This window comes from Hypomesus transpacificus, chromosome 9 (genome assembly GCF_021917145.1).
Source record: "Hypomesus transpacificus isolate Combined female chromosome 9, fHypTra1, whole genome shotgun sequence".
Classification (NCBI taxonomy): Eukaryota; Metazoa; Chordata; class Actinopteri; order Osmeriformes; family Osmeridae; genus Hypomesus; species Hypomesus transpacificus.
In genome coordinates, this window is record NC_061068.1 from 22,039,918 (window position 1) to 22,100,989 (window position 61,072).

General features: G+C 47.4%; 3 protein-coding genes and 1 long non-coding RNA gene across 5 annotated transcripts; 1 reads left to right on the forward strand and 3 right to left on the reverse strand.

The window, feature by feature from the left end:
- Nucleotides 1-3,653: 3,653 nt before the first annotated feature.
- On the reverse strand, nucleotides 3,654-14,541 carry LOC124471841. The gene is made up of 3 exons (XR_006956565.1): nucleotides 14,453-14,541; nucleotides 13,911-13,974; nucleotides 3,654-3,722 (listed from the first exon to the last, which is right to left on the reverse strand). It is a non-coding gene; the product is annotated as an uncharacterized LOC124471841 (long non-coding RNA).
- Nucleotides 14,542-15,833: 1,292 nt separating this feature from the next.
- iars1 (isoleucyl-tRNA synthetase 1) lies at nucleotides 15,834-45,602 on the reverse strand. Its single transcript, XM_047025482.1, has 34 exons — nucleotides 45,523-45,602; nucleotides 44,834-44,957; nucleotides 44,517-44,673; nucleotides 43,879-43,998; nucleotides 43,679-43,761; nucleotides 43,305-43,422; nucleotides 42,859-43,006; nucleotides 41,013-41,100; nucleotides 39,943-40,006; nucleotides 39,643-39,738; nucleotides 38,003-38,125; nucleotides 36,612-36,703; nucleotides 35,190-35,288; nucleotides 32,172-32,298; nucleotides 31,012-31,085; nucleotides 30,378-30,572; nucleotides 30,172-30,258; nucleotides 29,801-29,884; nucleotides 28,436-28,580; nucleotides 27,828-27,948; nucleotides 27,319-27,410; nucleotides 26,990-27,067; nucleotides 26,750-26,871; nucleotides 25,173-25,275; nucleotides 24,973-25,056; nucleotides 21,962-22,136; nucleotides 21,009-21,121; nucleotides 20,160-20,255; nucleotides 18,711-18,887; nucleotides 18,350-18,470; nucleotides 18,090-18,215; nucleotides 17,706-17,852; nucleotides 17,324-17,476; nucleotides 15,834-16,158 (listed from the first exon to the last, which is right to left on the reverse strand). The coding sequence occupies exons 2-34, from the start codon at nucleotides 44,950-44,952 to the stop codon at nucleotides 16,076-16,078; spliced, it is 3,810 nt and encodes a 1,269-aa protein (XP_046881438.1). The 5' UTR covers nucleotides 44,953-44,957; nucleotides 45,523-45,602; the 3' UTR covers nucleotides 15,834-16,075.
- Nucleotides 45,603-48,242: 2,640 nt separating this feature from the next.
- Nucleotides 48,243-51,028, forward strand: LOC124471752 (troponin C, slow skeletal and cardiac muscles-like). The gene is made up of 6 exons (XM_047026351.1): nucleotides 48,243-48,342; nucleotides 50,033-50,063; nucleotides 50,193-50,339; nucleotides 50,447-50,561; nucleotides 50,679-50,815; nucleotides 50,903-51,028. Exons 1-6 carry the CDS (start codon nucleotides 48,319-48,321, stop codon nucleotides 50,932-50,934), a joined length of 486 nt encoding a protein of 161 aa, XP_046882307.1. The 5' UTR covers nucleotides 48,243-48,318; the 3' UTR covers nucleotides 50,935-51,028.
- A 791-nt stretch (nucleotides 51,029-51,819) lies between these two features.
- rpl29 (ribosomal protein L29) lies at nucleotides 51,820-53,731 on the reverse strand. 2 transcript variants are annotated; one of them, XM_047026353.1, is made up of 4 exons: nucleotides 53,674-53,731; nucleotides 53,108-53,159; nucleotides 52,880-52,944; nucleotides 51,820-52,007 (listed from the first exon to the last, which is right to left on the reverse strand). In XM_047026353.1, the coding sequence occupies exons 2-4, from the start codon at nucleotides 53,142-53,144 to the stop codon at nucleotides 51,897-51,899; spliced, it is 213 nt and encodes a 70-aa protein (XP_046882309.1). In that variant the 5' UTR covers nucleotides 53,145-53,159; nucleotides 53,674-53,731; the 3' UTR covers nucleotides 51,820-51,896. The 2 variants fall into 2 exon arrangements, with proteins under 2 accessions (XP_046882309.1, XP_046882310.1); XM_047026354.1 differs by having other exon boundaries at nucleotides 53,670-53,694.
- Between the last annotated feature and the right edge of the window lie 7,341 nt (nucleotides 53,732-61,072).

Below are 61,072 nucleotides of genomic sequence, written 5' to 3' on the forward strand. Positions count from 1 at the left end.
CTCTGTAGAAGACACACACTGCTGAATCAACACCACCAGAGGTCATTAGCATGACTCCTCTCACCCCAGACGCCCCCACATTGCTAAACAATGCGGGGGTGTTTATTGCTACGCAACACCTTGTTGACAAAACGACAAAACGACCGGACAAAATGACCGACGGCACGAAACGAGGTATGTTTTCAATCTGACACCTCATCTCTTGTCATGTTGAGAGAACCAAATCTATATCCTGATTCGTCTGTACAGGGTTGATCTACTGTCCCACGACAGAAGCTCAGTTCAGGGCATTTTCATCGCTGCTAGAGACCGGGTTTGACACATTCCTCTGGTGAAAGATTTCCTCCTCTCAAAAAGTTCCAGTTGCTATGCAACAGATCCGCCAGGCAGTATGAATGATGATTGTAGCTAGCAAGGCAAAGCCCCACTGCTGCTAGGTCACATTCACACTGCTCTTAACCCACATACTGCAGTCGTGTCCACAAGCACAGCATTAACATTCCTAAATCTGCATTACTCATTTCTAAATGAGTCATTCCCATTGTTTTGCTCTGTTTCAGATTTCCCTTATATTGGATGTTCGAAGTCGTGTCACCAGTACGATACTGGACAGAAACCTGCTGCATCGCTGGATTAAACCTACAGTCATTGTACACTACAGTCTGCTCGGCAAAGGCAACTGTCCTACTGTACACGCTGTCAAAACAACAGCTTTTTCTTCCCAAACATCTTAATCTCTATAAACCCCTGATATTATTCGCCATGATGGTTGACTATTTTACCCACATATTGGCAACACGCACAGTGTCTAATTAGCAGCAATCACTGGGGGTAGCCAACCCTGGAGTCTAATATTAGCCCAGCTAAGCTGTGCAGGAATGCAGGCCTTGAAGGACACAATCAAGGTCAAGGACACAGTCTTTGAGGAACCAGACGAGAGGACCAATCCATTAAACCAATCCAATTTTCTTGACATAATATCTACCTCCAAAAGGACATTTCGAAGAGTATGTCCTGCATATTTGTAAGCCTTGCTTGGCAGAGTGACAGAGCACAACGAAACCGTATGAAACGTAGGCGATCTCAAATGAAACCCATGTCTCTAAACAACAGCCTCTTAGTCAAATACCAGTTGGTCCTCAGCAATGGTAACTGAGGTAGGGGAGGAAGATGGAGGTGGGAAAGTGACAGATAGTTTGTTCCTCAGACATGATAGGGCAGGGTGGAGCAGAGCGGTGCTCCTCCTGTACCCTGCCTGGGGGTCCGCTCCTTCTACTGACACTGTGGGAGCTACTCCCCTGGGTCACGGGCCCCCTCCAGGGAGAGGGGATCAGGAGCCATGGGGAGGAAAAGAGAGGGAGGGGGGAAAGAGATGCTGACAGGCCAGGAGAGAAGAGGGAAAAGGGAACGGGAGAGGGGGAGAAAATGAAGGTGCAAAAAAAGGGGAAAGAGAGTGATGAGCTGGTGGGAGGAGGAGAGGAGATGGAGAGGAGGAGTGCAGGGGGTGGAGAGGAGGAGGGGGGAAAAGGGGAGGCGAGCAGGGGTGGAGGCAGGGCCCGCTGAGGTGACAGCGAAGCATGTGATTAGAGGGAGCCGGGGTGGCCCCGAGCGTCTCTGGTTGGCTCTTCCTGACTGACTGGACTGCATGCTAACCAGGGACGGCTGAGCTTTGCTGCGCAATCAACACAGACGCGCGCGTGCACACGGAGGCAGCGCAGGCAGGCAGGCAGGCAGGCCGCTAGCTCGATAGCTAGCAGGGAGCTGCAGAGCCCGAATCTCCGTCTGCCTCTCCCCTTCAAGGTCACTTGAAGGCCATCCACTCCCACGGTGCAGGGCTGCCTTTGCGGGGCAGCAGGGGCCTCTAGCGTCGGGATGTGTTTAAGGAGGTGAGACTTCACCGAGGACTGGGTCAACACTGCCCCGGCTCTTTTCCTTTCTTTTCTTTTTTTCCAAGATGGGAGGAAAGACTGTTGCTTGGTGATCATTCGAACAGTTCACAGCTGGCTTGTGCTGATGCAGTGCAGCAGCGGATCCGTCGAAGGAATAAGAATCGGATCGGAGAGTGAAAATGGTCTAATGATGCAACAGCACACAGCTTGTGCAATGCGGTCATTAGCATATGATAAATCGATGATGATAACATTAGAGTGATGCTAACAATGAACATTTGCCGGAATACAACACATTAATAAACTGGAGATTTTGCAGGGAGTCGCTAGGCAATGACTGCATTGTTTTACATTTATATTAGCTGTAAAATGCTCTTAAATCAACTAAATAACACTTCATCATCAAATTAAAGGTATATTCAAGGAGAGTTTTTTTTTAATTGACTTTATGTTTAACCATCCGATTTAATCTATCTTCCCAGAAAGATTTCACATTTCCAGTAACCCTGTGGATGCTCTGTGCCTTCTATTGAAATGACTTTGTTTGACCTACATTAGGAGAGAAACCGAGCGCTAACTTGTATGGTGATGGAATTATGCAGTAAGGAAGGCCCAGTGTCCCTGACCCAGTTAAATACCTACAGTAGAACTGGCTAGTGAGGATGTGAGTCATTAAAAATGAAAACGAATGCTCTTTAATCCGAATTCCTTGGCATAAAAGGATGTTCAACATAACAAGATGACTAGGTATGTCTTTCAGAACGCGATAAGAAACGCTATATCTCATTGCTTCAGAAAATACGAAATGATTTGACTCGTCTAGTTCTATGCATAAGGTGCTTGCCGAGGCAAACTGAAATATTTAAAGGCGCTGTGCCCTCGTTGTGTGGCGTCTTTTACATCACCAATTTGGTGCAGTTAAATATACGTTTATTCCCTTTAATGACAGAATTCTAAAATGTTCACAGGGGCTATAAGCCAAATTATGTGCATCTAAGACCTGGTTAACGGTAACGCGGCCTTTGTGAGTCATATGAGAACATGACACAGGATATACAGTAGAAATACTGCACTTTATGCTACATCTTTGGCACATCTAGTCCAACAGAACTCTACAGCACTATAAGCTGTCAACTCCTGCTGCTCATAATTAACACTCATAGAGCCAATGGTTGCAAAATGGTTGGCAAGAAAGGTCTTTATACAGACCATGTTTCTAAGGAGCTGGGGAAGCACATTTTTCATGCGGATGTACGTTAACTAATAAACCTTTGATGTACAAAAGTACATTATTCTCAGCGCAGGCATATAACCACTTTGGATAGGTTCCCTTTTGAAATTTCCAAATCGAACGGCGGCATCCCTAAACCCCACGGCCTCTTGTGTCTCTCCGGCTCCCGGACGCTTCCAGCAAACACCTCGTGTCTGAGGCAGTGTGGGCTTTGTCTCCTCGGTTCTCCAAACGGAGCCCGGTGAACGACCAGAAACAGTCAAAGTGCTGCCTCAGTATTGTTCTCTGTTTCGGGGCGGCGTCGATGGCAGATTGGATAAGTAAGTAATAGCCCCCCATCCCACCAGGGTTGAAAAAACAGGTCATAAAAAAGCTGGGCTGCGATCCAGACACACAACTGCGCCGAGCAAAAGGTGATATATCTCCCCCCCCCCCCCTCTCATGACCAAGGCTTCCCCCTATCTCAGTGTCCCTGTAGACCTTACCATCATTTATACACATTGTTATCCAAGACCAATTTAAGGTCAATCTTACCTCTCTGTTGTCCTCAATGATTCAAGGTGTGGAGAGAGAAAGGTCCTTTAACTCATCCTCCAAAATCCCTGAAAGAAACATTACATTACATTTTTACATTTACATTACATTTATTCATTTAGCAGACGCTTTTATCCAAAGCGACTTCCAAGAGAGAGCTTTACAAAGTGCATAGGTCACTGATAATAACAACAAGATAGCCCCACAGCATTGCGGGTAGTCAAAAACAAGAAGTACATATTGTGAACAACCAAAAAATAGTGCTAAACAAGGCAGAACTAGGCATTTGAACATAAACATAAGGTACATCACCATTTTATTTTTTATGATCATTTAAGTCAGAAGTACCGTGCGGAAATTGAACAGTTTTTGTTTGTATATTTTTAGGGCATTTCTGCTTTATTTGGATATAGACGGTATAAAGGGACAGGAAATACAGGGAAGAGATAAAAGGGGAGGACATGCGTGAAATGGCCCGGCTGGAATCAAACCCGGAGCCCTGCAGAAAGTATATGGTACCAGCTCTTAATCGGTATGCCCCCAAGGTGTCCAGAACAAACTCATCGTTGACAAATGATGCAAACATGCAAACAACTTATACTGTAAATACAAATGATGTATCTACAGTAATAAGTTGTTTGCATGTTTGCACACTGTTGTTGAGTCATCCAGTCTGGAGAACTGGGCACAACAGTTTGGTCCTCCAGCTATTATCAGAAGGACACTTGACTCATTATTCTTCAGCTGTCTAAAAAAACAACCGTACTCTGACTGTGTATGTCCTGAACAAGATGTCATTTTTCAGACAAACTGTAGAAGTACCACTTCTACAACTGTATACAAGTCTTATATTTACATTGACATTACATTTAGCAGACACTCTTATCCAGAAAGACTTACAGTAAGTACAGGGACATTCCCACAAGGCAAGTAGGGCGAAGCGCCTTGCCCAAGGATACAACATAATTTCGCACGGCCAGGAATCGAACCGGCAACCTTCTGATTAATAGCCCTATTCCCTAACCGCTCAGCCATCTGACCCCCTTATATCAGAGGGTATCAGTGGTAGCTAGCTCGTCAGTTCTCTTGTGAGCACATGTCTGCTGTAACTCACAAGAAAAGTAAAGGTGCCAAACGATACTAGACAACGATTCATGCGAATAACCGCAGTCAAGTACCACAGTACTATTTGAAGACACACCAAACGACCTACGGGAAGGTAGGTCTGTCTGACTCGCTTTGACCAAATCCCTCACGTAGAGCAAACTGAGAAATGTCAAAGGAAAGCGACTGTCCTTTAGCCGGCATTTGAAACGGCATGAATAAACTGAGAACGCCGAATGGCCAAAAAAACAAAAAAAGGCAACTCGGCAGTAGCTCCCATGGGAACCCTAACCCTATTTCATGCTCAGTATTGAGCCATGTCCCCTGGGCATCTCTTACCTCCTCGTCGTAATCATTATAAAGAGCCAATTAACTATGCTCTCTAATTGAACTGAGTAACCCCGCTTAGTGGGCCACTGCTACTGTGTATTTGGGGAAGCAGAGTCTCTGTTAAGGCTCCAGCACAGGTAGGTCCTCAGTGGGCCTGTTCTGTCTGCATGGTTTCATTGATAATATCTAGCGAGGCACTTTAATGGCTCTCTGAGCTGTTCGTTGAGTCTGCCATTTGCATGATCAAGTTATTTATTCTCAGGGGCTATTTCCACTTGGCCGGCCAGTATTTTCCATTGCTTTAAGTGTAAGAAACACCTAGATGAGATTTTCCATGATTTTCAACACTGCTGGGGTGATGCGAGATTTAAGAAAGTGGCTGCATTAACAAATAACGTATGGGGAAATGTAACACTTTGGCCGCCCCAACTACAGTGCTGTGTACCAAAAACTTGGATCAATTCGCCTCATTCAAATAAAGGCCCCCCAGACGTCCCATAAATACAGTACAGCGGATTTTACTACCGTTTAAAAATGATTATTTTTAAGATTTGACGAAAGATTTGTGTTTCTGTGATGTTCACATGAACCCTACAGCAGCCAGCGCAGGGCCAGTTGGACTCGTTAGCCACTGAGGTGCAGGCGTTTAACTGGCCCATTGAGTTTATCTATACTGAATGCATGCAAGGCCAAAGGCAGTTGAATGCAGATGAATGCCATTTGAAGCATGCCTCAGGCCATGAAGGCAAACTAGGCTGGAACACACAGTCAGCGCTCGCATAACTGGACAGTTGTCCTGCACTCCCATGTTACAACGACACATTTGACATGGTCAGCTGTATTTCTGTATTTCAGCCGTATAACTTCAGCTGGAACTGACCCCTGAAATAAACAGGACCATTGTCAAGAAATGGGAATAAGAAATCAAACGTGAGTGGTCACTCTGTACGTGACGCGTGCGCAACTCCCTTCCCCGTTTGCAATCGAGAATGTCAAACAAACGGATCGCAAAGGCAAAGGATCCACGTCGACGTGCACACATAAACCATCCATGCTGTGGGGGTGCCTTCCGGAACAGTCTGATGACTGGAATCTTCCACCGGGCCACCTCTGAGCCCGAGGTGAAGGTGAGGTGCTTTGTTAAGCTCCTTTTTGCCAAGCCGTGAAAAATGAGAGCTTGAATCTCTGAAGCAGCTTTTTCTTCAGGATAATTGGTGTCATGGAAGCTACACTGTCAGGTCACCAGTGGGTATGGGACTGGCTCACCCAAGACCCATCACTCTCCAGCTGCAGTATGGGCTCCTACACACCTACACTCATCACTCACGGCCTTCAGTGTGTGTGTTGTGTTGTGTGTGTGTGTGTGTGTGTGTGTGTGTGTGTGTGTGTGTGTGTGGGCGTGTGTGCGATAGAGAGATAAACAAGAGAGATAGAGCGGGAGAGAAAGCAAAAGAGACAGAGACAGACAGAGGTGAGTGAATCACATTCCAATACAGATTCAGGTATAAAATTTACAATAAGTTATGCTATACAGACTGCTGTAACCCCAAAATATACTTTGACTATAACAATTCAAGGAGTCCTGTAACCCAAAGTACCGTGCTTATGTCCATATTGAGTAAAGGAAGTCCTAGGTACACAGTTGCTTTATTTAGCCTTGTGATTCAACTTTCCCCAGGGGAGTTTTGAGACCCTTCATGTTTCTGGGTTTGGCAGTGTGGTTGTTCCTCCAGATGTTCTCACCATCACAGTCTTCCAGTTAGCAGATCTACTTTCCATGTTTAGGGATGAGCTTACTTTGAAAGTTTCCATGTGCTTCAGTCCCCTGTCAAATAAGGGAAACACTACCATCCTTATTGCTACTGCTGAACAAATCATGTTTGGGAATACGGGGAATTACATTTTTAGGATAGTGTGTTATTTTTAGGAATAATAATAATAATTACACATTTTTCAATTTCACAGTGAATCCTACTGTTTAGACAAGTTAACTGGCATCACTGGGACTGGAGAATGAGACATTCTGTCTTTATCGGGTCAAATCTTCGAAACAACTGAAAACGTATATTATCCTAAACAAACCTCGCGGAGCAACATGTCAGAAAAACATTTACAGCACCACAGATTCAACATGTTTTAAACCAAGCATGTCAACAGCCCTGCTCTGGGTAGCACCCGAAAAGTAACTACAACACCGAGAGACTACACTTGTAGTTCTTAACCCAAAAAAACAAACACGGATGCTGATGGAGTTACTTACTATGAAGCCTTTGAGATTCCCAGCCACCAGAAACGTATCCAAATATCCCAGCAGTGGTCGGTAGCGGCGGTGGCCCCCCAGCTAAAAATAGTCAGCAGCAGCCAGGCCAGGTCTGGCAGCTTTTCCACACAGACAATAATGCGTTTGTCATGAGAATGTTCATTCTGAGGGCTGAAAGAGCAGCAGCACAGCAGCAGCAGCAGCGGCGGCCGTGCGGTTGGGGCCCGGCGCTCTGTGAGGGGATGGGAGGACCAGGGGCTGGGCTGGGCTAGCTGAGCCACATACCTACAGCACGCGGAGCAGGCAGGCAGGAGGGGCCGTGAGATCGCACGAGGCCAGAGGGGAACAGCTGTGGAGCGTGGGCTCCAATCATCATCCCCGGCGCTGTCGTCGAGGTGACCGCAGCAGGAAGAGACGGACCCTGCGGCGTGTCGCTGACGGGACGGCACTTTCTTGTTTTTTACCGACTAAAAGTAACAAGATGGGGCCAAACGTTGAGGATAGAATTATGGGCTGTCTGTGTGGGTGAATGCCATCTCTATAGTAACAAATGGTAATAGGGTATGTATTAGTAAATGTTCCTGTAGGGGCCAGTATTCCCAGGTGCATTCAATTGAGGCAAATCCCTTTATCCCCACACATTTCTGTATAATCTGTGCTCAAAAGCCATTACACCACCCAAGCAGTTTGTATACAACACCAGGTTGAGGCTTGAGCCTAAAAAGATAGCAAAGACGAACGTGACAAAAAGGGATAACCCCAACCAACAATATGAAGCAAAGTGGTTTTACAGCTTGATTCACATTCTCTCCAATGATGACATAGGGAAAGGACAATGTTTTGTGGCACAGAAAAGTGTGTTTGTGGTAAAGGTTGTTGAACGAGAACACAGCCACTGGTTCATGTCTTTGCGGGGGAGATATGTGAAGGCAACTGTAGCGAAGGACTTCCCATGCCCTCATGCCCTTTGAGTTGGAGTTGGACATCTTCCACAGGAGAAGACTTTAAATAGACAGCACCCTCGAACACTTCTATTTATAGCTGCCACCATATGCTGGTTAGCCCATCCGACGTGTTTCGATGGGGCACATTGAACACACGTAATCAGCCTCATTTTTTTTTACGACAAAGACGCGTTGTAATTGTCTGTGGATGTCATAGATGGAAGTTATTCTTATTGTGGCATGTAAGACATGCATACGATGTTGGAAAGAATGTGAAATAACCGAGGTACAGTAAGATACTGTGACTGTATAACTTGCTTCTGGTTGACAGAGCACAGTCATAATGAGGCCCCAATACAGAAAACATTGGTCAGCCCGGGCCATATCCTTAATAGTTACATGTCCAAACATATATCTGTAATAGCTCGTAAAATGTCTGGAGGGTCTTTCACAAGCACACCACCGAGCACAAACAATGTTTCATGGTGCAATTTGTCAACCTAAAGCAGCTCAGAGCTGTGCACAGTGAGTACATGTATTCAGATATAGCGTTCCAGGGGGCTGGTAATTGGTCCCCATAGCCGCATCGCTGCGGCATCAGCGCACAGACGCTAATTCGTTGTGACATCACGTGAGCCAGAGAACCCCGGAGAGGGTCCGTCTCCTTGATCTGTCCACTACAGCCCACACGGATCTCTTTTAAGACCCACACAGCCCCTTTTTCAATGGAAAAACCAATAGAGGGAAGGAAGAGACGCGTGTGCCTTGAATGACCGCGGGCGCCTGTACAGAACCACCAGGTTGCGTGTAGCGAGGAGCTTCGGGGAAGAGCGAGAGGTTCGAAGCCTCGCTTGACGGATTGCAGCGTCAGCGGCTCGCGTTATCACCCGCTATCACACGTGTTCATCGAGAGAATGTTAGCACTTTTCGTTTACTAGCGTAGCATTGATGGGATGTGCCCATTAACAAACCACCCATCCAATATTGTGACCCCTCTTAATGAGAAGAGGGCAGGGAAGTGAACCATGCTGTAAATGATCAGCCACTATTTTTAGCCATCACATTGATTCAGTGTGAGCTGCTCCTCTGCTCCCACGCTCCACAAACATGAGCATGTGCGAGACTAAAATCCAGTCTATACATCGGGATGAACAGCATCCTAAATTGACCATACTTGTGATTTGTCGGTTTAGGTTATCATGCGTGTACAAATAAACTATGTCCAGGGTGACACACAATGCTTAGCTTTTGTTTTTTACTTCAACATGGCCAAAGTATCCTTGACCAAATCCCCCGACATATATACCCAATAATGAATAGACAGATTTGGATACAGATGAAATTCAAAAACGTCCTGACCAATGATGAAAACCAAGCAACTGGACAGGAGAGCTAAACAGGACACCAACCTTGGTAGTGCCAGCCTTGGCTAGCCAGCCTGATGACAGCCAACACTAGGCTGCAGGAGAATACTGCCCCCTACTGAAATCCCTGAGGACCATGGCACCTTCTACCGCCAACCCACCTCCACCCCTGACCCCCCATTCCCCCTTCAAGTTTTAACGAGAGAGGGGGAAAAGTCTGCTTGATGGGGATTCGCAATGCACCACCCCTTTTTACATTCATGTTTGGAGCACTTTGTGTGGGCTTGTGGAAGCTGATTAAAGTGGACAATAAACATTAATGGCATACAGTGTGTATGTATCGACCTATGTAAAACCATATGGAAAGGTCACTAACCTTTGACTGTCTACTATACAGTCTACTATACTTACTACTATAGATTAATCAAGTTGATATATTTGATAAGCTTGTCCTTAATGTCTTAGTAAAAAAGAAAAGAAACGGAAATAAGCATGTTTGCTTCATGCTTAACATTGTTAATTTCCAAGTTGTACTGGACGACAGTGACAGTAAGAATGTGCCTGTGGAAACTGTGATGAGCAGAGAACCAACTGGTCTCCAGAACACTTCATCAAAAAGTGGCGACTGTGGTCTGTGACAGAGCACTTCACTACCTCTCAGGGACGTGCTGCTGACAATATCATTGGTCAGTGCCAAGGTCACGACATTAGAGGCGATGCCTTGAAGACGACACTTCCCATTTCCTGCAACTGACATTCGTCTCAAGCTGGAACGACCTGTGATTGACAGCTGTCTTACATAACCCAGAATGCAACAGCTGTATCCTAGCTGATACATGATCACTTCTCCCTGATCACCTATCCATCACGTGTCGTCCATATGCTTGATCCTTTCAATGAAATAACCGTTGAGTCTTGCCATCCCACTCGCAAAGGTCTTTCTCCCTGAGAAGAAACATGTTTGTTCTCTATTTTGGGGCATGGTTTGTTGATTTTTGACTAATTACAATCCTTTACTTTGACCCGTTGATGTATTATCAGGTTTCATCTGAAAATATAATTTTAGCAAGCAATGATCTCCTTTGGTTAAGAGCGATTGAGTTCTCTGGTCCCTGGGCCCAGTGACCCTGTCCTCCAGGCACATCAGGCTATCCGCCCCCCTCCCGGCCCTGCTTCATCCCTACTGGGGGAACAAGAGCGTGACACTCCCCCCCCCCCTGCCAGCTACCTCTCAGAGCACTCCGCCTCTCCACAGAAGATCAAACACCACCTGAGAGACACTCTTGTGCTCACCGATAAACAGCTTCGTCTACCGACCGGAGACCTGGCCGTCTACATTTCCTCTGAGAAGGAGTGATGCGGTACGCACAGAAGACGCAAACTCGAGAAAATGGCAACAAAGAGTGGATCGACGATAGGGTCCAGAGGTCAGAATATGACGAAGAACAACAACTGAACCCTCACCGCCGGCGTATGCTGTTATCTCTGTGAGACATGCTGGCCAGTATACTGTATCTCCCCAGCTTCTGCCCCAGGTGTGCTCACCTGCACACCTCCACTGTTGTCGAGGAACATAAGGAGCTGTCATTCTGGTTACAACCATGTCATTTGCCTGACATTGATGGGATTAAATATAGAATCTTACGCTGAGACAATCATATATGTGCAGATTTGTATCTAATGAAGTGAGGGTAGGCAGTATGCAATCTATTCAGAAGGGGGAATCCATTTCATGTGACAAATCTGCTTGTTTCAGAACAGGTCATTAGGTTTACTTCACTAACCACAGTATGTAGGACAGTAATTATTCTCGACTCTATAGGCTGTCGAATGTACATGATTGCTCTTCTCTTATGGATACCGTTCCTTTGACCTAATGAAAGTACAGCTCCTCTGCTCAGTAGATTGAAAGTGACTATATGGTTTTAGACAGAACAAAGAACATTTCACTGCACCGACATAATTAGAAGAAACGATCGTCTTTTCATCTTTCTCTAAACCGAAAGAAAATCAATGCTTTACACGTCAGACAATGAAGCCCTGCTAGATGTGAGAATTCACAGAGCCAATAACCAAATTTGGCTGATAATGGCATAAGGTAAGGGGACAAATGGCCACCCTAATTCTATTCAAATGTATAAACATGATTCACTATTTAACATCAAAGAGTTGACTTCACTAAAGTGAATGCAAAAGGGCATATGATTCTGCCTCTGCTGCAGAAGACACATTTGGCATCTGTCTCATCAATCAAAAACGTTTAATGAAACTTAGCATAGAGTGTGACAAGAAATATGTCACCTTGGTGGCACTAAAGGCAGTGGAAAAGTGTGCCACAAACAATGCCCATGTCTAGAGGTTCCATCTGGTACACACCACTGCCTATCAAAAGCCTGCCAACTAATAGTATAATAGTATCAACCTAATACTGAATATACAATCCGATGTCAGGGCTCGTGCCAAAAATGAAGTTAATCCTGGTATTTTAGACTCATCCAAAATGATACTGTGTTTACAAACCACATTTCCTAGAGCCACATGCCTACATTATTGATTTGGACCCAGCAGGTCATGCATATTGATAAAGAGCCTTGGAAACAGGCGACAGCTATAAAATAATACCTGAACACGATCAGACTAGGACCTCTAAGATACTGTTACAGGTCACACTTACTTTCCTGGAATCTGACTGTACCTCTAAGAATCTGTAGGCGGCATCTAGTGTCAAGGTCACTCACAGGACAGGTTCAAAGTTATTTTTGAGTTGAATCCAGATTGAGTTAAGACCCCTACACAACTCAAATTAGGAATGTACCATTGTTTCCTGAGTTATCCAGCTCAAGGTTAAACAAGTGAATGCATGACCTACTCTCATATTATGAAAGATCATTTTAAATAATAATAATTCCAATGCATCAAGACAACAATCTATTCACCAAACTGGCATAGAAAAACGTATATCAAAGCAGTTAACAGAAGGCAACTAACAAATTGGTTAGCCGATTAAATTATGGCTTCAGGAAGAATTAGGTCGAATAAGAACCAAGTTGCTGTGGAGACCAAGCCGCTCGCCCTACTGAGTGCTATTGTGTAAAAGCCACTGAAAAAGCGAGGTGAAGGAGGTTGGTTGAGTAGAGGTCTTGGTTAAACCTTTTGTTGATTTCAAAGCATCACAAAGCATGTCCTTCAGATCAAATAAAAAAAAGAGGAATGATCAACAGTTCTCTCTCAGAAGGATATCAGCTGTCATCATACACTGTAGAAGTCATGTGCAAAACTCAAGTGTACTGGTCCCACTTCAACACAAGATTAAAGTCCAATAGCCAGTCCTTGTTTACAATAGACATCAACTTCATTCTTTTATACTAGACAAACCAATATAAAAACTCAGTGACTCATTTGGACCTTACAAACCTCTCAACACCCTTGTCCACTGGTCCATAACTAATTACAGTAAGCTATTACTGCATGTGTGAATTGCATAACTGTTAGAAACTTAAGGGTTTGTGAGTTCTAATACACCCCCAGTGATCCAGTCTGGTTGTTTCTCAAACAAGATTTTAGAACTAAATACCTACAGTATAAACTGTGTATATACCAAACAGGACTCACATGTACATATACAACACATGTAAATAATGACTTGTTTACTATTACCAATCCATGTTTACTTATCTAATTAACTGAGGATTTACCAACCTCAGATTTTTTGCAGCTTTGTGAGCTAACGTCTCACCCCAACACACAAGCAAGCCTAATCAAGCAGTAGCCTAACAGCGAAGTTCATTAAGGGTTTCCAATCATTCTACTGATAATGACTCTAGAGAGAGTAGCCAATTCGAAAGCTAGAAGGATCTGCTGGGTTTGATAAATTCCCAAATCTAATGTCCATATAGCCTACATTAATTTGGATGAAGCATCTCATCAGTTTTCTGAAGGGCACAGTTAGGTGTTGCGCATCGTCTACATGTTGCTGGGCTCGATGCGTGCAAATATAAAAAATTTCGTCAGAGAACAGATATAACATGCAAAATGGGAATAGTATTGCTATAGTAGGCCTATGTTTAAAATGACATTCTGAAATCTCGTCGTTTAGTACAGTGAATTGCCATATTGGCGAACTGAAAACGTTTTTACGTTATCTGGCATATGACAGCGATTAAAAACGCCAGTGCCACATTAATAAGCAGTGAGTAGGCTACATCCGCCCTCATCTACACATAACTGGGTATTTGTAATGTGTTTGTGTCCTACCTGTGCCCGAAGTTTCAGGAGAGTGGACAGAGCAAGCAAGCGCACTGATCCAGTGATCCCGCATCTGAGTAAGAGAGATCAGTAACGTGACGAAAACCATGTTACCGCTACAGTATGTCACCACACAGTTCCAAGGACTGCACGTCATCCTAATCAATTTGACATTGCATCGGGTTTGATCACAACCGATCAAAAGGAATGTCAGTCACAGCCTGACAGTTGCTTCAATTTCTTCAACGCTAACACATAGCCTTAATTTTAGGATTCCCTTTCGTCATTTGTTTCTCACAATGTAAACAAAAAAGGCCAATTAGGCCAATGAAAATGTGTGAAACTTCCCAGTTTTTCAACATGTTAGTGCACAGCGTTCTTGAACCAATACAAATGTAAACTTAAACAATGGCAAAGTTCATGAGCCTTACTTTCAAAACGCAACTTTTTTCTTTACATGGACTTACGGTTATTTATTTGTTGGCTATTTAAAAACGGTTTGACAAACATTAAACTACGACCGCCCATCGGCAATAATCATGTGTCCTTACCCGTTTGTCTTTCAGATTTTTTTTATGTCTTCACAAAAACTTTTTAGATCGAGAGCATAGCCGTCAACGAAGATGTGAGGGAAAGTTGATTTAGTGACTGAGATTTTTCCATTACGTACCACACATGACCCGAGGGGGGGTATACATGTACTGTAATGCCATTGACATTACAAACGGAACACCTGTCTTGTAAGACAGATTTAATCGGCAATACAATTAAACGGATTTTTTTTTTATAAGGCATTAAGAGTGTGAGTGTTCCATGAATGCATTAAAGTCGTCTGCTCTCAACACATATTCTCCTCAAAGTCTGCAAGTCCAGATCGGTAAAAATGTTATGTTTGCAGATATTAAATGCTATTGAGAATGCAGCTTCAGAAATCTGAGAGTGTTTGAACACTTAAGTACTGTCAAACTTACATTGCCCATAGCGATACCTCAAAATGACAGGGCCGGGTTTCCCAGATTCGTTAAGAAGCTCTTAAAGCTAAGAGCTTCTTAGAAGCGTTCTAAGAGAACCAGCCAGTATCCATTATTACTGATTACTCAGTCAGTAGTCTGACAGATGACCCCAACCTCTGACCATCACCATCGATGTTTTAAACATGAGCACCTGCCCTCATAATGCATTCCATCAAGCATCATTAAGGTCCCCAATATTGACCACTCCACAATACCGACCACTCTACAGTCACCTCTTATGGGCCCTGCGAGCACTTGCTAGTCACACAGGCACCACCACAGGCTATCTGTGACTCAGCGACATCTTCTACTTCGAGGAGCTCTCAAGGAACTGTCTGTGTTCATCGCACCATGGTTCATTCCTCCGAGCGTATGGACGTGTGGTAGCAGATGGCCGACAGGTCCGTTTTGGAGGAAGGATCTTCAGGGCTAGAGTGCAGACTGCCTGGGGGGAACAGATGGGGTGGAGGGGGAGGTGTACTCAATATTCACTCAGCAGCCCATGCCCACCACAAAGAGGGGGAGCATCCTCTTTCAAGGAAGTTGCAATACAGGATGGAACAGCTGCAGTCTGGTAACAGCTCTTTTCACTCCCCAAAAATCAGGTAACTCCGACATATAATCATATAGGACGTAGTCTGGTTATCTCAGATCCCAAGACACTTGGAGCACCTGAAAAAGGACTCTGATATTACTTCTTTGCAGTGATTTATGGCAACTAAACTAGGGATACGATTTAAGTAGCGTCGGTGTATGTAGCAACAATCCAACCACTGTAGTGAATGACCTATATGCTATGGTAAGATTAATACCTCTGGCCATTGGCGGTTCACTTACTGGGTCAACAGGCCTCAGTGATAGTAAGCCTTACCCTTGTGCAGGTCAGGGACAAGATATAGAACGACAAGACAATTCCTCCAAACATGTTTTATTCGTAACCTTAGCAGTCCATAGTGGCCTGCGCTCACCATTTCAGATACTTACTGGGACAGAGCATGAATGCTGACGAGCACAATTGACACTTTTAGACAAATGAAATACAGTTTAGAACACTCATTGAATACTGGGAAACTGTCAACTTGATTGCTTATTACAGTATATCATGTGAAAGACCAGGAGGAATTCTTTTATTATTTATTTCCCTTGAACCTACAGCCGTGCTCAGGCTTCTGCAGTCGTTGACAAAACCTTGACGTACAGCGTCTTGGCGTCTAGAGTCTTCACAGAGGAGTTGGCAGGCAGTTCTGAAAGACAAGGGGTTCATACAGTAAGGAACTGAAAAGGAGAGCACTAGCTGCACATACAGCAACTTTACACTTGAGCAGATTGAGTCTATCTTCAACCCCGGTCCTCAGGACCCACTGTCCCGTATGTTCTAAATGTTTCCCTGCTCCAACCCACCTGATTCAAATGAATGGTCGTTATCAGATGACGCAGAACCCTCATAACGACCATTCATTTGAATGTGGTGTGTTGGAGCTCGGAAACGTTCTAGAATCTAGAACATACAGAACAGTGGGTCCTGAGGACTGTCATTTCGGGGCACTGCACCTAAAATCTATTGTTCGTAACTAAGTAGGGTTGATGAAATCCAAAGAGAAAAAAGATTTTCTCATAACATCTAAGTGAGTAAAATAAGCCGTTTCATGGTATTTTAACGACTTACTTATTACTAGTTTTGGTGATTTATGAACACCAGCCATTTTCCCTTCTGATACAGCCTTCCTGCATAAGTCGGTATGGTCAACTCCGGGTCCCAGAGCAAACAGCGGAGTAAACCTTTTTAGTTAAGTGAGCTGCGCGTAATGAGGAGGAGTGCTGTGTGAGAGCCAGTAGAGGCAGAGCCCATCTGCCAGTATTGGCCCATACACTGGAGATCATTGAGAAAGCCTCTTTAGTTGCCCAGGCTTGGCTGCTCTGCTACAGGAACAGGAAGGTCAACCTTCAAACCTCCCATGGACAACCGAGGGGTCAAGGCTGGCAGGCAGAGGGCACAGTTGAACATGGGGGGGCTGTAAATAACCTCTCGTCTGCTCGGAGACTGCTCTGAGATGGATGTCGAAGGGTAGGAGGCGCCAGTAATCAACACAGCACCGGCAGGACAGCCCGTGACTGAACACTAGGTCTAACAGTCTCGGGATATACTCTACTCCATCACCATTTCGATGAATAAGCACCTTCGACGAGGTAATTGGATCTTTCCATATGAAATCACCCGAATGACAGGTATTCAATAGCACACTATATGCTATAATAATCACTAATAATATCACTCCAAGGGTTGCGGTTCCCCCCCCTAAGCTCGCAGAACCCAACTGAAGATGAAATCCCACTAGCCTCCACCACGGAAGCCGCACATAATGAACTGGTTAAATGTGGATCGATCATCCTGGGAGCTGGAAGCTTTACCCTCGGCGAGGTCCTGGTCCAGGTAGAGCTTGAGTCTTCTGCCGCGGAGGCCGAACACCTTGGCGGTCTCCGAGAGCAGGCCGGCGTGGGTCAGGCCGGTCTGGCCCGCGGGGTTGACCAGCAGCAGGGTGCCCACGTCACCACTCTGACCCTCTACAGCAGGAGACACCGCATGTTACTGTTAGTATGTCTGGAACTGTTTATACCCGTAAGAGTTAGCAGTACCGTGGTATGTAACGAGGAGGAAAATGAAGATTGGAGAAAAACGGGGAGAGAGGGAGTAGAAATTGGACGTTGAATGCATGGAGGGGGAGAATGTGGGCGGAAGAGCATTCAGGGAAGGCTACTAAACCAGGGAGACCACGGTAGAGGAGTTGCTTACCGGCTGGTTTTGCATCGAGGAGCTGGAGGTTGACGTAGGGGCAGACGAGCGAGTCGGAGCTGGGTGTCTCTCCGGGAGCGGAACCTCCTGAAGTCACTGACAGAGTTTTCCCATTGAGGGCCAGGAGGTCCGATTTAGCGGTCAGCTCTGAAAAGAACAGCACAGACAGGTAGCACGGTCACAAACTGGGACGTGGGCTTTTTCCGTGTCGCTCAGAGCTGCAACAGGGCCTGGGGAGAGCCATCTATCTGGCCCCAGGCTGTTCTAGCAAGGCCACACTGTCTCTGACAAACGACTATTTTCAAAAAGACGAACACCGCAAAGAACTAACTTTGCCTCTTTGCCTCTCTCCAGTGACACCTGCGGCCTTCTTCAGCCTCTTACCAGTCTTGCCGCTGAACACACAGAGTCGGGTGTTGCCGGCCCCGAAGATGCGACCGCAGACAAATTTCAGCTTCTCCGTGTCCAGCTTGTTGTCCCCTTTAGGGTTCTCCAACAGGACCACCCCCTCTGGAACACAAAGGCAGCCCACAACAGTTCATGAGTAGGGGTTGGCGCCAGGTCGAACGACGTCACTTCCCCTCGAGGGAGGCACAAACACCGGACGTCGGTTCCTGCCGTCCCAAGATGAGCCCTCCGTCTACCTTGCTCTTTGCTGTTCAGCTTGACCTTCAGGTTGACGAAGGCACAGGCCGGTCCCACAAGAGGCGCCCTGGACGCGGCTGCTCCCTTCACGATGGTAAGCTCCAGGTCCGAGCCCTTCAGCTGCACGAGAGAACCAAAACAAGCGACTGAGCGGAAGAAAGCGGTGGATCCAAGAGACTCTCCGTGGTGGGCTGGTCCTCAGAGACTCTCCACTCGAGTCCCGTCCGCGAGGGCGGACTACGCGGCAGTATTGACCAACCGTCAAATCCGGTGTGCCAGTGGTGGAGAGAGGCAGAGCTCCACGTTCAGGACGAGACGGCGGATCTCCGCCCTGGCGCCCCCCACCACCCTAACCCTTACCTGGGTTTTCTCCTGGACGATGAGGCCGGCCGTCTTGGGGATGGGGTAGGTCTTCAGGGGAGCCTTGGTGGTGGCCAGGATGAAGTCTGTGTGAGCCTGGATCACCTGGTCCAGATAGGCTCCGGCAGGCTCACAGCTGTAGTACACCGTGATCTCATCAGAAGGAACCAAGCGGCCCTGGGTCCGGAGGGCACCAAGGTTAGTCCAATTACACCGGGAGACATGGTTACGAGGAGGGTGGAGTTAGGATATTGCATCAAAACGGGCACAAAGGAAGTATATAACCTCATCTCTCTTTTCGTAGAGCATACTGTTCGCAAGACGAAACTTGAAGAGGAAAAGACTTGGAAAGGTGAAAAGTAAGGAGGGGAGGAGGGGTAAGACGTAGTTATAGGGCAGGTGATCACGTCGCCATCTCTTAATCCCATCTGTGTGTTCTGTCCCCCTGGGCAGCAGTCGCTGCTGTCTCAGTGCATACAGTGTTATTTTTTGGGGGCTGGCACTTGGCAGTGTTTGCTGCGGGCCTTCTCAGTCAGCTATAACCTTGACACTTTCAAACACATTGATCTCCCCTTAATCTACTGAGGCACCAATTACAGTCTGGCTCAAGGGCAAAAATATATCAGCTATATATATATATATATAAGACCATTCAATCAATGCAGGAAGGATTTTATTGCCTTTTTGCCAATTCAAAGGGATTGACCCGACCTGAAAAGGCTACCATCGCTGGTGGGGGGAAATAACAGTGTAGTGGTTGTGTGCATGCTCGTGTGTGTGTGGTTGTATTATTGTCCAATCACAAACCATGATACTCTGACCTCTCTTTCTCTCCACCAAACACCCCCATGCCCCACACCCCCCCTACACACAAACCCCCCCTAGTTACTACTGCTACTCATCTGAAGAATTGTTAAAAGTAATTCCCTGGGGTGGAAAATTCCTTAAGATCTCAGTTTTAAATAACAGAGGAATTTAAGCCTGGCAGCTTGCCAGTGTCCCCCCTCAGAAAATGGAAAATGTTTGTTTATTAAGAAAACAACAAGGGAACGTAATCCCTCTTACTTTCCACCACACATCAAAGTTTTGGTTTGCCTGAAACAGGGCCACTCGATAATTAAGCTTAAATTAAGCCTGGTTTATGATGGAGCCGTTTCTCAATGCACTTGTAATTCTGGGGTGGAAACATTTCAAAACAAGATGGCAGAAGCCTGGGAACCTGACGGCGGGGTCTATGTAGCCGTGGGGGGGCTGGAGGGAAGTGGAGGGTAAAGCCAAACAAATAGACTGTGTGTCCAAGCTAGTCCAATCTCTGACTGTACAGTGAAGACTGTTTTTAAGAGTCCCTTTTTTATAGTTAAACTCCTAGAAAAAAAACTATGTAAAAAAACAAAACAAAAAAAACGAAATAAAACAACAGACAAAGCCCGTTATTTATTCATCAACTACCTTCTTGCGTAGTTTCTGGATGCGGTTGATGACTTCCCGGGCCACGCCCTCGTCCACCATCGACTGGTCTGGGGTGACGTCCAACAGAACCAGGACCTGAAGACGGAACACAGACACGTCCGTTACCCCCCCAACAACAAGGTGATCTTCCAATCCCTACCAATCAGCAGTTTCCGTGCAACCATTTCATTGGAGAAAACTCACCATCCTCCTCACCCATGCCCAAATCAGTCGATGGTTCCATTTGAACCCCGTGCTCGAAACGACATGACCATTACATTCGAACTCCGACTGAACCTGACTGTCGAAGACGCATGACGGGACTGCTGTGGACCAGGACCTGACTGCCACCTCCGTGAGCAGAGCCGCCCGCAGCCATGCTGCGAGTCACCACAGCGGGTCACCACAGCGGGCCACCCCCCCCTCACCCCCCCCCCCCCCCCCCCCGCCACCCCCCCGCACACCAGACGCGTTTGTACGGTTGGAGAAGCACTGATTAGAAAAACGCCCCAGGGAACTCTCATACACACTGGCTCCTACTTGGGCATGAAATGATTGAATGCGTCATCGTATCCCACTGTAAAACACGTGACGTGTCATCGAGGTGTGCTGGGCCGTCCCCGTCCTCGGATGACTCGGCGCTCTGTGACGGTTGGTCCGAGTGACACTCGGGGCGTGACCCTGCTCCCCCGTGATCACCAGGGCTCTGTCAGGACTGGAGGCTGCTGCTGCTGAGAACCATGTCCTCTGCTGAGAACCATGTCCTCTCAACCCAGCACCTCGTCTGCTGTTCGGCCCCTCTGGAAGCTGCTTCCTGTTTATTCTGTTTGGGTGTGTGTGTGTAGTCACCTGTGCGTCGGAGTGGGCCTCGTACTGCGTGGCGGATCCTGAGGTCTGGTCGAAGGTGTACATCAGCCTGAGGTCCTCCTCGTGGAGCTCCTCTCCGTCCACGACGATGGAGCCTGCGACACACGGGCACATGCACGCGTTCATGCCTTACGTCGAGAAAGCATGTCGAGCGCCTACTGTCGCCCCCCCCCCCCCCCCCCCCCCCCCAAAAAAAGAGTAAAAAAAAAACTTCTCCTTGAACTCTCCATCCTTCTTTATCGCTTGTGGCAACAATTACCACATCAATGTTCTGTGTAGAAAGCGTAAACGTGCACGCTACTCTGAGAGCCGGAGGGAGGGGGCGGGGGTGAAACGGACTATCAGAGGATCTCGCTCTAATCCCAGATTTGCACGCTTTTGATTTCCTGCCCCTCCTCCCCCCCCCCCCCCCCCCCCCCCCCCCCGCCGCGGGGCGGCCCAGGCTCACGGTTGTCAGGTGGAGCGCGGGTATTAAAAGCTGCCGCCCACCATGAGAACTAAGCCCCCCGCCCCCCCCCCCCCCTGCACTGCAGCTGCACGCAGGGAAGCATCCTCCCACTCAGCCTGCAGGACCGCTTCACAAGGTGCAGAGCCACTGATGTTCCCACAGCCGACTTGACCCCCCAGGGCCCCCCCCACCCCCCCGAGACCCTGGCCTCCCCCATGGGAGGCCTACAGACTTCCTACTGCTGGAAAAAGCAGCCATTGTTAGACACCTTGCTCTCCTGGGAGTTTGACTTCTAGGAATCTCACAATTAAATCTGTTTTGGCTGACAGCCCTTGGGGAGGGGGGGGTGGGGGGGGTTGTGCGTCGAGGAGTGCAACAATTAAATGTGTTTTTGCAGCTGGAGGTTTCGGACGTGGAAAGATCGGATGAAAGTTCAAAACACGAGCGTGCGGGAGCGCGCGCGCACACACATACGCGCACCACACACCTGTCTTCTGGAAGGCTTCGAGCTGCTCGCTCTTCAGATCCTTGATGGAGGCGGTGATGGACTTGAACATTCCTTTCAGGCGCTTGCCCAGCACCATGTGGTCCGGCTCCGCCCTCAGCCTGATGCCGTACTTGTCCTTGTCGGTGGACAGCGTGAGCTGGCGGACGTTCAGCTCCTGAGAGGGAGGGAGGGAGCGAGGGAGGGAGAACATTAGAAAACGTTCAGGACCCTCTGCAGTGTGGAGCTGCCCCTATACAGAACCACTCTTACCGAGAGCAGCTCCCCGGGTTTGTGACAAACCGGCCATCTTAAGGAGAGCTACACAGTTTCTTCTCTATGTGGGTCGGCCGTAAATAAATCACCACATGTAATCAAAGGTATGCTAACGAGTGTCAGCCATGCGGACTCTCTCCGTGAGAGGTAAACACAAATACAGCGAACTCATCAGCTATACTATCTCTCTCTCTCTCTCCCCCCCCCCCCTGGAGTCGGCAGCAGCAGGGTTTGAAGATGACAACCATGTTCTGCAGCACAAGCTAGGAGGCCCACGATGCCTCAGACGAAAAAATTACATACAAATCAGGAACGCCAAAGTGTGGAAACAGCTCAACTTCACCATTCTTTCTACATGCTCAAACGTTGGCGGGTTGAAAATGAAGCATTCAATTGAAATGAACTACGGAAGGTGCAAAAAGTGGAGACGGCTTGTCTAACTCCTCGGCATAAATACCATCCAACCGCGTCACTAAATGGGTAGCTTTTCACCCCATTGGTGCAGCCTGACGGCCTATGCAACAGCAAGTAGCACACAACACATTGTAGCAGAGAGTCAACAGACAAAGCTTGGTACCATCCACACCTTTCCCCTACCCCCGAAAAGGGGGAAGGGTCCTTCCCCCTTTTGTCCTTATCTCCCAGAAGATGCTTCAAAAGCCCTGACCCAGCATGGGGTCAGGAACAGAGACCACATGGTCACACAGTATCAGACAATGGAGTATAAGGGAGAACTTTCTTTCGTGGAGTTACAAACATATTTCTCAAGGACTACATGGCTCATGGACACTAATTCAATGACAGTAGTCGATGTGTTATAATGTGTGTTTTCTCATTTACCTAGAACGTGTTTAATTGATGTTTGATTATAACTCCCCTTCAGATATAGTTAAATCAGTCAATCTTGATATCAAAATAATTGTATCATACTAACAAAACCAGTTATGAACGTTGTATTGCTCTATTCTGAAGTTTAAGCATTTCATGGACATTTGAGATAATGGAATTTAAACTATCAGCCACTTCACACCTCTGGGCAGATCTCAAGACGACGCCCAGGTGGAAGTAACTGACCAATGAGAGAGGTCACCTTCACACGGATGACCCCCTGTTCTTTGGAGTATAAAATCGCCGAACTTACAATCACCCCCGCTTGTTCGTAGGATTAACTTGGGGTGAACGTGTCACTCCCTAACCTTTACCTCATAACCTGCACCTTCACTTTGCGCCCGGAACTTTGACGAGAGATTCCGTTTCCTATTCGTTGGATATAACGAACCATTGACTCCGTTCTTCAAACCGACAAAAGTAACTGCGATTTGCAATATTTCTTACTTGTGACATATTGGCATGTTGTGATTGAATTGTCGATGTTTGATTGTATTTTACAAATGATTTAACTTGACCATCGTTAGATCAGTTGCTATTCATCGTCCATTGTTACTATAGAAGCCTCTTCCTCTGTACCTCTTCCTCACTCTCTCTCTCCCCTCCCCCTCCACACGCGCTCTACGCAGCCATTGTGCCAGTGCGCTCTCATTAGAATTTAGGCCTACTGTACTGCTTTAGCCCAACTAACCCATAACTTATCTGGTATGTGTTCACTATAATTACATTCTCTTAAATAAATCATTGTGTATAATACTCGCGTATCTCTCACGTTATATGATCTGCTCTACTTTCATAGAATTCCCTACTTAAGATTAGACTGATTATTACGAGTGCTATTATTCAATATTATTAAACAAGGTTTCCTCTGTCCCTTTCACGAATCAGAGGTGGTGCCCCCAAGAACGACTATACTTTATTATAAACTAAGTATTGCTAATCTTAACCGTGCAAACCACACTACAACATCAAGTAAACCTTGCTTTGTGTGGCTCAAAGACCCATCCCATCCAGCCTGCAGAAGGGGGTGGGGGGGGGGAAGAGGCTCCCCACCTGACACAGCCAGGGAGGGGCTTATTTTAGCCGCAGCGCGCCCGACCCGCCGATCGATCACCAGGGCCTTTGTGGGACTGCGAGCGGAAGGCCAACAGGTTGGGAGTCATCGCTCCAGCGAGCGAGCGCCTCGGCACCGCTGGCTAGCGACATGAGGCACTCCATCACAAGACACCGCTACGCCACTGCAGAGGAGGAGGAGGGGGGCTTGGGACTGCCAAATCAATAAGAGTCCAAAAACAGCCCGGCTCTTGCAGGGGGGGCATTTTATAGGTAGCGACAAAGGATGTTGTGCACCACCGGCTCCGGAGGACTCCCTGAACGCACAGACGCGCCGGCGTCGAGCCCATTATCGCCGTCGACGCGGCAGGTAGCGGAAAACGGCAGAAAACGAGGTGACGTCGCTCCCGGCAGCCGCGCGGAGCGTGTCCCCCGCGTCGACGTCTGAGCTGCTGACGGAGCGAATGCGATTCGTCACCCCTTCCAATGCCGCCGTGCATCCGAAGGTTTCGCTCGGCGCTAACGGACCTTAAACCGCTTCCAATTGACAACAAGAAAGACTGTTGACTCGCGGGGGAAGTTTCCGGACACCAAGGTTAAATGTTTAACTTTCTTACCCGCCTCCCTCCCACCACCACCCACCCAAATCCGGTCCTGTCTACCCTCATGTTCCGCATATATTATTAGACTGCATGACCAAAGATTAAGGACGTGACATCACGATCGCATGGATAACGAACTAACCGCGGAGTCAGAGCGCTGTTTTCCAAATAAATGCTTCCGGAAACGTCACTCACCTCTAGAATGTACTTCTGCAGGGACTGGATGTCTTTCAGCGCCTCGGGGTCCTGGTGGATAACCACCACCTCCTTGAGGGGATACTGGGAAAACACACGGGCATCGCCGTCAGCAACGACCCCCACATGAGTGGTAGAAAAGTGCTGCTACACGTTATGAGGGGGGGGGGGGGTTTGGGTTAGGGTTAGGCTTCCTGTACCTTCACGGGCAGGGTTTTCCTATCCCGGATCACTCGGCCCAGCTCGATGACGGACTGCATCTGCAGCACGGCGCTCTCGATGCGCTTGTCAATCAGACCCTCCCTGGAAGACGGACACAGATCAGCGGGCAGCGGGAGACAGACTTGGGGGGGGGGGGGGGGGGGGGGGACTGACAGGCAGTTCCACTTAAGAACCTTCCCAGAAGAGGTCCACTGTTTCCCTCTGTATGTCATCTGAAAGGGTTCTTGGGAGGTACGATGCAAGGTTGAACTGACTTCTCACTCATTATCAGGAAATCGGTCAAATGTCAGTTTGAGGAATACTGGGTTCCTTGACTGGTGAGTGAAATCACATCTCAGACCGGTTGGGGCTCTATGAAGAGACTTGGTTTCTCCTCACAGTCTGTGAATGCAGGAGAACGCCATGAGAGATGCACTGTGTCCCTAGGAAAGTGTGTGTGTATCTGAGTTCGCCTGTGTGTGTGTGTGCACAGGAACAGGACATGGGGGGGGGGGGGGGGGGACATCCAATCACTTAATGAGTTCAAGGTATAATTTGCTGACCCCCGTCAGTCTTGATGGGTGGGTCACCTTTGGGCTGGGAACAGGAAGTTCTGTCCGGGAGAGAGACAGTTGGGAGGTCAGACAGCCGCATTGGTGCCTCATACAGAGTGGGTACTGTACAGACACAGACACGCGCCACCGGAATGGCAAAGACTGGTACAGTGCCACAGAGCGCCAGACCTTCAGCAGGGGAGAGACTCTCTGGAGAATACTAACTCATCTGAGAGGCTGTTTACAGCATTACACAAAATGGCTTTGTGGGGGGGGGGGGGACAGACTGAAGGTGCATACTAACGATGCCACTATCCTAAGAACGAACCAGGCTTTTTCCAAATGAGCCTATGGCTGTCTCTTCAGACCGCCGAGTCCCATCTAGTCAGATCCTCTCACGGGTTTAATCAGCCTGGGTTGGGTAGGCACCCCAAACATACAGAGACAGCCTTCGGGGGGGGGGGGGGGGGTTATAAACCGAGGTTTGATGTGGCTGGTTTGAAAACAAATATCTATCGCTATCAATTTACTGAACGAGGACTGTGCCACGGTAGAGACTCGTTTGATATTCTTTTTGATCACCCAACACAGCCGGATGACGGGTGTTTCACAGCCGGCAGAGACCCTGTGAAATGTTAACAGACGCCGGCAATTTCGTACCTGCTGTCATCACCGTTTCCCTCTATTTCGGATAAATAAAAGATACTCCGGATTCCATTACCCACCAATCATTTTTGTCTTCAATTGAAAGTTGTGGGGAATTTGAGGGGCCAGCACACCGTGACAACTTTTTACAACCCAAAGAGGGAGAGGGTCTGACAGGTAGCTGACAGGTAACGAGAGAGGGAGAGAGTTTGGAAGCAAGAGAAACATCTGCTTCGCGTCAGTTCGAAATTCCCAGAGAAAGTTCCGGAGAGTTGGGGAATGCACTGGCGTGGGTATGGCGAGTCGCGAACGCCGTGTGAGCTGGGGACAGGGAGCAGCAGGCCAGGGGCGCCGCGATGAGAGAGGCTTTGGGATACCTGACTTGGGGCAGCATGAGGTAGTGGATGCTGCTGGCGTCCTTCTCCTCCACAGACTCTGGGTGGATGAGGTGGCGCATGTTCTGGTACATCATCTCCGTGATGAAGGGCGTGAAGGGAGCCTGGGGGAAAGAGGGACAGGCAGGGCTGAGCTCTCGGCTCTTTTCAAGACGCCTACAGCCTCCCCTGTAGCCCTCTCTCCCTCCCTCTCTAACACACACTACAGCACCAGTGACTCACCATCAGCCTGCACATGGAGAAGAGCACACTGAAGAGTGTTTCCAGCGCCCACAGGCAGTCCTCGGTCCCGCTCTCTCCCTGCAGGGTCACACACACACACAACACACACGCATCAGCATGCTGGCAGCTGACTGAAACTGCCCACACACACTTCCAGCTGCAGGAGGTATCAAAACAGGAATCTCTCGGAAACACAGCCGTTGTGCACCAGGGATGATGATGATGATGATGCTGATGTGAACCCTAATGGTTCCCTCTGGTCCACCATGTCGTGGCCCGACGGTGGTTTTTCAAATGCGTTGGCGTTTGTTTTTCGATGGGGATCTCACCTTCAGACGCCTGCGGTTGGTCCTCACGTACCAGTTAGTGAGCATGTCCACAAACTTGACGAGCTTGGGCACCACCGTGTACAGCCTGTAGGCTGTCGGGAGGACCACAGATGAGTTACTTAGACCACAGTAATCGAATCCCAGACACACAAGGTGATGTGAGGCAAGCTGGACGATACCGGGAACAACTTTACCCAGAATGACAACATGCGCATACATGATAAGCCCCCCCCCTCGAGTGGTTTCATTGAAAAAGCGAGGATTTATGGACAATACATGGATCTCTATATAATCTGTTTTAGTATATAGAATAGTAAATGCGATTTTTTTTTATCAAATTACATTACAAAAAAATACTTAAAATAATAAAATGTTTTACATTTGTAAATCGATGTGAATCGCGATTCAAATGTGAATCGATTTTTCCCCCCACCCCTACAGTATATAATAGAATATATAAATTATAAGGGGTTAATGGTGCAAGTGATTCCGATAGAAGCAGGGCTCACCATCCATCTCAGACTTGAAGAACTGGATGAGGGACTGTGTGAAAGACTGGACCCACTTGTCCATGATGTTGTCACTCTGCTTGGCCGTGTTCTCGTTGTACAGGAAGGCGATATCTTCCTCCTAGGAGCCAACACAGACCGGCTCAGATGAGACACACCAGACCACATGACAGGCTCGCACGGTGAAGCTCACACACTTCCTCCACCCAAAAGAGTAACAAAAACAACATAAGCACACATCTAAAATTAGAGCATTTGTTTGTACCCCCCCTCTCTCCCTCTCTCTCTTTCTCTCCCCCATCCTCCTCCAGAGAGGAGGCGGAGGCCCAGCGAGCGTCCCTTTGTGAAGCCCCTCCAGCTGCCTGGCCCCAGCCAGATGGGAGGCAGGGAGGGAGGCTGCAGGAGAGTGTGCGGAGGGGGGAGCGGGGGAACAGAAGCTAAGGAAGAGAGGTCCAGGAAGGAGCGTGTGGGGAGAGATAAAGGCTGTGCATCGGATGGATGCTGACAGGGATGCCAGAGTGTGTGTGTGTGTCTGTGTGTGTGTGTGTGTGTGTGTCTGTGTGTGTAGGGGGGTGGGGACCAGCAGGGAGGCTGGCAGGCAGGGCTACCTTCTGAAGCCTCTGAACGTTCTGGATCAGGAAGCGGTAGGCATTGTACCAGGGCAGGAAGACGTCCTTCAGGACGTCACGAACGCCGTCTTCTTTGAATCGCAGGTTCTCTGCCCGCACCACCGGAGAATTGATCAGGTAGAGCCTGGAGGAGACGTTGGAAAGGGGGTGGGGTGGGGAGGGGGTGGAGATAAGAGATCAGTGGGCAGGATGTGAACGCAGTAGCAGTTCCTCTCCTACACTCTCCCCCCTCCTCTCTCTTCTCTCTCTCTCCCCCTACTCTCCCCTCCCCCTCCCCTCCCCCTCCCCTCCCCCTCCCCCTGCCCTCTCCCCTCCTCTCTGATACAGTCCAAAGTGGAGAACCTGTCCTCCTCTTCCCCTCCAGAAGTGTCCTCTAAGACTTAATGTGACAGTTCCTAGAGTCGGTGCTGTGAGGGGGGCAGGTCTCCTGACTGGGAGGACAGTGGTGGTGGAGGAGGGCAGGTCTCCTGACTGGGAGGACAGTGGTGCTGTGAGGAGGGCAGGTCTCCTGACTGGGAGGACAGTGGTGCTGTGAGGAGGGCAGGTCTCCTGACTGGGAGGACAGTGGTGCTGTGAGGAGGGCAGGTCTCCTGACTGGGAGGACAGTGGTGCTGTGAGGAGGGCAGGTCTCCTGACTGGGAGGACAGTGGTGCTGTGAGGAGGGCAGGTCTCCTGACTGGGAGGACAGTGGTGATGGAAGAGGGCAGGTCTCCTGACTGGGAGGACAGTGGTGATGGAGGAGGGCAGGTCTCCTGACTGGGAGGACAGTGGTGGCAGCTCCACAGAGGACCGGACCATTCCGGTTCGTCTAAACCACCCTGACGTAATGGCCTCTGATCCCCCCTCTCCATGGCTACCCAGAAATTAGGTCATTAAATCCCGCCCCCCCCCCCCCCCCCCCCCCCCCCCCCCTCCTCCCCACCACGGTCGACACCACCAGTGCTTTAAAAATGGAGGAGGGCAGATGCCTCGGCCTCTACTTCGCTCGGCTCATTAATTTGTCATGGATTCCGAAGCGAAGTAGATGAACGCGCTGAAAACGCCAAACCTTCTCAAAACAACCCTGACAGGATTGGACATGCTGGGGCAAGGGGGGGTGGGGGGGGAAACGATACGTACCGCTTTGCTCGTAACATTTAGGATATCGGCCATCGGAATTGTGCGACCGAAATATCGTATCCGAGGCTTCCGGAGGAAAATTGGCTAATGAGACAGAATTCTGTCTTGAGCATATGGACGGACCGAGCCGTGCTTTAATCATGAACCATATGGCGATGTCGCAGCAGAGCTCGGGGGGGGGGGGGGGGGGGGGGGGGGGGTTCCGCCGTGCCAAACAGAGCTCACCTCAGGGCGTCAGCGCCGTAGCTCTGCACTATCAGACCAGGATCTGGGTAGTTCTTCTTGCGTTTGCTCATCTTTTGCCCATCGCTGCATGAATAAACCATCCACACACACACACGCACACATGAGAAACTATACATTTGGTATTCAAATGAGCCAAGTTCTTCCAGGTCACCAGGCCTTTAAGCACACACGTTTGAACACTTCCCTGCTTGGAACACCCGGGGGCTGAAATTCCAATATGCGATCCCCCCACCCCACAGGCAAAATGTCACAGCACATACAGGAAGATGTGTACACACCACTAATCTTATTATGCGAGAGCGGGGGGGGGGGGGGGCATGTAAACACTGGGAGAGACGAGGAGGACGGACCTTGCGAGGACGAGTCCATTCACGATCACGTTCTTGAATGGCGGCTTGCCAAAGAGCGCCGTCGACAGCACAAGCAGCGTGTAGAACCTGAGGGGGCGCGAGAGAGAGAGAGAACACAAAATGGGCTTCCGTCATTCCGCAGGACTCGTTCAGAAGGGGGCGTGGCTCTCGGGCCCCCCGGGGGGGGGCCTCGCGCTCCTCCTCACCATCCCCGGGTCTGGTCGATGCCCTCGGCGATGAAGTCGGCGGGGAAGGTGTCCTCAAACTCCTTGCGGTTCTGGAAGGGGTAGTGGGCCTGCGCGTAGGGCATGCTGCCGCTCTCGAACCAGCAGTCGAACACCTCCGTCACCCGGCGGAGGGTCCCCTTCCCGCAGCGCGACGGGATGGTGAGGTCGTCGATGCTGTCAGGGTGGGAGGGGGGGGGGGGGGGGAGGGATGTGACGGGAGGTCTGTGTGGGACTTGCATACAGAGTCGGCGACACTGAATGGTTTCCCCAAATGAAACCTGGGATTCCTTTCCACTTACAGACCGCTTGTCTGCCCCCCCCCCCTCCCATGTATTGCGGAAACACTTATACGGACGTCACGGAGCACATATCGAAAAACAACCAGAAATAGCTTCTTCCCCCGGCTCCCACGCACATGCCTGGAAGTCTTCGATGACCTCTGACCCCTCCTCTTTTCTCATGATCAATTAAGGGTAATTAGGAGCGGGAAAGTGATCCATCTCACCCCGTCACCGGACCCGTCTGACGGTGCTGGGGCTCGTCAATGTGGCGCGGGCCCGGAGGAGATGCGCTCGGGGGCCCCGCCATCGCTGGCAGACTATCGGTGACTCACCTCTCCCGATGCAGATCGCTTACTTTCACCCCGGTGAGCTCTTCCAGCTCCGCCATCGACCCCACGCACACCACCTGTGGCACAAACACACACGTGCGCGGCAGACAGGAGTGAGTCAGCGGCGCGGGAGTTTGCTTGAGGCGTCTCTCGACGGCACGGGGGGGGGGGGCAGAGCTATCGGATCGGAGGGGGGGGGGGGGCGGACCTCCGTCTCATCTTGGCAGGAGCGAAACTGTCGGCCACTGTCAACTTTCTCAGGTGCCGGTAAAAAAAAGTTTTGTCGGAAAGTGTGTTAGCAGCCTCGCCTTAGAGTATCGAGCTGTAATCCTGTTCCAATTTCTGAACAGACTCAGGTAAGATGGCCCAGATACGGCCGCCAACGCAGAAAGAGAGGGGAAGAGAGAGAAAGAGAGAGAGAGAGAGAGAGAGGGGGGGGGGAGAGAGAGTGAGAGAGAGAGAGAGAGAGGGGGGGGGGAGAGAGAGAGAGAGAGAGAGAGAGCATCCAGATCCACTTTCTGGCCTTGCACAAGCTCAGGGAGTCTAAGTTACCCCGGAGACTCACGCCTGGAAACAGTCACAATGCTATTTTCAGGAAGCAGGTCGCTGTCCTTCTTTTAGGTAGCAGCTTCATTCCATGTTTCAAAGATTCAAACAACCCAAATCTGACATCCAAACGAAGTGGAAGTCTTTCGCGAGCTCCTCTGCTAAGCACACATTAGACGGTTTGTTTAGAATTCCTACAGGCTTACAGCATGTCAGTGCAGCAGTAGCACATACCGAGCCAGAAACGAACCCAATAAAGGGCCCAAATAAAGATGAGCGCAGAGACGGCAATAAGAAGTTAAGGACACAGTCTGAGGACCTTTGATGTTCACTTGGGTTTCTTTTCATTTAACCATAAAACACAGTTGAGAGATTCTGGGGGGGGGGGGGGGGGGTGTTATGAAGTTGTTGTTTATCCTTTATGAATTATGAATGAGTCGGGTTTCGAGGTGAGAGAGCCTGAGGGGAAGCCGCCCAGAACTCCTCTATGGGGTCGCGCTCGTTCTGAGTGCACACGCCCAGCTTCTTCAACGCTAGCACGACGCCCACTGACTGGCTACTTCTGCCGGACGCCTCTTTCCAAACTTTTGCGGAGGGTCAGAAGGACGGACACTAACCTCTTCAAAGTCATCGCTGACCCACAGGGGGATCGGCGTGCCCCAGTAACGGTTCCGAGAAATGGCCCAGTCCCGCGCGTCCCTCAGCCAGTTGCCGAAGCGCCTCTCCCGCACAAACTCCGGTACCCTGAGAAGAATGAGTCACAGACGGGGAAAGAGAGAGAGGGGGGGGGGGGGGGGTCCAGAGAGGGATGTAGATCAGAAGAGGGATGCGGGGGGGGGGGGGGGACAGAGAGAAGCAGAGAGACAGACGGAGAGAGAAAGCAAACACAGTATTGATGCACTTGGGAGATCAGTGATCATCAAACGAGCACACTCGGATGTGGGGGACGGCAGGCAGCCTGGGTCTGCCGGCACCTGGAGGAGCACATGACGCTCGCACAAGACCGCTTATGTAACGCGGCGGAACACGGCAGCGCCGCATCTGCGGGTGGAGACGAGCTGCTGACGGAGGACGGCTTTCTGTATTCGTCCGCACGGCACCACTGCTTTGTTTGAGGGGATTCTTTTTTCAAATGACACTCCAGAAAAGGGACTCGTTAATGATATTCCTTTTCGAACATCACGTTTCAGACTTTTCTGGTTCACGAAAGCAAACTCACAATGCGTAAGATGTGTCTTTATGCAATGCCCTACATTTGAGATTTGGGAAGACACCATTTTCCCCTGAAATTGGCCTCGGCTGGTGCAGTGGTCCCCCTGCCAGGCATGCTGGGAGTGGACAGGTGGAGGGAGACGATGCAGGTCTCCTCTCTGGGGACTGACGAGGCGTCTGCACTCTTCTCCTGTCCTGTGATGCCGCACAGGGTGAGCACATAGTAGAACACTATTCACTCAACACCACTGACCTACTTAGGAGTAAACGACGACTGAGCACATTTTGTTTTTACAAAGAGGGCCCTCCTGTGTCAATGAAAGGGGAATTGGACCTCATGCACACCCCTGATGCACGCCATTTGCTTGGCGTTGTAATTAACACGCGCTGACAGCCATTCAAACGCACCTCGCGGGGCCCAACATCGGTGGGCTTTCAGGTCTGGCACTGGCGTGCTTCAGCGCCGCGTTAAGTCCATTTGGAGCTAAATGTAAATGGCGACGCTTTCTAGATGAAATTGAAAACGCAAAGGTTAGAGCTCGCTCACGGGCATCTCTTTTCTTTCTTCCTCTGCTCCTGCTCTCTCCATGTCGTGGGACACGACGCCTCGCCGGGAGACTAGAGGTAGAAAATCGCAGTGAAGGTTCCGCCCGCCGAGCAGCGACTTCATCAATTCCCCTTTGTGAGAGGCATTTCTATTTAGGCACCCGATATATCAATTTAATGGTTTTTCCCCTCTCGCCTCCTCCGTCCCCTCCCCCCCTCCCTCGCCTCCACTAAATATGGTGCTTTCCTGTGCTAGACGCTGAACAGGCAGGTCTATCTAAAGAGCACGTTACATGTTTTCTATGCTAAGGTAGATACAGCAGAACCCAAGCCTGGCGACTGTGCTGATGAGGGAGCGGAGAAGGTAGAATGGTGGGGCTCAGAATCACAAGGAGGGGGCGGGGGGGGTGTCTTTAATGAGTTTGCCGTCAGTCTTGCTCCCTGGAAAATGCCAGAGCCAGTGGCAATATCTCCCCGGTTGCCTTGCTGACGAGTCCTCCCTGGAGCTGAACATCCCGCGTGGCGCCCACAGTCCCACACGTGCACACCTGAGACACAAACACCCACTTAAACCCACTTAGGAGTCCATCTGCGCTCGTGCACGCGCACGAGATTTCCAATGGAGCTCACCGACGCTGGCATCGAAAGTCATTTGGAATATCTAAAGCGGTGATTTCAATCAGAGATCTCTTTCTCTGGCTCTGCCGTCATTCAGCTTTGAGAATCCAACCACCGTGTTGGGTTCCCACGCAGCCTCTGCCCACCAGCCCACCCACACACTGTGCCCAGAACGAGACGAAGGGAGAGAGTGTGCCGCTCATCAGCGGAGGATGTGAGAGTGTGAGTGTGTATGTATGTGCTCATCAGGAGGATGTGAGAGTGTGCGTGTGTGTGTGTGTGTGTGTGAGTGTGCGTGCATGTGCTCATCAGGAGGATGTGTTAAAAGCAGCTACTCCCCACAAGATTTGATGGAACACATTAGAATAATTGTGCTTCCAGAATTCTATTAGAAGGGCCCTGGCTGTGACTGGGGGGTAGGATGAAGAGAACAGCAGCCATTACACTCTGAACTTACTCTGCATTTAACGGTGGTACCATATGCACCGCCACCATGTAGTCCAAGACCCAGACGACACACTGCCGATATTAGCATGGTAGCGTGAATTTCGGAAACGTATCATTCATTCAAAGCGTGTCCTGACAGCACGATCACAAACGCGACCAACGCGAAAAAAAAACAAAAACTTATCAATCGTGCTTAACGTCCCACACCGCCATTTCCAAGGCTCTTCCAAATCGCCTCACGTTTTTCCCCCACCCCCGCCCACGACATAGGAGCTACATACGATCTGGAGAGTCCACGTGTGTCGGTGACAGCTTGTTTTAATGGCCCGGGCCCTTGTCTGGGGAGTCCCACGGCTCTTCTCCAGCCTTTACCTCGCTACGGGCCTGGTGATCCATCTCCCTGTGACAGCAGCATTACGGCAGGCCATCCTGCCCCACAGACCGGGGGGACAGGAGGGGGGAAACACCTGGAGCGGAGCTCCAGTCAACCCAAACGGTCTCTGCACTCTCGTGAACGATGCTAGCTCGTTAGCGACTGGAGGACACTCCAAAAGCTAAGAGATGCATTAGCGCTAATGCACTTAAGGTGTCGCGCGCGATAAAAGCTAGCGTAGCCCATATGCCGAGGCTGGAGAGGAGGCCGCGCGCGGAAACGGGAGGAGCGTTGCTCCGTCGCGGAGAAGCGGAACATCCAGCGTCTCTTCAAAAAGGACCAAACTTTAGGATGAAGGCTGTTTCAGTGGGGTGTGGGCGTGGGTGGTGGTTGTGGTGGTGTTCCAATGGCGGTTCTCTGTAAGTGACAGGATAGTTACCAGTAGCATTTGTCGTTGTTTTCCAGAAGCTTCTCCACCATGTGCTCCACCCGGACGAACCAGCTGGGGACCGCCTTGTAGATCAGTGGCGTGTCCGACCTGAGAGGAGGAACAGGCCGAGTTAAACAGGGACCTGCGTAGTTACGGGGTCATATTGTGGTCCTCACAACCGTATAAACCATGTTTACAGTATAACCTAGCCTGGGTGTGCCCGAGCTAAGAGAAACATCAATAATGCATGACCCTTGAGTGAGGCTCTCTGGGTGTTACGATCTGACTGGTATCTCGAAGTGTTCCTCTCAGAGAGCTTGGATGAAAGAAAAAAGAAGGCTGTCCTCTTCTGACATCGTGAAATTATTTACAACATGCGTGTACTCTTTATAAAGAGAGACATGTTCTTTTCGAGAAAAGACTTTAAAGCAATGCAGCACAGTGTTGAACACGATCTGTCTCACGATATGGCTCACTGAGTAGCTGAACCCTTTTGAACCGTCCAGATCATCGGGAAGTCAGAGGGGCACTTGTGTGTTGCGGTGGGAGGGTATCAGCAAGGCAGTCTAAACAGAAACGTAGGTGTTTACGTGTAGCAACCGAGTTTGCATCATAAGTGACGGGCCAAACGTGAAAAGCAGGTCAGGACTGGAACGTAGGACAACAGGTTTGCCATGTCCCAGGGAGAAGAACGTGGGCTCTGTCCCCAGCGGTCTCCGGCGGCTGGTAGATGGTACCGAGTCTTAGCGAGGAGAGCTCTGGGTGAAGTGGGCATGTTTCCCCCATCTTGACAAGAGGTTAGCCTCATTAAACCCAGTCAGGTCTCTCTGCAGCTGCAGCCGGGGCACCAGAGAGAGGGGGGACGGCCGCTGACCTTGGTACGGCCGGTCTCTGTGGTGGGGCCCACTGCTGAGGCAGCAACCCTGTATTGACTCCCCATGCTGATGTTACACTGAAGGGGAGGAGGGCTGGGAGGGGGGGGGGGGGGGGGGGGGTTGAGAGCTCCTCTTTAATCCCTCCTCGCTGACTTAATGCGAAGATTTGTTCTGGGGCTCCGTGGGAGGGATTGGAGGGGGTGAAAGGAGGTCTGTACAGGGGGCCTGATGAGGGGGGGGAGGGGGTGAAAGGAGGTCTGTACAGGGGGCCTGATGAGGGGGGGGGAGGGGGTGAAAGGAGGTCTGTACAGGGGGCCTGATGAGGGGGGGGAGGGGGTGAAAGGAGGTCTGTACAGGGGGCCTGATGAGGGGGGGGGAGGGGGTGAAAGGAGGTCTGTACAGGGGGCCTGATGAGGGGGGGGGGAGGGGGGATACGCCCTGCTCAGTCAATACAGTGTTCTGGTGTTGTTCAAAAGGCCTGGCAGAGACCCGTTTCCTGGGCCGAGCCGAAGCCTCCCTGGTGTCTGTGTCGGAGACACGAGTCGTCATCGCTCACCTCCAGCAGAACGGGTAGCTGTGCTTGAAGGAGCTGGCGTTGACCAGGCGGCCCTTCTCCTTCAGCCACTTGATGATGTTTTTGTCTGCATCCTGCAGAGGGGGGGGGGGGGAGGGAGGGGAGGCAGAGACGGGTCACTTACATCCTACTCAACGCATCGGCCCGGTCGCTCGCGTGCAGTCCGAAACGAATCGAACAGCAGACGTCAAAACCGTCATGTTAATACTCACATTCTGGTGCCAGGGAAGAGAGAGAATGAGGAGGACAACAGTTGTACAGTGAGACCTAACATGTGACTGATCGTTACCGTTGGATCTAAACGTTGTGTATCATTGGGAGGGTGTTTGCCATACTTCATCATGGTTATTGTGGCCCAACAAATAGAATTCGTCCCCTGGGTGCACTATTTCATTTCATTTTCTACTGTATTCACTGTAATGCTGTTTTACATCGTAATTCGGTCACGCTTTTCTTGTGGCATTAAGAAATTGACTTCCTACAAAAGTCTGATGAAATCACTTTTCATGGAAACGTGTCCGCGGTGTCCTTGCAGCAAACTGGAGCTGAATTGGCTTCCTGTCTCATGCATAATTGATTCCCTGAGCCTTTTTTCCTAACCTACCAAAGCTATGTGAAGGAGCAGCTCTCAGCCCTGCCTCCCCACTCCCTCCCACAGTACTCCTAACTGGACGCTAGGCTGCACCAGCTGTGGGAGGGGACCGACGACGCAGTCTCGAAAAGCTTGTCATCCGGATCTGGCACGCGTCATTGTGAAAAGCTCGGAGTGGCTCCGAACCAAGCGTCCTCAACGTGTGATTAATCAGACGTACAGTAGTCAAGGAGCACAACTATTTGAGGTTGTCTATCGAAGGTGACTGTCCTGCCGTTCGAAACTTAAGTCTTCCACCAGAGAGGTAATTATTCGTGGGGGCTGGCTGGCAGACTGGCTGGCTGGCTGAGAGAACAGCAGCTATTACACTCTGTAATTCAGAGTGGAGTTCACCAGTGTCTGGGCTGGTAACAGATCAGCTGGCTGGCATCAGCAGTCACAGGTGCCACCTGGGAGCCTGGGGAGGCTACAGACTGTGGAGCAGCCCTGTAATGAGGCTGGGCTGTGGGGAGCGCAGGCAGGCTGTCCTGGGGGCTGGGTGACAGAGGGGGGCTCTTTCATCCTCTCTCTCTCTCCCTCTATCTTGCTCTCTATTCCTCTCCCTCTCTCTATTTTGCTCTCCCTCTGTTTTTTGTATCTCCCTCTGTCTCCCCCCCCCCTCTATTTCTTGCTCTCGATCTCTCTCTCTCTCTCTCCCCAACTTAATACAATTAAGTGGACGACAGACTTGCATTGAAAACAAACTCCTTCTGATTGAAATTCGTCTTAAATGTACACTTACCTTCACATATTGTCCTGCAAAGTCAGTGACCTCAGCAGTGAAGCATCCGGAAGCATCCACAGGGCAGATAGGAGTATCATCCCTCTGGATGATTTTGAATTCCATGCAGACCCTATAATCGTCCTGGAGACAGAGAAAGCCCATTCATGTTAACTTGTTAATGTTTATCATCAACCTAAGTTCCCAGAGTAAAATTATATATCCCGCAAAAATGCACTTAATTGACTCTGGGGCTGTTTTTTGTAGTTGTGTGAAAAAAGAGAACATTGACTCAACTGTCACAGGGCATCTTGAGGCTTGGCAGACATTTTCTAACTGCGATGGATGAAAATGCCTCCGCTTTCTCTTTCATCTCATAAATAAATACCCTGACACAGTCACCGAGGCAAACGCACACACACACTGACCTACTATATTATCAAGTGTGTGTAGAACTCTTATATACCAGAATCCCATAACATGAAGCTGGTAATAATGGAAGCCTGGTCAGCCTGTTTTGTAGGATTAAGATAGCTCTCTACGAAGTGCTCTAGCACTTTATATAGCTTTCTGTCAGATTGTCAGTCTCTGTAAGTCTGTTTCTCTCCCTGCGTCTCTCAATTCAATTCAATTTAGCTTTATTATTAGCTTTAGTTTTATTATTATTATATTATTATATTATCATAATTATTATTACATTAGCTTTATTATTCTCTCCCTGTCTCTCTCTCCCTGTCTCTCTCTCTCCCTGTGTTTCTCTCTCCGCGTCTCTCTCCCTGTGTCTCTCTCCCTGTGTCTCTCTCCCTGTGTCTCTCTCTCCCTGTGTCTCTCTCCCTGTGTCTCTCTCCCTGTGTTTCTCTTCCTCCGTCTCTCTCCCTGTGTCTCTCTCCCTGTGTCTCTCTCCCTGTGTCTCTCTCCCTGTGTTTCTCTTCCTCCGTCTCTCTCCCTGTGTCTCTCTCCCTGTGTCTCTCTCTCCGTGTTTCTCTCTCCGTGTCTCTCTCCCCGTGTCTCTCTCCCCGTGTCTCTCTCCCCGTGTCTCTCTCCGTGTCTCTCTCCCTGTGTTTCTCTCCCTCCGTCTCTCTCCCTGTGTCTCTCTCCCTGTGTCTCTCTCCCTGTGTCTCTCTCCCTGTGTCTCTCTCCCTGTGTCTCTCTCCCTCCGTCTCTCTCCCTCCGTCTCTCTCTCCCTGTTTCTGTCTCTCTCCTTCTCCAGGCCCCCCGCAGCTAGCAGCCTCTCTCCTTGACAAGGACCTCCGCAGCAGACAGGTGGCCCTGTGATGAGAGCGACCCGGCCCCAGGCACTATCTCCACTGGCACTAACTAGAACAGCACTCTCCAGGAGCACTGCTGCAGGAGCACTGCTGCAGCACACATCCAGGAGAAGGGGAGAAGGCGTTCTAGAGCTTTCCAGAGCACCAGCTCTAGACAGGGAGCGTGTGGGCTGACACTAAGTGTATTCTCAAAGCTCCTGTCTGGCAGAGCACAACACCTTTATCCTTGGCAGCGGTCACATTCGTTTCTATCGCAGAATTTTTTATTTATTCTTTTACAACCTGACGAATCCTCCATTTTTAGGCTAGCGGTCGACGAGCAGCATCCTCAATAAGGCACGTCTCTACAGAAGCATTTGGGCTCCTGGAAACGCAGCGGCACGTGAAACTCACAGCTCCGAAGTAGGGGGCCTGGTGGACCACCCCGGTCCCCTCCTCCTCTCTGACGTAGTTGTCCGTCACCACAGTGTAGGCGCCTTTGTCCTGGCACTGGAGGATGGGGAGGGGGCACCAAGACGACAGTGGGGAAAACAACAACAACGATGGGTTGGGACTGATGAGCGGAGGAAGTGAGGTTAAACATCGAGCCTGCTGCTGCCTGGTAGCAACAGGTCGGTCACTGGTTAGGGGTTAAAGGTCGACGCATTGATGTGCGTGGTCATTGGGACCCTTGGATGAGGGTGACATTCTCACCTTGGTGGAGAAGTACTCAAACAGGGGCTTGTATTTCTTCCCTTTCAGAGTCTTCCCGGGGAATCTGAAAAACGCACACGCACAAAGAAACGTTAAAAAAAACAATCAACTTTTCCTTCAAATACTGTTCCACTAGGGTCGTTTTAATCCCCATTATTTCTAGCCCTGGTAAACTCCAATGCTTTAATAGCCCTTGGACCTAGTTTGACTGGGATGTGTACGAACATACCTCACTTAATCTGTTACCCACATTTCTCCCTGCTCCAATACTAGCCAGTGAGCTGTGTAATAAGGAATGTCTTTTCCAGTGAGTACAGACTAACTCAACTCCTGATGAGAAGACTTCTTCCATCCATAAGGTGCATTCCAAAAACCAAACTCTGGAACATCTGCCATTGCCCATCGCTCATTCGAGAACACCTGATTATCTTCAAGAAATTGCAATTGGACAGTCAAATTCTAGTTTTCGAGGCCTTTAAAGCCATGCTCACAAGCTTGACATGATGTCCGAAGTCCTTTGTGAACCGGTCATATGTATTGATCTCAGCCATCTGTATATGGTATAACACTTATTTGATTTGACAAATTCTCACGACATTGGCTTCCTTCACCAAAGGAATCGTTCGCTCCCAAACTCTTTTCCAAATGGATCAAACATGGTGCTCCTCCTACACACACAAGCCTATCTTTGATCCCCTCTCCAGAGCACCGAGAATCCCAAGGAACAGCAACCCAACCCAGAGCGATACCGATCGATACTCGGTCCAGGAATGCGTCTAGATATAATCCCTCTGTGTGCTTCTCTTCGTGTCACTTATCTCCCCTCTCCGGGGAGACGGGCTTGGAACAGGGAAGTCACCAGGTATACAGACAAACACGCTGAGAGGAGAACGCCTAAAACGTCCAACCAACTACAGAACGATCCACACCGGATTGGACGGAATAACCCGTCAATAACCGACGTCTGACTTTCATTCAAATGCAGTGGGGAGGGGGTAAAAAAACGTCGGTAGACATTCTGGACTGAGCCTTAAAAGGAGAGGGCGTGGAAAGGGGTTCTGAGGACTCACTTGTCGAGGATTGTGTATTCACCCTCCGCCTTGAAGAGGCCTCCCAACCTGGCCTCCATCATGATGTAGACCTTCCCGGTGGCGTTGTCTGGGACACGGGGTAGATGGCACCACGCGCAGAGATGGGCAGCGAGACAGGGGGAGGCAGCGTCAGAGGGGAACTCAACTTGAAACATTCATGAAACATTTTCGAAAAAGAGACACACAGAAGGGGGACCCGCAGCCTCTAGATCAGCTGTCAAATGCTGTACCACTGAGCTATACCAAAGAGTATAGAAGCACAAGAGGCGACACTCTGATGTCAGTATAAGTTCATTGGTTCATATCCCTATGTGTGTCCATAGGCGCACAACCCGGATCAGTACATTTTAGAAGTGTTCCCAGTTGTCTTGGTTGTAAACCAAGATGGCCTATGGGTAGAAAATAGGCCTCGTTTGACTCAAACACCAAAGACATCCAGGTCAGAGGACCGAAAAACACACAAACCCCCAGGTTTGTTCCAACTCGGGGAAACACTGCTCTCCGACTGGGTTTCCTGTGCGAAAACCGTCGGTCGACTATACACAACGACTCTTAAATAATGCAGCGTTTCAATACCATTTTAAAAAGGCGAAAGCGGCCTCAGCCCTCCAGCCCTGGGCCGTGGGAGTGGAGGAGAGGCAGAGGAGGAAACGACCGAGTAGCCTTTCTAATCAGATGTGAATAACAGGGCCTAAACCCAACCGCCCTGGAAGAGGAGGCTGTATCAATAAAACATGGCAGTTCCCCCTCAGCGGGACGATAAATGATTTCTCAGCCCAGGCCGGCTGCTGCTGCAGGCAGGCAGGCCGGGCTCTGATAGCATCGACGCAGAGAGAACTGGCAGAGGGGCAGTGAGAGAGAAAGAGGGAGGGAGGGCGGGTGGGAGGGCGGGAGAAAAGACTGGTGTAGGAGAGACAGAGAGAGTTCATTGGTATTCTAAGGCGCTCGTCCATGCAGCACGCCACAGACAGCGATGCGCGTGGCGCGCCACCGCGCGAGGCAACGCTGCCCCCTGCAGCTCACGTCCGTTCACGACACGGACGCGGGAAAGTAGGTCACCTTTTTGAAATGCCAGCCATTTTCACAAAGATCCGAAGCTACAGTCCAAAAAAAAAAAGTAACAAAAATAACCCTCTCTGGTGTATTTGTCTTTATTTGAACAAGCAGCGGGGCTTTTTTAAGTGGCCTGATTTTGACAAACGTCCATGTTTCACATTTCAGTCCCAGCTTTATGGGAGTTGAGGCCAAGTTAGCATCAAGATGGGTGATCATGTGCACTGAGAATTAAATGCAGCTCTGTTTACGACCTGTTATAAACTCATGGCAATCGGGTCTCAAATGATGATCCTGTAAGATCCTCACCGGATCCAATGTTTGCATTTCACACTGCATGATGGTAAAACCAACCTAACCTGTTTTTGTATTTTGTCTGGAATGTGTGGTATTGATAAGGCTGTGATGTAAGAAGAAGCTGAAAAGCACCAAGCTAAGCCCACGAACCCATCATCCCCGTGGGTCACCTCTGCCCTCCACCTGACGTGTGATCCAACTGGCCGATGTACTTTGTGAACACTCACTACCCAAAACAGACTAGACGTGGGGATTCAGATAGCTGAGCGGTTAGGGAATCGGGCTATTTATCAGAAGGTTGCTGGTCCGATACCCGGCTGTGCTAAATGACGTTGTGTCCTTGGGCAAGCCACTTCACCTTACTTGCCTCGGGGGAAAGTCCCTGTACTTACTGTAAGTCGCTCTGGATAAGAGCGTCTGCTAAATGACTAAATGTAAATGAAAAATGACGTTCACAGAGGAACCTGTGTCTTACCTTTGACCTTGACGTACTGGAACTCAGGGTTGACACACAGAGCCAGGTTGCTGGGCAGAGTCCAGGGGGTGGTGGTCCAGGCGATGAGACACACGTTCTCGTCCTCCAGCAGGGGGAAGTTCACAATCACAGACGGGTCTTGGACATCCTGGGAGCCAGAAACAAAATGGCCGTGCTTAACTGGGTTATCTTTTACCGAGACGCGATTCAGCGTCGATACGGGTGAATGAAAGACCACAGTCTGAGCTGAAGTCAAATGAAGTTAACAAGAAGCAATGACGATGTTCGGATTGTCGTCGATTTGTTATACAGTAACGGTCGACGAAGAAGTGCGAGCACAAGTGTGCGACTTCGGTAAATTCTTCCGAGGAGGAACAACTACTTGGACCGATATTCCTTTCTAATCGAACGACACCTCACTAAAGACACTGCATGGATGAGTCTACCTTGTAGTTCTGGTTGGATTCAAAGTTGGACAAGGGGGTGCTGCAGGCCGTAGAGTAGGGCATGACCTTTACCCCGCGGTAGACCAGGCCCTTGTCATACAGCTGCTTGAAAACCCACCTGGATTAGGGGGGCGGGGGGCAACACAGAGGAAGTGGGCCATAATAAGATTGCACATTCAATTAAATCATCAGTATTACTGGAATATGAACCTGGGGCAAATACATCAATGCATCCCTAAAGTAAACATGACAATGATGGCAGGTAATGGACAATACACATAGGAGTCTCTCTAGGCAAACTTCCAATACATACTGTACAATGTCCAGACAACCCCAGTCAACTCTCTAAAGTGCCAATTCCTGTGTTCACTAACCAGACCGTTTCCATAAACCATGGGTAGAGAGTCTTGTAGTCGTTCTTGAAGTCGATCCACCTGCCCATTCTTTTCACCGACGTCTGGGGGATGATACGATCAAATGATAGCAGCTTCGTTGATGGCAAACATGCAGTGCGTATGTAGTAGGTTAGGTCTCTTCACTAGGAATCTCGTTATTCTCTGATAGAACTGCTCACCTCCCACTCTCCAGCATATCTCATGACGATTTTCCTGCACTGATTGTTGTACTCGGCAATACCCATCTTAGCCACGTCTTCAGGTCCCTTGATATCCAGGGTCTTGTCGATCTCATATTCCTAGGGGTTATTAGATGACAGGAGCATTGAATCGCACGGATGGAATGACCTGGCGTTGTCATTTGGAACTCGGGTGTCAGTTGAAATCACAGGACAGTAGAAGGAGCACAATATTTTCAGAGCTCTTTGCCTGACGGAGATCAGCTGTGCTGTTATTATTTGTAAGGAGCAGACGGAGCAGATGGTTCAGATGAACAAAAAATGAACAACTTCTTTCACATGCGATAACAGCCCTTGTGTAGGGACATGTTTCCCATCCATACAGTTGAGAATGATGGCTTTACGGCAATGGTTTAATATAGAGAATGCTATAAAAACCAAACTCGAATCCTGGCAATGAACTCATTCAAGGAAACGCTCCCATCCAATAATTTAGCAACTCTTATATTTGCATTATGTAGAGTACATCAGTTATTCATTCTAATTCTAGGCAGGATATGCCACGCCCCACCACCCCTATTTGTAGGCAAACAAAATCTGTATCCCCAATTAGAATTAAAACTCAAATCGATTCTTACCACAGGTAACCCATGACAATCCCAGCCAAACCTGCGGTCTACATGGAAACCACTCTGGTGGGCAAACCTGGTGACAACGTCTTTAATGGTGCCAGCAAGGATGTGGCCATAGTGGGGAAGGCCAGTGGCAAATGGTGGTCCATCATAAAAGGTGTATCTGGATAGGGGACAGAACCATTAGATGGGAACACTGGACTTGGGTGTATGGTTTGCTTGGCGTCCACAATTTGTCCTTCGTCTTCTGATCAGCAGACACGTCTCAGAATCTCATGGATAGTCATTCTGAAATCATTCTTACTGACTGATTTACCACTTACTTTGGCCTGTTTTTGGATTGTTTCAGACATTCCTGAAAGCAATCTTTGTCCTTCCAGAACTGGAGAATACGCTCCTCCTCAGACGGAAAGTTGATGGAATCGGGAACTGGCTCTACCATGGTCTCTGGAAGACCAATCAGTCAATACAGTGTTTGAGCAAGAGATATTTTATCTATGTGAAGTGGACTAGAACTGAAAAGGGAATTCAACCAATTTAGCTAAAGTACAACCCTGAGTCACTGTTACTTGCTAATAATTCACAAAGTCCCAAAGCTTTTGGACCCTAGTTAATTGTTCAACATTGTACTTAAGAAAAATCGCACAGATCTGTGCTAATTTTACACAATATATATTAGGTCCTGTTGAATGTCAATACCACATTCCAGTTTATAATTACACTGTAGCTTTCTGCTATCTATAGGTATTGCTCATTTCCAATTCCTATCTAGGAATGACGTATCCTTGGTATGGATCAGAATGGCTCTGGTCTAGCTAACTGTCCTAGCTAATATGCAGTGAGCTAGCTGGCTAACTAGATAGCCAGCAAGTCAATTTCAAGTTTTGAATGGCTACTGCACGTTCTCGAGGCATAACGTTCTTACGCACGCATGTGCCGATATATAAAAATGCTTAGCTATACTTAATAACTGTCAGACATGATGATTTCTATGTTAATTGAAGACACTCACATGTGTTGTCACCGGCTACCAACAGAGGGGCATAAAAAGGAAATGATGCAACTGAACGTAACTAACGGATTGAACCTACGCCTCCATAGAAAATAAAAATAACATTTCCGGTTGATTTCAAAATAAAGGTTTGAAGAGAAACTGTATTTTTTGTTAATTTGGTGTCAAAAGTAAACTTTCTTTCCCCAAAAAGGAAGGAAGCGACAAAGAATATAAATATTATTAACCTGTATCATAAAAAGTAAAAAAAAAAAAAAAAAAGGCTTTTTATTGCTTGATACAATGTTTACAATACAACAGAATTGGCAACTTATTAAAAAAATCTATTTTACATAACAGACTGAAGTCACAGTTACATTAGCATCATTCAAAACAAAAGTAGAAAAGAATGTAGAGCATAAACTAAAATAAGTAAGAATAAACATTAGGGGTTTGTTACATGACTTCAAACTTGTCTAACAATAATTTGTTCTGGCTTGGGGAATAGTCATTACTCCATAGGTGAGGAGGGGTTATAGTAAAACAATGATTTTTTTTTTATGCCCCAGCTGCAGCAGCCGCCAGCTCACCTAACAATTTCCCCAGAAATTGTACCCTCTCTAGTATTCAAATATACTTCAAATGTATTTAAAAACTAACGTTAATTAGAGCAATATCCCACTGAAGATCAGTTAAGTTTAAGTTAAGAGCACAGGCATCTTGTTTTAGTAGGGTTGACCCCAGTGTGAGTGATTGGGTGTGTGAATGTGTGGTTGTTCTTTTTTAGATTCTAACTATGGATGACATCTACAAAACAGTAGTAAGTTGAACATTTTCCTGTTTGTCTCATTGCTTTTACCTGAGACTACCAGTTCATTTCTGTTAAAATATGAGTTTATAGTCCACTTGATATACTGTCTGATAACATTAGTGCTAGTTTCAGTTGTCCTTCTGAGACATAAATTATGACAAGGTTCGTAAACAAGGTTGTAAATTAGGCTTGCAACAGTTACAGGTGACAATCCCCTCCCACAAAAGTATGAACGAGTGTGACATCTATTATTGCCAGGACATCCACTGCTGACCTTAAATGCATGACCAATGTGTGTATTGCATTATGCGGTTTCCTTTGTATAGTCTGTGTTGAATCTAGCATTGAGCTCAGACTCTAGCACAAGCAGCTGTTTCTAATATTAATTCCGGGTAGCTTTATCAAGATTACAGGTCATTGTTTTGCCAAAACCATACGTGAACAATAGTGTTCTTTATTAGAACTTTTATTGCCCTATTGTTTTCAGTGTATTATAGTTGTTATAGGATGACAAATGAGCATTCATAACTAAGAATGTCATTCTGATAGATGCATTTGAGTTGTACTTGCACATTTGTTTAAGTTTGTTAAGGTATATAGTGAGGATAACCTGGAGGAACTGATGAGGGATGGAGACAAGAACAATGATGGGAGGATCGATTATGATGGTAAGATTAAGGCCAACAATTAAAAGGTAGTCACCAGTCACTAATTTGCCTATTTGAAATGTTCAATCTTTTCTTTCTTCTCAACAGAGTTTTTGGATTTCATGAAAGGAGTTGAATAGAGAACACCAAAGTAAAACCAAATTCATTCATGTGTAATACCATAAGAGTCAAATCTGTAATACTTTTATAAAGTAATTATGGCAACTTTGAGTCATGATTGTGTACATATTCACTAAAGCAGAGATGAGACGTTAGCAACTTCTCTGGTGACAGCAGATTACTTCTGGAATATTCAGACATGGTCTAAGCTTCCATGACCTCTCAATGCCCTGAGCTCATGTCAGATAAAAGCTCCTTCAAAGTGTATAGTACAGCAGTTGTTACATGCATGGCTGGGGTCTAATGGCTATGGATAGAACAAGGTATGAGAAAGCGAAAAAAGTGGGTGGTTCAGTTTTAGATAATGCTAGACTACAATATGTACGTTAATATTGAAGTTCAGACAATACTAATCACAAGGATGGAAAGACCAGTGTATGGACGATCAACTGTTTTCCTGCATTCCTTCTAATGTAATACCATTTAAATACCATTTACGGTTACGCAACAGGTCAATTGAAATAAGACATGAGTACTGGCTGTACAATAATCATACTAATTATTACGCTATTGGTGATTTGCAAGAGAATCAGCATGCAGATAATTTATCACATGTAATTGTCCTGCCTGGGTGTATAACCCTAACTGAAGAGCCGCCGTAGGCAGAGTCAATGTTTACACAAAGTGGGGACCAATTTAACTGCCCTAGGGCAAAAACTAAAATAAGTAAGGATAAACATTTGGGGTTTGTTATATATGAGTTCAAACTTGTCTAAAAATAATTTGTTCTGGATGGGGGAATAGTCATTACTCCATAGGTGAGGAGGGGTTGTAGTAAAACAATGTTTTTAGTTTTTTTAACTGCAGCTGCAGCAGCCGCCAACACACTTCACAATTTCCCCAGAAATTGTACCCTCTCTAGTATTCAAATGTACTTCAAACGTTAATTAGAGCAGTATTCCACTGAAGATATGTTAAGTTTAACTTAAGAGCACATTTGTTGGTAAGATAATTAAAAAAAGATGAGGAAAAAAATATAACAGTGTTACAGTAATTCATGCTTTTCATTGTCATCCCATTTAAAAGGTCATAGGCTATTAGACTCGGAGGGTGGGGCTTTCCATGCAAGAATGATAGTATATAATGTCAGCACACAGCCAGCATCTTGTTCTAGCAGGATTGACCCCAGTGTGAGTGATTGTGTGTGTGAGTGTGGTTGTTCTTTTTCAGATTCTCACTATGGATGACATCTACAAAGCAGCTGTAAGTTGAACATTTTCCAGTTTGTCTCATTGCTTTTACCTGAGACTACCAGTTCATTTCTGTTAAAATATGAGTTTATAGTCCACTTGATATACTGTCTGATAACATTAGTGCTAGTTTCAGTTGTCCTTAAATGATGACAAGTCTAGCGCTACGGTTGATCTTGTCCTGGAACAGATGCCCGGGCCCCAGATGATCTTGGGATAAACCATCCAAACCTAGTTGTTGCAGCAATACCCAGACTGTGTTTACCAGGGTTAAAAAAAATCGGTTTTGAGCAACGGTGACAGACCGTTTGTTGTAGTTGTTACGACACACGAGTTTGTGTGCCTTAAGAGAAAAGTTGTCCAGACTCCATTTTTCCTCTCTCATCTACAATATATTGCTTTGATACTGGCATTGGTTATACATTACATAACAAGATCGCTACACTTTCCTGCAGAAAATGTAGACTGTAGTGATGTGTCGTTCGTGAACGATTCGTTCATTTTGAACGAATCCTTATAAGGACTCGGGAGTAACGAGTCCTCTCAACGAGTGATTCGTTCATTTCCCGACTCGGTCTTTCTACGAGTCTTTGGATCATTTTTCACGTGACCTGTACAGGCTGTAGCAAGAGGAAACGAACGATTCGTTCCTTTCCCGACTCGGTCTTTCTACGAGTCTTTGGATCATTTTTCACGTGACCTGCATAGGCTCTGTAGCTAGAGGAAACGAATGATTAGTTCCTTCCCCGACTCGGTCTTTCTACGAGTCTTTGGATCCTTTTTTCACGTGACCCGCATTGTATTTTTTAGTAGAGGAAACAGTTTCCTTATTCCCTTTCGCGTGGCCGCTGTTTTAGTAAGACGTGAATGAATGATATTCGCTCAAGTCATCATACTGACTGGTTTTGTTATTTTCACTTTACATTTACACTTACAGTTTAGTGCAGTGTAATTGTTTGACGTGATAATTAAATGCTAGTGTGATAATACATGACCAAATCATACAAACTCATGATACATTATTTTAATGCAGGAATTTATTTTGAAATAGTATTTGCTGGTGCACATGTCATGCACTAACCTACAGTGGACGTATAGGGGCTATACGTCCTTTGCAGTGGACGTATAGCCCCCCCCCCCCCCCCCCCCCCCCCCCCCCCCCCTGAAATGAACAAATGACTCGAAAAAAGATTCGTTCATTTTACTGAACGAGATTCAAAGAACCGAATCAGTAAAAAGAACCGAACTTCCCATCACTAGTAGACTGCTCTTATTTTGACTCTCATACATGCGCTGTGAAGGCGTCCCCCCCTTGGGAAAAAAAATGCACACCCATCTAATTCGTTCTGGAGCCGAGTCTGATCTAGCATTGAGCTCAGACTCTAGCACAAGCAGCTGTTTCTAATATTAATTCCGGGTAGCTTTATCAAGATTATATGACATTGTTTTGCCAAAACCAAACGTGAGCAATAGTGGTCTTTATTAAAAGTTTTATTGCCCTATTGTTTTCAGTGTAAATAGCTTTTATAAGATGACAAAACAAAGCATGGTGGGGAAATGTGGATACCTCAGTGACAAGCATTCATCACTGAGAATGTCATTCTGATAGATGTATTTGAGTTGTACTTGCACATTTGTTTAATTTTGTTAAGGTATATAGTGATAGTCAAGGGATTCAAGCTTGTGTCACATCTTTCTTACAGGTAGAGCAGCTGACAGAGGAACAGAAACATGGTACGACATGATATGTAGCACTCCTAGCTACTGTACAGTTCTACCACATCGACTTGAATTTTCGGTAACACTAGTTAGACTTTCCTTCCCTGTCTGAGAAGCAACAGCTATCTCTCCCGTGTGATGTAGAGTTCCGTGCTGCGTTTGACATCTTCGTCCAGGATGCAGAGGACGGCTGCATCAGTACCAAGGAGCTGGGCAAGGTGATGAGGATGCTGGGCCAGAACCCCACACCTGCAGAGCTGCTGGAGATGATCAAGGAAGTCGATGAGGATGGTAGCCTACTCACAGATGACATACACTGTATTCTGTAACTAGAAATGAGGTTCAACAATATATCAAATGGTGCTTCTCAATGACAGTTGAAAACGTCTTTGATGCAGGTAGTGGCACTGTGGACTTTGACGAGTTCCTGGTCATGATGGTGAGATGCATGAAGGATGACAGCAAAGGGAAGACTGAGGAGGAACTGGCTGACCTCTTCAGAATGTTTGACAAGTACATTAGAAATGAAACTACAACTTAAACATGGACCGCTATAACCTGGCTGAGCCCATCCTACTTGAAACTGCGATGATATGTCTAAGTTCTGTTTTCTAAATGTGTCATCTCCAGGAACAAAGATGGCTACATAGATTTGGAGGAGTTGAGGATGATGCTTGACGCAACAGGGGAGGGCATCACTGAGGATGACCTGGAGGAACTGATGAGGGATGGAGACAAGAACAATGATGGGAGGATCGATTATGATGGTAAGATTAAGGCCAACAATTAAAAGGTAGTCACCAGTCACTAATTTGCCTATTTGAAATGTTCAATCTTTTCTTTCTTCTCAACAGAGTTTTTGGATTTCATGAAAGGAGTTGAATAGAGAACACCAAAGTAAAACCAAATTCATTCATGTGTAATACCATAAGAGTCAAATCTGTAATCCCTGAAATACTTTTATAAAGTAATTATGGCAACTTTGAGTCATGATGTGTACATATTTACTAAAAGCAGAGATGACATTAGTAACTTCTCTGGTGACAGCTGATTACTTCTGGAATATTCAGACATGGTCTAAGCTTCCATGACCTCTCAATGCCCTGGGCTCATGTCAGAGAAATTCTCCTTCAAAGTGTATAGTATAGCAGTTGTTACATGCATGGCTGGGGTCTAATGGCTATGGATAGAACAAGGTATGAGAACGCGAAAAAAGTGGGTGGTTCAGTTTTAGAGATGCTAGACTCAATGTGAACGTTAATATTGAAGTTCAAACAATACTAATCACAAGGATGGAGAGATGTATAGACGATCAACTCTTTTCCTGCATTCCTTTTAATGTAATACCATTCAAATACCATTTACGGTTATGCAACAGGTCAATTTAAACAAGACATGAGTATGGGCTGTACAATAATCATTATTATGTTATTGGTGATTTGCAAGAGAATCAGCATGCAGATAATTTATCGCATGTTAATGTCCTGCCTGGGTGTATAACCCTAACTGAAGAGCCGCCGTAGGCAGAGTCAATGATTACACAAAGTGGGGACCAATTTAACAGCCCCGTTTGGAATGCAGTAATATTTGTCCCTCAGTGACTGTACTTGGCTGTCACTTTGGAGAGGAGGAGTCTGGGGAACAAGGTTCTGGAGCCACAAGTGCCTTTTAATAGCCTCCATACAACCTGGGCTATTCCTGCCTCTTATTCCTAATCATGCCAAAGAATTATGACCTTAATACACCAGGAGATACAGAACATCAAGGTTTCTTTTTTTTTAACAAAGCATAGCTTTATTGTGATGACAAAGTCTATGGAACAAGGACAAACAGGGATCCTCTAGCTGACTATTTCGGGGCATCAGCCTTGGGGGCCACTGCCTTGGGGGCCATGGCCTTGGCACCCTTCTTGTTGTGTTTCTTGGCAAAACGCATGTTCCTCATGAACTTGGGGTCCACCTGCAAGAGAGGACATAAGTTTATTAGGTGTGTGTATTTTCAGTGTGAGGCTACATATTAAAGAGGTCTTTTTCTAACAACTAGATTTGACTAGTCCCAATCAAGTTGTAGTTGCCCCTGATGTTTCAATTCTGTCATCAAAGTACATTTGATGACACTACTGATAAACCAACTGCTTGTTGACAACACTGTCTGAAGGCGAGGGATCACCCATTTTAGATTATTGGTGCACACCGGGATGACTGACTTCTCATCCACTCAAGGGAGAAACACCAGGGTATAACAGACAGGTGTGAAAGGAACATATAACTCAGTTTAAAGCCATCTACAGTCCTCACATCTGGAGAAAAATACCTTAAATTGTATGACTACAAATGGAATCTATAGCCAATAGTACCAATTAGAACAACTACCAACAACCAATCGTTTAAGTTCAGCGAGGGCAAAAACATTAAGGACAAGCATACAAAAAAAACTTGTAGGAAAGAGGGGTATTCATTCCACCACTGGTATGTGTCATTTGCTTTTTAACATGTGTCAGGGGCATGCTTCCTGTCAGCACTGTCAGAAAACTTCAATCAAGATATTTAATATGACAAAGGATAACAACGCCAACACTACCACAAAGTATAATGGTAAGGATAAGTACTTTGGATAACAGCATAGATAACATTTGCGGAAGATGAAACCATCTAAACTACATTTGTCTTGCCCAGCTAGAAAAACAGGCTTTCTACAACATTTCAATAAACCTTTCTTCATACAGCAGATCACACGTTGCAACCAGTGCAAAAACAGCATATTGGGAAAGCCAGCCATTCAAATGACAGGGTTTGGTTGTCAACCCAATGTCCAGAGAAAGTTGTACATACCCCCTTCAGAGACTCATATCGGTGAGAGGTGGGCTTCTTGATCCCGTTCCTGTGGGCTTTGCGGGCTAAGAAGACAAATATAATTCAGTTACCTAACTGAGAAGTCTTTCAGGTTGCCAATTCCAAATTTTAGCTCGAGGTATGGTACTATGGCCGAACATGTTCTACATAAATGGGTAATATTTGAAATATAGCGTTGTCTTGTAAGATAACCGTTCATTTACTCACACTGGTTGTGGGTTGTGTGATTCTTTGACTTTGCCATTGCAACTTCTGTGATCTGTGGAAACAGAAATTAAAGATATTTATCAAGGTAGATACTGAGAAAAGCTGTTTGGTGTGGATGGAGTGCGTTTGGTCACTTACAACATTTCCACCAAGCTATCATCGTAGCTTGTAGCATTCATACACGTACGAACTGGAAAAATAGTAAGCTAGATCGACACAGAACGATCTACTTATAAAATAACGGCAAGAGATTTTTCCCACGTGTACTATGAAAGCTGTTATGCAGCATAGGTTTAATTAAAAGTTCCAATCGTTCGGCATGTTCAGTCATGCTGATGCATGTTTAGCGTACGCTTTTAGCCTATACTGCGGGACAAAAATTCAGGCAAGGCTAAATATTAAATTATTGCAAATCAGTGATAAAAAAATCATTAAATGTTTATATGGCTGGGTTGATAAAATGGCGTTATGTTGTACACATCGATTGAGAGATCTTACAGAAAACACAGAACGAAGGATTCATTCTGATTTAAAAGGTACTTTAAGGAGTGAAATGTATTACCTACCACACGTACTAGACAACAACCGAAAGAGGAAGTTACTTGCGTGACCCGGAAAAGAAATACCCAGCCTAGTTAAGGGGAAGGGTAAAGAAAAATAAGTAGACACTGCCATCTATCGGATATTATTATGTCTTCAGGGTGATGAGAGCCTGAAATAAAAAAAAATCGACCCGTAGCGAATGTTGTCACTAAAGGGATCCAAAATTGACCCTCCAAGCAAAAAATGATCACGTTTGCACTTAGCTTGCTCACGTTCAGCTCAATTCACTCGATATGAATCAGTTCAGATCAGGGGCGCCGCCAGGAATTTTGGGCCCCATGAAAAAAATAAAAAAATAAGTTTAGCATTTCTATTCGTTTTTAAATTTTGGGGGGCCACTGTTAGTCAGCCCTTGGAATTGTCCTAACTTTTCCCCCCATACGGCTCCCCTGGTTCAGATGGACAAGAAGCCATCTGACGATATCCTTGTAATTCAACAGTACTATCCAGGAGGTGTCACTGTCTGTCTACCTTATTTACAAAGGTATTCTTTATCATTATTAGTGTTTGACTGTGCGTGCGTGCATGTGTCTGTGTGTGTGCGCGTGCATTTGTGTGTGAGTGTATGAGAGACATGTATTGCATTTTGCATAATCATTGTACATGATTTGGTAAATACAAAATTAATTAGGCATTCAAGCATATCTGTCTATTATGAGTTTATCCAGCCTCCAGTTCAAGTTTGTCGAAGAGAACCCATTCCATCTACTTAAATGACTGTATACGACGGAGAGACCCCCCCCCAAGCCCCTCCCCTGTGTTGTGGTATAATGAGGAGCCTTGTGACTTTCTGCCTCAGCTCCTGAGTAGAAATGACAAACCCTTGGATATCTCTGTAAGCCTGCTCGTGACCATCTCCTCCTCCTCTCCTCTCTTCAGCTCTTCCAGCTCAATCTGTGGTGGTGCTCCACTGAAGCTGAAGTAATCACGCAGCATCCTATATTTAGATCGCTCCTTGAACACACAGCCAGCTCACTAAAATGATATTCCAAGGCCATAGATAAGACTATATATAGCGACAGCACTTGTCCATGATCCCTTCATTAACAAAGTCGTTCTCTTATTAGACACATTCTAGTGTTGAACAAAGGTGATAGGAAAGCACGTGAAAGTGATACACACATTATGAAGATGAGTGTTTGCCCTATAATGTCTCTGTCGCAAATGTGTTCTCCTGCCAACGATTAGAACAAAATGGGCTTTGCCTTTATAACGCGACAAAATTCGTATTCACTACTGTAGTTTCATTTTTGACTAATCAGCATTGAATAAGATGATCTTTCTTTGAACAGAAAGGGTAACTGGAGCTTTTAAATCCATCAACAGTATGAAGCAATCCACCTCCACGCCAGATGTTTTGGCAGTGTTTCCTGTTAAAAGGAGCCAACCTCCCCCCCCCCCCCCCCCCCCCCCCCCCTCCACCTCCCCCTTGTGAAAAAGTGTCAAGGGTTCACCATTCCATTCTATTACATAACAAAGAACCCTGGGACTATAGCATACATCACATGGTGTACAGTCTTGGAGGACAGCACAGAAAGCAGCTCAAGACCACAGCCTCCTTTTTAATCTGTGAGAGCCCGGAAATCTCCCTGAAGAGTTCATCTTCAGATTCACCTTTAGATTACTGGAAAATAAAGTCTATTGTTTTATGCTTGTCTACGTCAGAGGCAACCGGCCCGTGCAGCACGTTGTTGATGTGAGATTTCATTTAATCATGTGTGGTCCAGTATGATCATTATTCGTCTGCTTTCCAGTTAATTTAGACTTTGCTAATGATTTTGTACATGGATTTACCTTTAACATTTTGGGGGGAAACATGGCCTCTAATTTGAGCGAGGCCTAACCTAATCATGGGGCATGCAAGGATATAGAGCAACACATCGCCTGGCAGTCATCCATCTCCTTACATTGGGGAATCTTCTCTTTTCTGGCAGATACTGTAGCGCAACAAAAAGCCTCAAAATCAAACTTTGTTGTGGGTCCATCTGCAAGGTGTTTCCGGGTCAATAACACACTTCCACAATCGCTGTCGACGGCACATCGACAGCCTGTCAACACTTTAAGCCCCAACCCTTGGGCTTCTCCCTGGGTTCCTCAAAGAGTCCCCGACACTTGACATTCACCAGCCCCCATGCGTGGTGTCACAGGCTGTGGCTGACAAGACAGACAAGTTACAGGTTTATTTTCCTGTCCTTTCCATTCCCTGTCTCTCTATGTCTATCTTTCTCCCACATACACACACTTGTTACATGTTTTTGTAAGTTGGAAGTTCATTGAATTGTAGGTTTCATCCTATGTGTGAGTGGAGTGTGTGTCTTCATTCCAGATGCACAAACACTAGCATATTTCAGATCTCTGTTTATGTGTCACTTGTTTTCAAAAGAAAATTCAGCCCACACGCACACACATACACAGGTTCTTCCGTTGGTTCGAAGAGGATGAATGAAAACAGATCATTTCAGCGGCCGCTGTCACGAGAAATCAGGGCCCTGGTACTGCTGGGACATGGGATGGGGGGAAGAATGGAGGGAGACAACTAGTGAGTCATTCTCCCCTTCTGTTGTCCCATCTCTCCCTTCCTCAACTCTTCTACTCACAGTGGTCCAGCTGGCAGAAACATACAGACCCCCACACACACAAACACACACACACACACATCTCACACACACACAATGCACAACTCTGCATTACATTACATTACATTACATTACATTTAGTCATTTAGCAGACGCTCTTATCCAGAGCGACTTACATTAAGTACAGGGACATTCCCCCCGAGGCAAGTAGGGTGAAGTGCCTTGCCCAAGGACACAGCATCATTAGGCACGGCGGGGAATCGATCCGGCAACCTTCTGATTACTAGCCCGATTCCCTCACCGCTCAGCCATCTGACTCCCTATAAACTACAAAATAAATTACAAACTTCCTTAAATGGCATTCAGCCTTCTTTCTTAGAGGGTACACAAATCAGCAAGCCAGTGCTTGCATATCCACTTTATAATGCTGGTAAGGATGCGATAAAAAAGTTTGGACAACTGCTGCTAAACACCGACAATAACAATCATTCTGCACCCAGGGACCAAAGAGGTCCATTTTACAAAGAGACAGACATTGTAAGTGGGGAAGGGAGGTGAATAAGTTACATATGTCTGGTGACTCATGGCCTTTGTCACATATAGAACTTACTCTGCACTCGCCCAACTGTAGTACTTTGGACATGACCAGCGCCCACCCACCAACCCATCCAGATTAAGAGTCAGAGACCAGAACCCCCTGCTTAACCTTTCTGAGATAACGGGCCAGCTTTTCATGACATGACCTTGTGCCTTGCTAACAGCCCAGAGAGAGCGAGACGGAGAGGGAGAGAGAGAAAGAGAGAACAGACGAAGAGTGGACGGCTGGTTTGATAAAGGGACTACAAACCTAAGATAGCGGCTTACTCTGAGGTATTTTTACTTTAGCACAAAGGATCCATGGCTTAGACAATGATAAAGCTGTTACATCAGGGGAGTCAGATGGCTGAGCGGTTAGGGAACCGGGCTAGTAATCTGAAGGTTGCTAGATCGATTCCCGGCTGTGCCAAATGACGTTGTGTTCTTGCAAGGCACTTCACCCTACTTGCCTAGGGGGGAATGTCCTTGTACTTAGAGTAAGTCGCTCTGGATAAGAGTGTCTGCTAAATGACTAAATGCAAATGTATCATGTGGATGTGAACCAATTCACCTATTTCATTCTTGTCCATTCATACCTAAGTGTACATTCATAATGGAGGCCTGTCACTGTTCAACTGTCAGACGTTGCAGAATTGCTGAGTAAATATAGTGATCAAAGAGTGACAAATAATCATTCATAAATGATAACGTGAAAATACATTTTGTGGATCGTTTCCAGGGCAGCAGCAGTGCAGTGTGATGGCTCACCCCGAAAACAAACATAGAGTTTAAACACGGGTTGTTAGTGTGTCAAAGTACATCCAACCAGAACCCAATACATGTCACTTCAACACCCCTGCATCCACATCATACCCAGCCCTCAGCAAGGGCCGTATTTAAACAGTGGCCTGAAGCTTCCCAGGCACACCTGTGCACAAGAGGTCCCGTATTCTGATAGCCGTCGTTAGAATATGTGACCTCCCTGTTCAAGGCCGCCCGCTCCAGTGATTAGCCAGCTTTCCGTTGGTGTAGCTGGTAGTGGTCAGGCTTGACATGTCAGAAGTGGTGTGTTGGAACCTGGGTGCGGGCAAATGTTGGCCAAGTGTAACATTTTGCGCTGGTTAACATCTAGACCTGGGCACAATAGGTCACATATTTTGATAGCTGTCGTCAGAATATGTGACTTTACAGCACGGGCGTCGTTGGGCTTGGGCTTCTGATCCAAATCCTATAATACATTTGTACTCCGATCATTAAGAATAACGGCATTGCCACGCGATTAAGACATCTATTACTACTTGTGTGTCTTGCAATCATACGAATACACCGCATCGCACAGCTCAATCTGTCTCCCTTCACCTCAATAATTACACCGCCTATTTACCCTGCCCCTATCACTCTACTTTACCCTGCCTCCTCTACCCATCTATCTGTACTCATCGGACTCTGCCTCCACCTCTGCCTCTACCTCTGCCTCTACATCTGCCTCTGACTGTGCCTCCAGCCACAGCCTCTGTTGCAGGAGGAGAATCAGGCACTGACCGTCCACATGAGCAGCACTGAGAGAGAGACCTCATTATAAATGAGAAGCAGTCGGTACAGCCGTTCTCATGTTTGCATGGCCCCTTCTTATGGGAAGCAACCTAAATTGGACGTGAAGTTTGAACTACAAGGCACAGGAAGTTCCGACACTTTAGGCCACAAGAGAATAAAGAGGGAAATCAAACTGGAAGACTATCGGTTAAGCTGACAGAGTGATTGGAGGCTGCAACAACACAGCAGTCTCTCACAGATGAGGGTGTCCTGGCTGCCCGGAGGGCCAATCAGAGATATGCTTCATTAGTGGCGCCGCTTCATTTGAACCACGTGCAACAATGTTTGAATGTTCCTGGCAACTGAACACAAGGGGGGACACACGATGTCTCAGACCATGAATGAGTGAACGGTGATTCATTGCTTTGTTCCTCAGTGCTCAGACCGAACACAGCTTTCGTCTGCGGCTCAAGGTCCTTCACACACAGAAGTGAGGCTGTGCGTTAGGGATCCAGACGTCTCTGCCCCCCTCAGGGGGAAGACCGTGCAGACCCAATGATATCTGATACCTGATGAAAGACAAACATGTTCACCTTTCTTTGTTGCTCATCTGTAGCAATATAGTAGGATTCAAAATGCTTTCAGTTGAGTGAAAATGGTTACTTTTGGCAAATGCCCCAGGACCCCTGGTGGCTGCAGGAGTCACACGCTCACACCGACACACAGGCATAACAATGCAGAACACAGGCAATGCACAGACTAATGTGTTGGACCCATGTCTACATTTCTCTCTCTCGCTGTCTATCTAGTTCCCTGCATCACGCTGTAAATGTCAGTGAACTGTGAAGTAAGAGCGGCGGGTGATCGCAAGAGGGAAGAAATCTCCCAGAGCAAAAGGTGAAGAAGCACATCCCGTATGAGACTTGACAAGCTTGTTAGCCGTACTGTGAGTCTTGTACCTTTAGAATCCCAGTATTATCCCACATTGGGTCAGAGTTGCTAGAGCTAGTTCTGCCGCAGTGGTGTGTGTGTGTGTGTGTGTGTGCGTATGTGTGTGTTTGTATGTATGGGGATGGGAATGAATGGGTGAATGAATGGGTGAATGAATGGGTGAATGAATGGGTGAATGAATAGGTAAATGAATGGGTGAATGAATGGGTGAATGAATGCAACCTGTCACAGGCAGACTGTGTGCTGTGCAGCCCTAGTTGAGATGTCATCAACAGCTTCTGGAGTGCTGACCGGTATCATTATGGAGCCCTCATGGATTCCCTGACAGGAAGCATGCTCAGTGGCGATGAAATGGATTAACAGGAACTACATCTGAGGTCGGAAAAATCCTGGGGTCGCCATGGGTGAAGGTGACAAGCTCAAACTCAAGAATCATTGGACAGACCAACGCTATCCAGATATCCCTGTAGTTTGTCTTGAAGACACTTGATGTGGTGGAGCTCTGATAAACGAAGCTAACTGTTGTGGGTGGTCTTGCTGCTTACTGAACCATTGCATTTTACACGACGCAACAGTCCCCAGTGACCACGTTCGTATGTGAACAAAAAGAGATATCTTTACTGCTAATGGTTCTGCTGACAGTCAACAGAAACACCTTTCCTTTGCAATCGTTTCCCATACCAGAATGTCTCCAGATCAGTTTTGGAGAGCTCCCTGAGATACAAATATTGAGCTTCCTCTTTACCTGGTCCTCAGAGTAACTCCTGAGAGGACTCATGGATTTAGGCTAGACCGACTGAACCATCAGGTCTCTGTCTCTGGCTTGGCCCCTCAGGTTTTCTCCAGCCTTGTCAGTCTCTCTGTCCCAAACCCCAACCCTGAGACTTGAGCTCCTGATCCGGCCTGAAACTGGTTTCTGTGAAAAGATAAACCATGTTGGGACAGTTGAGTCACATTACTATATCTGAAAATAAAATATGTGGATGAAAGAAGAAAAAAACACCTGAAATGTTTGAAGAGTAAAAGAAAGAGGGCAAAATATACCTTTAACCCTCTCCGTGAATGTTTTAATTGGCTTCCAAAAAGTGAATTTGTGTCACATCTATGTGACTGAGAATATAATGGCAGCTTAGTCTTTAATGCAGACTTCAGTCTTGGTAGCGAGCTGACAGAATTGATGAGTCAACCTTGAGCCCCCTGGGAAAAGCTCCAGATCCCCTATGTGTGGCCTGCTGTAAGCCCTGGGTATGACAGACATACACACTCACACACTCACACACACACACACACACACACACTCACACACACTCACACACACACACACACACACACATTCACACACACACACACACACACACTCACACAGACACACACACACACGTACACACTCACACATTCACACAGCTCATGTAGCTAAATCTCCTTATCTGGCACCGTGCTCACAGTCAAACATGTTTTCGTGGCTACAGATGGACAACAGATCTTATTCTGACAGTTTGAGTGTGCATGGGGAGGTAGAAACACTTCTAAGAAACATATAAAGGAATGTCACTACAGTTTGTCTCAGAAATAGATACATTCAATTACCTCGACGAGCAACACATGAAAAAGTGAACATCTACTCTTCTACAAAAACAGGTAGACACATACACACACGTAAACACATGCACATCCTTATTTGCATCAGCAGTATCACTTTCAGGTGCACTGCAGCCATTTGAAGATA

Coding starts and splice junctions, on each gene's coding strand:
- iars1 (XM_047025482.1), bottom strand. CDS start 44,952: ATGGTAGAGCCAGTTCCCGATTCCATCAACTTTCCGTCTGAGGAGGAG. Junction 39,739..39,942: donor TTGAGTACTTCTCCACCAAG/GTGAGAATGTCA, acceptor CCCATCCTCCAG/TGCCAGGACAAAGGCGCCTA. Junction 29,885..30,171: donor AATGGACTCGTCCTCGCAAG/GTCCGTCCTCCT, acceptor TTATTCATGCAG/CGATGGGCAAAAGATGAGCA.
- LOC124471752 (XM_047026351.1), top strand. CDS start 48,319: ATGGATGACATCTACAAAGCAGCT. Junction 50,562..50,678: donor CTCTTCAGAATGTTTGACAA/GTACATTAGAAA, acceptor TGTCATCTCCAG/GAACAAAGATGGCTACATAG. Junction 50,816..50,902: donor TGGGAGGATCGATTATGATG/GTAAGATTAAGG, acceptor TCTTCTCAACAG/AGTTTTTGGATTTCATGAAA.
- rpl29 (XM_047026353.1), bottom strand. CDS start 53,144: ATGGCAAAGTCAAAGAATCACACAACCCACAACCAGT. Junction 52,945..53,107: donor TCACACAACCCACAACCAGT/GTGAGTAAATGA, acceptor TTGTCTTCTTAG/CCCGCAAAGCCCACAGGAAC. Junction 52,008..52,879: donor GATATGAGTCTCTGAAGGGG/GTATGTACAACT, acceptor CCTCTCTTGCAG/GTGGACCCCAAGTTCATGAG.